This window comes from Chlamydotis macqueenii, chromosome W (assembly GCF_036417535.1).
Source record: "Chlamydotis macqueenii isolate bChlMac1 chromosome W, bChlMac1.mat, whole genome shotgun sequence".
Classification (NCBI taxonomy): Eukaryota; Metazoa; Chordata; class Aves; order Otidiformes; family Otididae; genus Chlamydotis; species Chlamydotis macqueenii.
Window position 1 is genome coordinate 40,277,609 of NC_141592.1, and position 72,089 is coordinate 40,349,697.

The 72,089-nt window shown below is 45.4% G+C and overlaps 1 protein-coding gene across 1 annotated transcript; it reads left to right on the plus strand.

The window, feature by feature from the left end:
• The first annotated feature begins 25,117 nt into the window (after positions 1–25,117).
• Positions 25,118–53,277, plus strand: LOC147596695 (uncharacterized). Its single transcript, XM_086769609.1, is given in 7 exon segments — positions 25,118–25,495; positions 26,062–26,252; positions 29,790–29,992; positions 32,879–33,108; positions 33,922–34,059; positions 51,789–52,843; positions 52,845–53,277. Coding segments are annotated over 7 exon segments (2,628 nt in total).
• The last annotated feature ends 18,812 nt before the right edge of the window (positions 53,278–72,089 follow it).

Sequence of the window (72,089 nt, forward strand, 5' to 3'; positions counted from 1 at the left end):
TCTGCCATCAAATGAGGACTCAGACCTGCAAATATTTACTGTGAATGCTTAGTTAAAGCATAGGAGTAATTTGATGACTTACCAAAGTAGAAAGCAGGTAATATACTCTTGGGGAAGGGGATTCACACTGAATTACAATTATTTGTTACCCCTGTGCCAGAGCTTCAATCTGAAATAGGATTTTGTTGTGCTGGATGCTTTTCAAATAATAGCATGTCAGTGTATGATGCTGGTCTAGCTCTCAACTCTAGAGGGCAGGGCCTCGGATGTACTGATATAGTTAGAAAAGCAGTTGCCAGAAGAAAAAGAATCCCTTTGCCCTGTAAGAAGACTAGTATGTTCTCCAAATCTACTTCCTGAATGTCAGGACTGAGGCTTGTCCACCCATGCCATCATGGCTTGCTATCTATTTCACAACACACATATGTAACAAAGAGAAAAATTGGGCATTTCTCAGGCTTTTTTTTTTTTGACAGTATATTGTCTCTATGTAAATTAATTATCACTGTTGTGTTGTTATAATATTCATACAGCAATTAAGACAGGATCCAAATTGGAGACTAAACGACTTTTCAAGATTGAAGTTAAATGAGAGAGGAGTTCTTTCAAATGACTCGCACCTTGCTCAGGATGAAAGTAACCCTTTGAAATGGCCCAGCAAAACTTTGAAAGGCTGGTAAAATCAGAAGAGAGTCCTTGATCTAATCAGTCCAACAATAAGAAGTGGAAGAGTTATGTGTTATTTGGAATGTCGTAACACATAAAGGATTAAGTCATTGTCCTGGTTTTGGCTAGGATGGAGCTAATTTTCCTCTCAGTAGCTGATGTGTTTTGGATTTTGTATGTGAAGAATGTTGATAAACACACTGATTTTCTTAGTTGTTGCTAAAGAGACCAAGGTCACTGTCTGGCTTCCCAGGTTTTGCTAATGTGCAGGCACAGGAAGCTGGGAGGGATATAGCCAGAATAGTTGACCCAAACTGGCCAAAGAGAGTATTCCATCCATAAACGTCACACTCAGTACTTAAGTGGGAGGGTGAGCTGGTGTGCTGCCTCTTTTTTTTCTCCCTCACTGTTCAGAATCGTTCCAGGATAATTTACAGTGTTTTTATTTTCATTCCTAGATTGCTGCTCAGGACACACTGTATCAGTCATCGGGTCATCAGATGGTGAGAAATTGTGCATCATTCATTGTTCTTGTTTGTTTGTTTTGGGTTTTTTAAATTATTTTTCTTATTATTTTTTTCTATTAGCATTATTATCATTATAATTTATATATAATCATCTTTTCTTTTACTATCCTAGTAAACTGCCTTTATCTCAACCCACGAGTTTTCTTTTCTTCCCAATTATCTCCCCTGTTCCCTGGGGAGGGTGATTGAACAGCTGTGTGGTACTCCATTGCTGACTGCAGCTAAACCACAACAATTCTTTTGGCACCCAACGTGGAGCTCGAAGGGTTGAGGTAATGACAGATCTGACCAGAGTGTGTTAAAGTTCTTACAAGTGCTCATTATTTTTATTTAAGAGTCCCTGGTCACGATGTTGTACTACGTGATCGCATGGTAAACAGTTATGTAAATCCTAAGTTGCAGCACATATTTCCTGTGGTGCTGTTTATCACTTCTCAGAAATGGATCAGAATTCTCATTTTGTTGTACTGGGCACTACTGGCTTATGATATGATGATATCACTGGTCATAAAATCAGTCTGGTTCTTGTTTTCAGGATTGCTGGCATCTCCGTACCTCGGACACCATTTTGCAAGAATTATTAATAATCACACTTTTTTCTTTTTCTCCCCAGAGAACCACTCTACGGGGAAGTCAGGGGAGGATACTTTCCCCTACTCTTTTACCTTCCCTTTTTCCTTCAAGCGAGTCACATCAGCTCTCGAGAATTTTGAATATCCTAGGGATGTGCAAGCCGGCATACTCCTACTGCTATGTCTCCTGAATGTGTTTCAGCTTTTGTTTAGGATTCAACAACTGTTTAAAAATATCACCCAGAGATCTGCCTGAAGGTTGGAAGGGCAGGAGTGGCATGGCATGTAGGGAGAATATGGGCAGGTACTCAGAGAGCTTCTCACCTCCAATGGTCTGGAACCTCACTCCCAAACAACTACAGAATCCTGATGAAGTGATTGAATATTTGAAAGGAAAAGACCATGTTTATTCCAAAGAGGCACAGCTTATTGCTCTGTGTTGGGCACTGGCTAGTATCTACCAAACCCTGCTCAGCGTTATGCAGCACCCTCAGGAAGAAGGGAGGGAAAATCAACCAACAGATACTGCAGCTAGTCCAGCTCCTGCGACAGACACCACAGCTACCCCAACCCAAGCTACCAGCACTGCGGCTACTCCAGCCTCTGGGACAGGCACTGTGGCTACTCCAACCCCTGCAACACACACTGCAGCCGAATCAGAGAACCAACCCGTGTCGGTATCGGTTGCCCCTATACAGAAGAAGAAATCTTGGAAGTGAAAGTCAGCTCCTTTAGTAAGGGATGAGGAAAGACCAGGACCATCACGAGCAGAGGAGGAGGAAGAGGAAGAACTCATAAACGAGACTGAAACCACCCGATCCCTATCCCTGAGTAAGCTGCGAGATATACGAAAAGATTTTGGCTGGCATCCAGGCGAGCACCTTGTCACCTGGCTGCTCCGATGCTGGTACAGTGGGGCCAGTAGCCTGGAATTAGAAGGTAAGGAAGCTAAACAGCTGGGATCTCTTTCTAGGGAAGGGAGCATTGACAAAGTGATTGGAAGAGGTGCACAAGCTCTCAGCCTCTGGAGGTGACTCCTGTCAAGTATGAAGGAAAGATATCCCTTCAAGGAAGATGTTACCTATCACCCAGGCAAGTGGGACACCATGGTGTCGTAGTTCAGCCCCGATCAGGACCACCTTAGGCCCCCCCTCACTAAACAAAACCACAACACATGGAGAGAGGTATCCAGTGCCTAAGGGAATTAGCCGTGCTGGAAGTAATTTTTAGTGACCTAGACAGTGAGGAGTCACACAAAGGTCCAGATGAAGTCCAGTGCACACGACCCATGTGGCGGAAATCTACACGGAGTGTACCATCATCATATGTCAATTCATTGGCAGTACTGAGTTGGAAAGATGGAGAGGGACCCACAGTGGATGAATTGGCTGGTCTGCTCTGGCAATACGAAGAAAATCTCTCTTCCTCCCTCTTCTCGGCTGTGGAGAAACTGTCTCGGGAGTTCCAGCAATTCAAAGAGGATAGGTCCTACTCCCCACCTGTATGAACTGGTATTTCAGCTATTAGGAGTAAACATTCCCCTGATCAAGAGAGATGGTACATGAGGAAGTAGGAATGGGAAATCTACCTTTGCCCTAGAGGCACGGGTACGTTCTTTTCTTCCCTATTCTCTCCCCTGTCCCCTGGTGAGGGTGATTAAACAGCTGTGTGGTACTCGATTGCTGACTGTAGCTAAACCACGACAGTCATTTCTCAGTGTGCTAACACTGCCACAAAAGAAAGCAGATCTGTGTGAAGGAAGGACATTAAGCTTCAGCAGGACAAGAAACACATTGCTCAATAACACTCTAAAAAGTTGTATTAAGTCAAGAATCCTGTTTGAGGTGGACATTGTGAGCTGTAAATGGCATGATTAATATGGAGGGACTGTTAGAGATTAACAGTTTTAGACCTTTATAACAAACAAACAGTTCTGTGATGGAGATGTACCCAGTTTTGTGGTTTTCTTTAGTCTATATTCCTTCTTTACACTTTTTAAAAGATTATATTTTAACCAGAGCCTTTTCTTGTACTTGGCTATTAATGTGACACAAGGTATTGGCTGATTAGCAAGGAAGGTAAAATCTTTTCTGCTTTTGCAGGACAGAGTGGTGGGAGGAGAACAGGAGCAGAATGGACTATGACTTGCCTAGAAATACTCACTGACTGAACAGAAAGCAGATTGCAAGTGATGAGGCCTAACTGTGGGAAAAGAAGCTGAAGAGGCTTGTGCTATTTTAAATTTCCTAAAGGTGCAAGAAGGGGAAACAACTCATAGTGGAGGATATGTATCAGCATTTTGATTTCACTACAATATACATATATGCAGTGCAGATCTTCCTTAATCTTTCTTTTCCCTTTTCTTTGTTATCCTTCCCTTTATTGTCCTTCCCTTTACATATATGAATTTGTGAAAGGGGAGAGAAAATTTCTATAAAATGTTTGAGCCATTCTCCAGTTTTTCTTCCAGATGAGTGTGGCAGGACATAGCTGGAGGGAGGACGTGAAAGACTGGAAGGACAACCAGCATGTCTGCCTCAGCCTTGCCAGATGGCACAAAGCCCATGGGCACTCGATGCAGGGTGCTGTGGCACATTAGCTTTAACAATTGGATGCAGTATGACCTGCGTGTGAAACACGGTGTGAGCTGAAAAATGTTGGTGCCTGGACAGGAGCCAGTGGATCCCCGGGGAGGTCCTGGAGTTTGTACTGCAATGAAGGCAAGGACAGCTCTGTCCTTTATTCTTTGTTTTATCTAGCTGTGACCTTCCGAGGGACATTTTTCCTGGAAAATCGTTGATGTGGACTGATGAAAATTCAGGCCCCAAGGTGATGAAGTGAACTATTTCATTCTTCCTTTGTCATGGTAAAACCTGTCTGTGCCTTGTCTCTACTGGGATTTTCCACCGCAGGCAGACACTGTGCTGTGAAAGGTAGACTGAGATAACTGTTTTTTCAGCCTTTTCCATCTAAATCTTTACAGCCTGTCCTGAGTGTGTATGTATAAGTCCAGCCTAGGGAAGAATGAGCACAGCTTAAGGGTGTTTGAGGTCTTGGTCAAACCTCCTTTTTCCTTTGGACTCTGCTTTGCAACCCAAGTTGAGGTGCGGACAGAAGTAGTTCAGGTAGACGAGGCTCAGAAATAGCACCTGATCTTTCACACACAACACCAAAGAGGCGTTGGGCAGGTTAACTGGGAAAACTACAGGTCTTGCCCTAATGAGACCTCCTAGAACAGAGGTGACCAGTATCTCACGTAACGCATGAGCGCAAAATAGTCATTATGTGACCATCATTGTGGACAACAGAAGGCCAAGATTCATCCTCTTGGCAGATAAACCTGTATAGAGGATCCACTGTTTTCATGGACTTTAATTCTTCTGTATCAGTTTGCACAAATATATATAGGAATGTTTACAACATCAACCTGTATAGAATGAGCACCAGAAAACATCATTAATATTGTGTCAAGCACCCCAAAATGTCTGTGCAATATAATTCAGTCTCCTTGTGTGGCTGCACTTATGATAATCATCCTAATTTCAGATTGTATGTGTTTTTCCCACTCTCTTTGCAGTTAATTAGCTTCCATTTAATATTTACTGCCCACATCTCCAGAGTCTGTTCTGAAGACAATATTATTCATTTTCTACTTGGTTTTCAATAGTTCTTGTCAATATATTATGTGTACCTGAGAAAGTTTTTTTTGTTTTCTTTTTTTTTTGAAGAAAACTGCTGGTAGAGTTTAGTCATTCCCATTTTGTAGTTGGTAACACAAAAATTTAGATAAGAGAATATTAACTTCTTTTTTTTTGTTTTGTTTTGTATGCCCAATCCCAGATCTCTTAGATGTAACTTAAAGAAATGCAGCACTATTCAGTGTGCTTAGAGTCCTGTTCTTGTGGCCTGGACAGATTCCTCTAGATTCGGTGCTGCTGCTAAGCAGATCCTATGTTTATTAACTTAATGGATAGCCCTGTTATTAGATAACATTCAGTTTTGACAAAATCAAGTGTCACTACAGGACACTGGATTTTTAATTACATTTTCAACAGGAAAGTATAACCTTATTTTGAGGTATTTTCTGCCCACAGATAAGGAAAATTTTAGCACAATTTCACAAAAATTAGAAGCTACTGACAACTGTCTTACAATGGTGGGTGTCTGGCAGTGCTGGGTTAAGCTATCAGTCCCATTTACTACAAATGTAGGACTTGGTGTGAAGCAGAGTGAGGATAGCTTCTTCACGTTTCTCATTAATTTATTTTCCATTGAAAAAGAAAACAAAGAAAAAAAATCAAGAGTCTGATCATAAAAAATTTATTTCTCTCTTATCATAATCTTGCCAGACCCTTTCTGGGTAACTCATGCTTTAGACTTGGTGCCTTTGCGAAATCCATGTCTGTTCTGGAAGGGAGGAATGGCAAGGCTTTTATTTAGAAGCTCCCAGTCTTTATCTCTTGAAATTGCTACAACTGCTAAAATTGAACTTCGGAAACTCATATCAAGCTCTTCAACTTAGGATGTCTGATCTTTAAGGCATTTGTTTTAAAAGCAATTTTCATTACTTTGAGCATTGGGAGAAAGCATATTAAATGTATACAAGTTAACAATTACTGAGAATGGCTTGACACACAACTGTAACAATAACATTATGCCTAATCTTTGTTGACAAAACTATCATTTTAATTGAACAATCTTTTAAGAAACATATTTAACGAACATGAAAAAAAGAAGTAGGACAAAGTCCCTAATGATCAACAATACCTGTTAAGTAAATGAAGTAGTGTTTGCTGTTGCCAGGATGCAGGCTGGAAAAAAAAACAACCAGTGCTTTGAAATATTGTATGAAAGAAGTTGGTTTTAAATTCTTTTAGCTCAGATAAATATCAGAATCTTTTTAGTCTATACTTGAATTGTCTAAATTTTTTGTCTTGCTAAAATTATAGATTCTGGAGTGCTCATGTTTTCTGTTTTAAGAGAAAATTCCTTGTCTTAAATGAAAAATTCCTGGTCAGTGTAAGGAAAAATAGGATTATGCACATGGAGGAGAGCTGATTACCTTTCAAATTGTTTGTGTTTGCAGACCACCTCAGCAATTTTTGGTGAATGGACAGACTGCCTCACAGGGAATTTAAGCCTGCTGTTAATTAGACTTTTTTTTAAGATACTCTTTTCCAAATGAAGTGGTTGAGATACCCTTCAGGTTGAAAATCGTGGACTAAGTTTTTTCTTGCTAAGTAAATTTTGAGCTAGAGCAATTTATGTCCTGTCGCATGATGGTTGTATTGAACTATTTTTGCTGAGTTTTTCTGAGAAAATGGTATACATAAAATTAATTTACTGCATAAGCTTCTCATAATTAAGCTCAGCTAGAGAAATTAAGAGAGGCATTTCTGGTAGCAGTCAGAGTTGCTGAATCTGATTCTCTGTTCCTTCAAAGTCTGCATCACTGGCTGCACTTGTGCAAACACCTGCAGTGGGTTACACTGGTGTAAATCATAGAATCATAGAATAGTTTGGGATGGAAGGGACCTTTAAAGGTTATCTAGTCCAACCTCCCCTGCCATGGTGTCATAGTTTAGCCTCGATTGGGACCAGACTATGCAGTCTCTCTCTCACTCCCCCCACCCTCCTCTCAGAGGATGAGATAATATAAGAAAAAAAGCTCGAGATTTGAGATAAGGACAGGGAGAGATCCTTAAAGTTACCATTATGGGCAAAACAGACTCAACTTGGGGAAAACTATTCATTTATTACTACAAACAGCAGGATAATGAGACAGAGAACAAGATAACCTCCCCCCACCCTTCCCTCTTCCCAGGCTCAACATTATCTCTACCACCTTCCCCCACTGAGCGGGACAGGGGAGAAGAGGGAATGGGGGTTACGGTCAGTTCATCACACATTGTTTTACGCTGCTGCTTCATTGTCAGGGAAAGAACTCCTCACATTCCTCCCCTGCTCCAGCGTGGGGTCCCTCCCATGGGCTACAATCCTTCATGAAACTGCTCCGGCGTGGGTCATTTCTTCCACAGGGTGCAGTCTCTCCAGAAAGGCTGCCCCAGCGGGCCCTCCATGGGCATCTGCCTGCCCCGATGTGAGGTCCTCCACGAGCTGCAGGTGGATCTCTACTCTTCTGTGGACCTCCATGGGCTGCAGGGGGACAGCCTGCTTCACCATGGTCATCACCACAGGCTGCAGGGGAATCTTGGCCAGGAGCCACATTACTTCTCCCCCTCCTTCTTCACTGACCTTGGTGTCTGCAGCCGTTCCTCTCACAAGAAAAATTCTTCACAGCAGGCAGGCAGACGCTTCTCAGGTTCTCTTCACATCTCATCTCCTCTCCACTTCTTGCAGCCGGGCCAGGCCCAGTCGGGCCCAGTCAGCCCCCCGGCGAGAGGCCAGAGGGTGAGGCCTGCAAGGCCCATGAGGCCTGCGATCCCCCTCTCTGCCCCCGCTCAGCTCCTTCACATCTTCTCTTCTCTCTTTTTTTTCTGTTTTCCCCTTCTTAAAAACATTATAGCAGAGGTATTATCAGGGAACATTCTGCTACCAATTGGCTCGGCCTTGGCCAGCAGCAGATCCACCCTAGGTCTGGCTGAGTCCACTGAACAAAGGGGAGCAACTTCTAGCACCTTCTTACAGAAGCTGCCGCTGTAGCCCTCCCCACCGCCCCCCCCCCCCCCAACTAAAACCAGAACACATGGGAAGGGACATCTCCAACTAGATCAGGTTGCTCAGAGCCTCATCCAACCTGGCCTTGAATGTTTCCAGGGATGGGGCATCCACCACCTCTCTGGGCAACCTGTTCCAGTGTTTTACCACCCTCATCGTAAAAATTTCTTCCTTCTATCTAGTCTGAAATAAGTACATACTGTGCAAAGCTGCAAAGAAATGGCAGCTTTTACTGCTGAATAAGATTGCATCAGACACAGGCACTTGGCCACTTTCAAGATGGACTTTTAGAACTTTTGGTGGGTTAGAAATACTTTTCAAAACTTCAGTACTGCAAAATTGGATAGCCATGATAGAAGCATAAGAGCAGCTTTCTAATTTATTGTGTGCCTTGATTTGGACTTCTTGCTTATCTAATTTTAGAGGACTGGGAGATTAAGGATAGTAACAAGACTTTTAAGACAGGCAAGTGTGCCTAGTCTGCCACTTTTCCAACATATTGTAATCATAGATTTGAAACTCAAGTGCAACCCTCGAATTAGTTGTCTAAGGGGAAAAATATACTTTTAAAGTAAGAAAGTGTTAATTGCAAATGTTATCAAGTGAATAAATCACACATGAAAAATAAAGGAATGGCCTTTCCAAGTAGTATGATGACCTGAAAGAAAACCTTTCTTCAGAAGATGTGAGATCCAGTGGTTCTGTGGGACATGCTGGGTATCTAATACATCCATATGTGTATATTACTCTTTGATCTGGTTGAGTAATTTGTACAAATTAGTCTATTCATTTTGCCTGTCCCTCTGTCATGGATTTCCTGGATTTTCTTGCTGTTAGAAATTATTCAGAAGTTTTCCTGCATTTCACACTGTGTGAGCCGATACAGGCAGGATGCAGCAACAACCAGAAAACCATGGATGAAAAGCAAAGAGTAAATTTATTTTCATTACCTTACCACTCGGGGTGTCACATTAAGAGGGGAGTTGCCAATGAACCCTTTATGTTTGTCCAGTCCATCAATATCCCAAGAAAGACAAGACCCTTGTACTCGACCAGTCTGTCTGAACCCATTGGACAGCCCACCATATCGGAGGGTGATTTGACTAACCTATTCAGGGATCCACATTGACAGAGCCACTGAGTCAAAACCCCTTTATTTCAATTAGTCAAGGTCCTGGGAATTTGCACAAAGTGAATTTTATTATACAAAATATAGGTTCAAAAATTGCCAATGATAGTACACTGACTGCAAGAATTAGTTTGAAGCAATATGCAACCAAACTCTAATTACTAATAACAGCTAGCTTAGGTTAGTTATTTTAGCATGCATAGAATAAGGTTCTTACCCAATAGGTGTCCCTATGGGGGAGAAGACAGGTTCAGCCTGTTGACTGATCCCAAAAGTTATGACGGAGGCTTCCCTAATTTTCTCCCCTGGTTCATTTATACTACTTCTTACACTAAGGTGGAGTTTGAGTGACTCTAGTCATACATTCTTTTATTGCTAATTGGTGTAAAATTGTCTCACCTCGTTTCTTAAAAGCATAATAAAAAATATATAGAGCAAATGCCCAGTGAGGGGTGGTCTCACTTTGGAGGCGGGTAGCCTTTGGGATGGAGGTGTGTTTTGGTATTATAGTAACATTATAATGAGCAAGGTTCATCTAAAGGGCACAATTTCACCACAATTCTTGGCTCAGCAGCTGGTATTCTTCTTGTTTGACAGTTGCAACGCAGTTCATCAGCTACTATATGGCTTATTAGCCACCAGGTACCATGAAGTTCCCGTCCCTGCAGGGAGTGTAACAGAGTTTGGCCGGGATGACTCCATTCCGCTCCACCCTCCATTCTGTTCATCTTAGCATGTGCTAAGGGAGGCAGGGTGTGTTGCCTAGGGAACTGCTGTAGCAAGCATGCCAACCGCATTTCATCCTGGAAGTAGCAACTGCATTTTACCCTGGAAGTTCTTCTATTAGGATGAACCTTAGAGAAACTAATTTCCTCCCTTCAGTCATTGTCCCACACAGGGGATCTCTGAAGCAGCACCCGGGCAGAGGCACACAAGGGGGGATGCAGGCACTGTGGAGCACAGTCCTTGCTACAGACTTAGAGAGACTGAACTTGCTGTTTTCACCTGTATATTAGGGATTCACGTAGACATAGTTTACCACTGTGCTTTGATCTTTCCCATAACAGGACAGGAATCTCAAGCATGTTCTATAGGGTGCCTCTAAGTCTATCATGCGCCTACATTATCTGATGTTCTACTTGTCAAGCACACAAGGCTAAACAACAATTAGTGTGATATATGCATTTTTGACACCCCAGCTACAAGTCACTTGAGCATGTTTACAATCCTCCTTGTCAATCTTCCGTTATTTTCCCGCATTCTACCCCCTCACTCAAGAGATCACTTCCACTGGGGCTGGCAAAGCTGGAGGTGTCCATTTGGGCTTGCGGGGTGTAGCACAGAGTATTTTACAGAGGCACACAATAAACACATGTAGAAAAAGGAATAAACATATTTCTACAATAATGCTTTGAATCAGGTGTCCCATTCCTCCTGTCAGGGAATTAAATCAGTCAGTCAGCCAGGCACCACCAGTAGAGTGTTTCATTTGATCCATTAAGTCCTGGACATGTTGAATGTCATCCTCTATGCTGGCTGATTCATCAGTTATGTTGAAGCAACACATGCCTTCAAAATTGAAGCAGCGTTTATGGTGTCGAAGGAGGAAATAGTCCACTGTCAATCGATTTTGTAATGTTCCTTGGCGTACAGCCGTTACCTACTCAGAAAAAATAACAATGTGAAACATTAATATCAAAAGCACTTAGCATAGTATAATTCTGTAATACAGCTACTGGGGTTGGCATGCCAATGGAACATATTGTCAAAAGATCTACAGCTGTCAATCTTCCCTTAATACAAAAGGCAGATGTGTTAGTTACAGTAGAGACTAATCAAATCTAAGTATTTACATGTTGATCTTGCAGAAATGGATTCAGGGCATGTGCTTGTAGTACTAGACTATAAAGCACGACGAGCCAATCTGTGATAGGGGAGGAAAATAGGAGTGTCATCTCCTTCCAGTAATACATATGCGTTGCTCCAGCTCCTTCAGCTAATATTACTCTGGGTTTGATAATCTGACGTGGAGTAACTGACCACAGATTGGAGAGCTGTAGCTTGTGCTTTTTCAGATTGAACTGCAATTCGATATTGAGTTAATGACACCAATAACACTGTTCCAATGCTATCTCCTCTAGATAAGGCATGGGTATTTGTCAAAGATACCTGAAATACAAGAACTTGAGAATCTGATATCAACAAAGGATGTAAAATAAGAGAAGTTGGAGTATTCCCCTTTCTCAGGGATTATTATATGAATGTTCACATCTAGACTAATAGGTTGCAGTCCTGCCATGCAATCCATCAGTGTAAACAATACAATTTCTCCTATAGTTAATATTTTGGGAGTGTGGGAACAGAGAGTGCAGCACAGCTGTCTGATATTGAAGAATTTGAGCTATGTCCTTGAACACCACTTGCTCAATAACAAAAACCAGCAATTAGAACAAGATAAGTAAATACCAAAGGCAAAAATAGTAAAGACAACTAAAAATCTATAACCAATCCAAATGAAGTTTAAGGCGCGTGAACAGTGTATTGCTACCAATTGAATTAGATGATTAAGCACGTGCATTCCGCATGTAACTGAGAAAAGATATAAAAGACCTAGGCGGACGGACAATAAAGGTCTCCGGTACACCATCCACGGAGTCCGTGTCCTTATTGCAACATGGGAGAGATACCATCTGGAAGAATTTCAGTCCTCATCATGTTTTGTACTGGAGGTGTACTTCCATCAGAAAAACAGGCATCTTTTTTGTGCTCTTCTATTAACTTGTCATAAGGGGGAACTTCTTTCACAGGAGATGTAGGGATATCTCCAAGGGGAAGAGTTTCCCCTACTGTGGGCATATGATTAAATGATACAATTCCTAGAAGAGTAGCATGTGGAGTGGTTACATGTGGTTTTCCTGGTAGAAATTGTTGAACTGTTTGCTGTACCTTATTTGGTATTTCTCTAATCTCTCCATGACAAACTATTCCCCAAAAATGTAGAGTAGTAATAGGGCTCTGTATTTCCTTTGGATTAATTGCCCAGCCTCGGTCCTGTAAACGCGCTTTCAGCAATTCAGCAGCTGCTTCAATTTCTTGTTGTGACTCTGCCATAATCAATAGATCATCTTCAGAGCACTCACATGGCACGTGCAGGACAATCAGGGCATAAGGCCCAGCCAGCATGGGTTCATGAAGGGCAGGTCCTGCTTGACCAACCTGATCTCCTTCTAAGATCAGGTGTCCTGGTTTTATTTAGTGCGGGAGAGCTACAGTGGCAGCTTCTGTAAGAAGCTACTAGAAGTTTCCCCTTTGTCCTGTGGACTCGGCCGGGCCTAGGGTGGACCCGCTGCTGGCCAAGGCCAAGCCAATTTAGTAGCAGAAAGTTCCCTGATAACGCCTCTGCGATAACGTATTTAAGAAGGGGAAAAAAAGAAAAAAAAAGAAAGAGAAGAGAAGATGTGAAGATGTTGAAGCAGAGGCAGAGAGAGAGAAGCGCGAGCCTTGTCGGCCTTGTGGCCCTCACCCTCTGGCTTCCCGCCAAGCAGCCGTCTGGGCCCGACTCGGCCTGGCCCGGCTGCAAGAACTGGAGAGGACATGTGGAGAGAACCTGAGAGGTGTCTACCTGAGCCTGATTGTGAAGAATTTCTTGTGAGAGGAATGGCTGCAGACACCAAGGTCAGTGAAGAAGGAGGGAGAGGAGTAATGCGGCTCCTGCCAGAAATTCCCCTGCAGCCTGTGGTGCAGCCCATGGTGAAGCAGGTTGTCCCCCTGCAGCCCGTGGAGGTCCATGGAGGAGCAGAGATCCACCTGCAGCCCGTGGAGGACCCCATGCTGGGGTAGGCGGATGCCCAAAGGAGGCTATGGCCCGTGGAGGGCCCACACTGGGGCAGCCATTCTGGAGGGACTGCACCCTGTGGAAAAAATGACCCACGCCAGAGCAATTTGTGAAGGATTGGAGCCCGTGGGAGGGACTCCACGCTGGAGCAGGGGAGGAATGTGAGGAGTTCTGCCCCCAAGGAGGAAGCAGCAGTGTAAAGCAACAAGTGATGAACTGGCAATAACCTCCATTCCCTCTTCCCCACCCTGTGCTGCTCAGGGTGGGGAAGGAGGTAGAGATAATGTTAAGCACGGGAAGAGGGAGAGGTGGGGGGAAGTTATCTTGTTCTCTTTCTTGTTATCCTTCTTTGGTTTTATTATAAATAAACTGAAATAGTTATCTCCAAGTAGAGTCTATTTTGCCTGTAATGGTAACTTCAAGGATTTCTCCCTGTCCTTATCTCAAACCTTGAGCCTTTTTTCTTATATTATCTCTCCCTATTCCCTTGGAGGGTGGGGGGAATGAGAGACAGACTGCGTAGTCTGGTCCTGAGCGAGGGTAAACTACAACATCAGGTGACCCAACTAGTGGATGAGGGAAAGGCTGTGGATGTTATCTACCTGGACTTTAGCAAAGCCTTTGCCACTGTCTCCCACAGCATTCTCCTAGAGAAGCTGGTGGTTCATGGCTTGGACAGGTGTACCCTGGATGGCTGAGCCCAGAGAATTGTGGTGAATGGAGTTAAATCCAGTTGGTGGCCGGTTACAAGCGGTGTTCTCCAGGGCTCAGTGCTGGGGTCAGTCTTGTTTAATATCTTTATCAATGATCTGGATGAGGGGATTGAGTGCTCTCTCAGTAAGTTTGCAGATGACACCAAATTGGGCAGGAGTGTCGATCTGCTCAAGGGTAGCAAGGCTCTACAGAGGGATCTGGACAGGCTGGATTGATGGGCTGAGGTGAACTGTATGAGGTTCAACAAGGCCAAGTGCCGGGTCCTGCACTTGGGTCAGAACAACACCATGCAATGCTACAGGCTTGAGGAAGAGTGACTGTAAAGCTGCCTGCCGGCAAGGGACCTGGGGGTGCTGGTAGACAGCCAGGTGAACGTGAGCCAGCAGTGTGCCCAGGTGGCCAAGAAGGCCAACAGCATTCTGGCTTGCATCAGGAACAGTGTGGCCAGCAGGAGTAGGGAAGTGAATGCGCCCCTGTACTCAGAACTGGTGAGGCCCCACCTTGAATACTGTGTTCAGCTTTGGGCCCCTCACTACAAGAAGGATGTTGAGTTGCTGGAGCGTGTCCAGAGAAGGGCAACGAAGCTGGTGAGGGATCTGGAGCACAAGTCTTATGAGGAGTGGCTGAGGGAACTGGGATTTTTTAGTCTGGAGAAGAGGAGGCTGAGGGGAGACCTCATTGCTCTCTACAACTACCTGAAAGGAGGTTGTAGGGAGGTGGGTGTTGGTCTCTTCTCCCAAGTAACTAGTGATAGGACAACAGGAAATGGCCTCAAGTTGTGGCAGGGGTGGTTTAGATTGGATATTAGGAGAAATTTCTTTACTGAAAGAGTGGTCAGGCATTGGAACAGGCTCCCCAGGGAAGCAGTGGAGTCACCATCCTCGGAGGTGTTCAAAGAACGTGTAGATGTGGCCCTTCAGGACATGGTTTAGTAGGCATGGTGGTGTTGGGTTGATGGTTGGATTTGATGATCTTAGAGGTCTTTTCCAACCTTAAATATTCTATAATTCTATGTTTCTATGATTCTATAATGGTAAACAGTAACACTACCCAACTATAGTGCTACATCAGCTGCTATAATTTGGTGGCAAATGGACGGACTGTGTTTGTATCCTTGAGGTAATATTTTGAAAATATATTGCATTTGTTACCAGGTAATGTCTTGAGTTGAGGTGGCAGGTAGGGTGGAGGGTGGGCGCAGAGTTGGTGGTAGGGCTGGGATTGGTCGACTTTTTTGTGTAAACACTGACTTTTGCCATCGGTGAAACATTTCTAATGTTGTGGTCCCATCTATTTCTGATTGTAGAATATTGGCTTGTAGAAGATCATTCCACATTTGTTTCCTCGTCACTCGTGCTGTAACTCCTTTTGGTTTTGCTGGTTTTCCTTTATTCATCACCTGAACAGATGGTCCCAAAATTATAGCCCAAATTTCTCTCAAGGTATCTGCTAGGGCGCCTACATTAGCCGTAGCATTTGTCACTGCTGGTATAATCAAGGGTTTTAGTGAGGCAGGCACTCCTCTCAAAAACTACATTTTGATACTTCTCATTACTGCTACACTGTTCAGATTGGATCCCATAACCGATGCATGAGCCATTCTCATCTGCCACACCAAATTAATACCTTCTTCCATTGTACACCAGTTTCCGAGGGACGACACTAATTCAACACGTTCTGCATATGCTGTTAAAACTGCGCACACAGTCATTGATATAGCGTAGGTGCAATAATGTCTCACCCATCAGGACCTCTGACATTTTGCAGTTGAGCATATCCTCATTGTATCTGATCATCATTGTCAATAGGACTTAATAAATCTTTTTTACCTGCTAATAAATGGATACATGCAGCTCCACTATCCCAAGCTTGCAAAATCCATGCCAGTATGCCTTCTCCACTCTTTTGCTGATAGATCTCTAAAAATTCCCTTAACTCTTTCCAAGTGTAAGTACCTGTGTACTTACACTCACCTGTGTCCCATTCCTTCGTACGGTATACCCACACCTTTGGAAACTGTGGCTAATTCAGCCACAGGCCTGGAAGCCTAGGAGGGTGTGGTGGTTTAGTCGGAGTCACCACACAGTTTCTCGCTCAACCTCCCCCTTTCCAGAGAGATGGGGGAGAGAAATTGGGAAGAAAGGAAAACTCGTAGGTTGAGATAAAGACAGTTTACTAAAATAGCAAAGGAAAACTACAATAATAACAAAATATGTGTCCTGGTTTCATCAGGGATGGAGTTAATTTTCTTCTCAGTAGCCGGTGTGTTTTGGATTTCATATGCGAAGAATGTTGATAAAAACACCCTGATGATACGAGTTGTTTTTAATGAGACCAAGGACGCTGTCTGGCTTTCCAAGTCTCATTAAAGTCTCATTAACATGCAGATGCAGGAAGCTGGGAGAAAGATAGACAGAATAATTGACCCAAACTGGCCAAAGAGAGTATTCCATGCCATAAACGTCATGCTCAGTATATGAGTGGGGGTTGCCCATGGGAGGGGGCATTCCATTCTGGCATCCATTCTGGCATGCATCCTTGGCATCCATCTTCTTTCCATCTCTCTTGTTTGCTGGCATCGTTCCCTCTACCTTGCTAGCTTGCTCTCCCGCTCTTTGCTTGCTGCTCAGTGTCGTTTCTGTGATTGCTGCTCGGGACGGGCTGTATCGGTCATTCGGACATCGGGTGGTGAGAAATCGTACATTGTTCATTTTGCATATTTTATATATATGAATATTCTTATATTCTGTTATTTTTGTCGTTTTTAGTATTTTAGTAAACTGTTTTTATCTCAACCCACGAGTTTTCCTTTCTTCCCAATTTCTCTCCCCTGTCCTGCTGGGTAGGGTGAGTGAGAAACTGTGTGGTGACTCCGACTAAACCACCACAATAAGGATATTAATATATACAAAATGAACAATGCACGATTTCTCACCACCCGATGACCCAATGACCAACACAGCCCGTCCCGAGCAGCGATCACAGAAATGACACCAAGCAGCAAGCAAAGGAACAAAAACGAGCCAGCAAAGTAGAGGGTACGATGCCAAAAAGCGAGAGAAAAGAAGAATAGGATGTCCCCCACCCATGAGCAACCCCCACTTATACACTGAGCATGATGTTTATGGCATGGAATACTCCCTTTGGCCAGTTTGGGTCAATTATTCTGTCTATCTTTCTCCCAGCTTCCTGCATCTGCATGTTAATGAGACTTTAACGAGACTTGGAAAGCCAGACAGCATCCTTGGTCTCATTAAAAACAACTCGTATCATCAGGGTGTTTTTATCAACATTCTTCGCATATGAAATCCAAAACACACTGGCTGCTGAGAGGAAAATTAACTCCATCCCTACTGAAACCAGGACAGAGGGTTATGAAGGGCACAAGGAGTGGGGCAGAATCACTCTCAGAACTGAAGCTCATCAAGGAGGGAAGTGAACTTACATCAGGGTCTGTGGTCAGAGGAAAACTGAGGGGAAAAAAGTAATAAATATGGAGAGCAGAGATGTGTGTGTGTAGGAGGAATCAAACTGCAAGGACAAGAATCAGTGTTTTAATTAAGAAAATAAGAGATAATCAAGGACAGAAAAAGAATAAAGATAGCATGGACTAGGCAGGATGAGCATTTTTAAAGCTATCATATTAATTGTAAGGAGCAAACTAAGGTGAAAAAAACCCTATTTAATAAAAGATGTATTTAATTCTAAAGTTATTCCATATTCGAAAAACATCCATTGCCTCCCCTGAAGGTCAGGCACACACGACAGTGGGAAGATTAGGTCTGTCAAAGTTAACAGAACTAAAAATAATTAAGTGTCAGTATATTAAGAAGAGATACTGGATGAATGTGGTCAACTGTGAGAAATGGAAGGAGTGACTGTGGTCAGTGCAATCTGGACTTTAAAAGTTATTTGATCCGGTGCCTTACAAAAACTTAACAGAAAACTGAAAAACACCTCAGAAAAGAGCAGTGTTAAATGAAAAGAAACTCCCTGCATGTCTGTAAACAAATGATGATGACAGGAGAACTGCCTGGATGAGGGTGTATATGTGTATATGAGTGTGTGAAAAGCACTCTCCTCCAAGAGTCTGTCATGTCAAGCTCGATTTCAGTTCTTTATTAGTGATTGATCCAGAAGATGGAGTAAGGTTTTAGCAAGTACTGTACTGGCAATACTCCCTGTGCACATTTAACTTCCAGTAAGAAATGAATAAACTCAGAACACATTTGCTAATAGATTTGTGAAAAATCAATCTAACTAAGGATTCAATAGAACAGTAGTTACTCAAAAAGCAGAAATTAGACACCAGACCACATGCAAGAAGAGAGATAGCAGAAAGCTACTTAGGTACTGAGTTGCTGCAAAACTAGACAGTTAAAAACAAATGAAGAAAAGAGAAAATCCAGAGAGTATAGCCTTGGCTAATATGCTAAAATATTTGTTCAGTTTTCAGTTTAATGTGATAGTTTTCCATACACATGAAATTTCTGTATTGAGATTCCTTTCTTGGTTCCTTTTAGCTACAGCAACATAGCTATAAGAAAGGATAGCTGAGAAGCAGTGCCCATTTGGTGACAAGACATGGAAATGCACGCAAAGCTGAGAACTCTTAAAATTGTGTAGGATTTGAGGGTGTCGTAGTTCAGCCCCAATCGGACCAGACTACGCAGTCTCTCTCTCACTCCCCCCACCCTCCTCTCAGAGGGAGAGATAATATAAGAAAAAAAGCTTGAGGTTTGAGATAAGGACAGGGAGAAATCCTTAAAGTTACCGTCACGGGCAAAACAGACTCAACTTGGGGAAAACTATTCATTTATTACTACAAACAGCAGGATAATGAGACAGAGAACAAGATAACCTCCATCCACCCCTCCCTCTTCCCAAGCTTAACATTATCTCTACTACCTTCCCCTCCCGAGCGGCGCAGGGGGAGAAGAGGGAATGGGGGTTGCAGTCAGTTCATCATACGTTGTTTAACGCCGCTGCTTCATGGTCGGGGGAAGAACTCCTCACATTCCTCCCCTGCTCCATCGTGGGGTCCCTCCCACGGGCCACAGTCCTTCGTGGAACTGCTCTGGCATGGGTCATCTCTTCCACGGGGTGCAGTCCCTCTAGAACAGCTGTCCCAGCGGGCCCTCCACGGGCCACATCTGCCTTCAGGCATCCACCTCCCCCGGTATGGGGTCCTTCACGGGCTCCAAGTGGATCTCTGCTCCTCCGTGGACCTCCATGGGCTGCAGGGGGACAACCTGCTCCACCATGGTCGTCACCACAGGCTGCAGGGGAATCTTGGCCAGGAGCCGCATTACTCCTCCCCCTCCTTCTGAACTGACCTTGGCGTCTGCAGCTGTTCCTCACAACAGGCTGGTAGATGTCTCTCAGGATCTTTTTTTACATCTTATTCACTTCTCATCTCCTTTCCACTTCTTGCAGCCAGGCTGGACTGAGTCGGGCCCAGTCGGCTGCCTGGCGAGAGGCCAGAGGGTGAGGCCTGCAAGGCCCATGAGGCCTGCGCCTCCCCCTCTGCGCCTCTGCCCCCGCTCAGCTTCTTCACATCTTCTCTCCTCTCTCTTTTTTTTTTTTTTTTCTGTTTTCCCCTTCTTAAATACGTTATCGCAGAGGCGTTATCACAGAACATTCTGCTACCAATCAGCTCGGCCTTGGCCAGCAGCAGGTCCGCCCTAGGCCCAGCCGAGTCCCCTGAACAAAGGGGAGCGACTTCCAGCAGTTTCCTACAGAAGCTACCACCTTAGGCCCCCCCTCACTAACAAAACCACGACAGAGGGCCAGATTTAATGTGGTGAAAAATTATGATGATGCAAATCATCTATGAATAAAAACTTCAGGAGAAACATTAACATGCCAAAGAGATCAGAAAATGCAAGTGGCACAGAGGTGCACCCCCTTGATTTTCACTTGGCTGTATAGCCTGGGATGGAGGGGAGAGATTCTGCTTGGGGCCTTCCATCACTAAACTTGGGAACAACTGTTCCCAAGGAAAGTGAAAAAGGAAACAGCAACAACAAGAAGGAAAGTTAAAAAGCTGCCTGGATGTATATTTAAAATGTGATGTGGTGCCACAGTGCTAATATTAATCTTTTCATTATCTCATAATGAAGAACTCTGAATAACAATACCAGGAAATATCCTGAAGTAAACATTAGGGAATATTCTGAAGGAGAAAGTAACATGAGTACTTGGAAGTAATATATGACAAGATGAGGGTGCAAAAAGCTGTTGATGATCTCATTTAATCGTCACTGGAACTGAGTATTTTGAGGGCATATTTTCAAGAGAAGAGCATTTGCTGAGTAGCTAAAATTGCAGTGAACAGTAGCAAATACTTTAAAACTGTTTTGGAGACATTAGATTTTGGTTTAGTAAGTGTTTAATTTCATAGATTCACAGAATCATAGAATGGTTAGAGTTGGAAGGGACCTTCAAAGGTCATCTAGTCCAACCCCCCTGCAAGAAGCAGGGACAGCTTCGACCAGATCAGGTTGCTCAGAGCCTCATCCAACCTGGCCTTGAATGTTTCCAGGGATGGGGCATCCACCACCTCTCTGGGCAACCTGTTCCAGTGTTCTACAACCCTCAGTGTAAAAAATTTTTTCCTAATATCCAACCTAAATCTATCCCCCCCTCTTTTAAAACCATTACCCCTAGTCCTATCACAACAGGCCCTACTAAACAGCCTCTCCCCATCTTTCTTGGGCAACCTCTTCCAGTGTCTCAGCCCTCACAAAGTAAAGAATTTCTTCCTTATAACTAGTCTGTATCTGCCTACTTCTATTTTAAAAACCATTACACCTTGTCCTGTTGCAACAGGCCCTCCTAAAAAGTCTGTCCCTGTCTTATAAGCCCCCTTTAGGTACTGGAAGACCACTATAAGGTCTCCCCGGAGCCTCCTCTTCTCCAGGCTGAACAGCCCCAACTCTCTCAGCCTGTCCTCATAGGAGAGGTGCTCCAGCCCTCTGATCATCTTTGTGGCCCTCCTCTGGACTAGTTCCAACAGGCCCTTGTCCTTCTTATGCTGGGGGCTCTAGAGCTGGACACAGTACTCCAGGTGGGGTCTCACCAGAGCAGAGTAGAAGGGCATAATCAGCTCCCTTGACTTGCTGGCCACACTCCTCTTGATGCAGCACAGGATGTGATTGGCCTTCTCGGCCGCAAGAGCATGTTGAGCTTCTCGTCCACCAGCAGTCCCAAGTCCTTCTCCTCAGGGCTGCTCTCGATCTATTCCCTGCCCAGCCTGTATTTGTGCCTGGGATTGCCACGACCCAGGTGCAGGACCTTGCACTTGGCCTGGTTGAACTTCATGAGGTTGGCACGGGCCCACCTCTCCAGCCTGTCAAGGTCCCTCTGGATGGCATCCCTCCCTTCCAGCATGTCGACGGCCACACAACTTGGTGTCATTGGCGAACTTGCTGAGGGTGCACTCTATCCCACTGTCCATGTTAACGACAAAGATGTTGAACAGGGCCGGGCCCAACACGGACCCCTGAGGGACGCCACTCGTGACCGGTTTCCACTTGGACATTGAGTCGTTGACCACCACTCTCTGAGTGCGGCCATCCAGCCAACTCCTTATCCACCGAGTGGTCCATCCATCAAACCCATGTCTCCCTAGTTTAGAGAGAAGGATATCGTGCGGGACAGTGTCAAAAGCTTTGCACAAGTCCAGGTAGATGATGTCCATTGCTCGTCCCTTGTCCACCGATGCTGTGACCCCATCATAGAAGGCCACCAAATTGGTCAGGCACGATCTGCCCTTGGTGAAGCCATGTTGGCTGTCACCAACCACCTCCTTGCTCTCCATGTGCCTTAGCATGGATTCTAGGAGAATCTGCTCCATGACCTTGCCAGGCACAGAGGTGAGGCTGACCGGCCTGTAGTTACCCGTGTCCTCCTTGTTCCCCTTTTTAAAAATGGGGGTTATGTTACCCCTCTTCCAGTCATCAGGGACCTCACCAGACCGCCACGACTTCTCAAATACGATGGCCAGTGGCTTGGCAACTTCATCTGCCAGTTCCCTTAGGACTTGCGGATGCATCTCATCAGGTCCCATGGACTTGTGCACCTTCAGGTTCCTCAGATGATCCCGAACCTGCTCTTTGAGTACAGTGGATGGTTCTTCATCCTCCCAGTCCCTGCTTGTGCCTTCCACAGCTTGGGTGGTGGGACAAGAGCCCTTATCGGTGAAGACTGAGGCAAAAAAGTCATTGAGTACCTCAGCCTTCTCCATGTCCCAGGTAACCAGGACACCGGTTTCCTTCTGGAGGGGGCCTACATTCTTCTTGGACTTTCTTTTGTCCCTTACATACCTATAGAAGCTTTTCTTGTTGCTTTTTATATCCCTGGCCAGATTCAGTTCCGTCAGGGCTTTAGCCTTCCTTACCTTATCCCTGGCCACTCGCACAGCCTCTTTGTAGTCCTCCCAGGCTACCTGTCTCTGCTTCCACCCTCTATAGGCTTTCCTCTTCACTTTCAGTTGGTCCAGGAGCTCCTTGCTCATCCACGCAGGCCTCCTGGCCTTTTTGCCCGACTTGCTCTTCATCGGGATGCACCTCTGCTGAGCTTGGAGGAAGTGCTCCTTGAATGTGGACCAACTTTCCTGGGCCCCTCTTCCCTCCAGGGCCGCCTCCCATGGCACTTGGCCCATCAGGTCCCTGAAGAAGCCAAAGTCTGACCTCCTGAAGTATAGGGCTGAGAGCTTTCCATGTAGTTTCCTCGCTGCCCCGTGGATCTTGAACTCCACCGTGTCGTGGTCACTGCAGCCAAGGCTGTCCTTGAGTTTCACATCCCCCACCAGCCCCTCCCTGTTGGTGAGCACAAGGTCGAGCATGGCACCCCTCCTTGTCGGCTCCTCTGTCACCTGCAGGAGGAAGTTGTCATCCACGCATTCCAGGAACCTCCTGGACTGCCTGTGCCCTGCCGTGTTGTCTCTCCAGCCGATGTCAGGGTGGCTGAAGTCCCCCATGAGGACCAGGGCTTGTGACCCTGAGGCTGCTCCTATCTGCCTATAGAGCACCTCGTCTGCTCCATCCTCCTGGCCAGGCGGCCTGTAACAGACCCCCACCGTAACATCCCCTGTCCGTCCCTGTCCTCTAATCTTGACCCATAAGCTCTCTGTCAGCTCCTCCTCCATCCCCAGGCGGAGCTCCACGCACTCCAGCTGGTTGCTGATGTAGAGAGCGACACCCCCTCCTCGTCTCCCCTTCCTGTCTTTTCTAAAAAGCCTATACCCCTCCATGTTGACGCTCCAGTCATACGAGTCATCCCACCACGTCTCTGTGATGCCAACGAGGTTGTAGCCCTGCTCGTGTGCACGCATCTCCAGCTCTTCCTGTTTATTTCCCATGCTGCGTGCATTGGTATAGAGACACTTCAGCTGGGCCCCCGACAAAGCCGACAACGTAAACAAGTTGGATAATGAGATTGAGCCAAATATAATCATAGGCTATGGAGTGTGTTTATTTTCCTTTTTGTGCATTCAGGGATTTGTATGAAGTAGTTAACTTCTGCGAAGCCACAGGAGAGGACCTAGCTATGGTTTCCACTCACCCAAAAGCCATCGCCAGAAGGAATGTGGCCACCCAGACGGAACTCCCACACAAACACACAGCTGTCTAGGTCTCCGGCTGCAGGGAGTGCCTGCGCCTGTCACTTGTATTGGAGGGCAGCGGAGACAACAGCTGTTTTCGGTGCGACCAGGTGGATGATCTGCTCAGCCTGGTGGCAGAGCTGAAAGAGGAAGTGGAAGGGCTAAGGAGTATCAGGGAGTGCGAGAGGGAGATAGATTGGTGGACCCACACCCTACCATTCCTGAGGCTAAGGCAGCAGATAGAGGCTCCACAAGGAGCAGAGAATCCCCTACCCTCTTGCCACCATGCAGAAGGAGGGGACCTAAGAGACAGAGGAGAATGGAAACAGGTCCCTGCTTGAGGTGGCAGGCAAATCCCCTCCTGGCCTCCCTCACCTTCCCAGTTGCCCTTGCACAACAGATATGGGGCTCCGGATCTTGAGGGCCAGGCAAATGAGGATGTAGGTGAAGGTCCATCCAGGGCGTGTCCTAGGGTGAGTCAGTCAGCCCCACGCCTTGTGACTGCCTCTGTTAAGAAAAAAAGGAGAGTAATTGTCATAGGTAATTCCCTTCTGAGGGGAACAGAGGGCCTCATATGCCGATTAGACCCATCCCACAGGGGAGGTTGTTGCCTCCCTGGGGCCCGGGTTAGAGACATTACTAGAAAACTCCCTGGTCTGCTATGGCCCTCTGATTATTACCCGCTATTGGTTATGCAAGTTGGCAGCGATGAGGTTGTGGAGAGAAGTCCAAAAGCTATCAAAAAGGACTTCAGAGCACTGGAATGGTTGGTTGAAGGATCAGGAGCCCAGGTAGTGTTTTCCTCAATCCTGTCAGTGGCAGGGAGGAATACTGAAAGGAATAGGAAAATGCACCTTATTAACATGTGGCTCAGATGCTGGTGCCATTGGTGAAATTTTGGGGTTTTTTGATCATGGAGAGGTTTACATGGCACCGAGCCTGCTGGCGACAGATGGAGTTCAGCTCAAAGGAGGAAAAGGGTTCTTGCTCATGAGTTGGTGGAGTCATCAAGAGGGCTTTAAACTAGGTTTGAAGGGGGAAGGGGATATAACCAGGCTCACTGGAGATGAGCCTAGGAGTGGCATGCCAATGTTGGGGGTGAAATCGATAGCCCAACTCAAGTGCATCTACACCAATGCATGCAGCATGGGCAACAAGCGAGAGGAGATGGAAGCCATTGTGCAGTGGGATAGCTATGATTTAGTCACCATCACAGAAACATGGTGGGATGACTCTCATGACTGGAGTGCTGCAATGGATGGCTACGAGCTCTTCAGAAGGGATAGGCAAGGAAGGAGAGGTGGTGGAGTGGCTCTGTATGTCAGGGAGTGTTTCGATTGTATAGAGCTGAATGATTGTGATGATAAGGTCAAGTGCTTATGAGTAAGGATGAGGGGGAAGGCCAACAAGGCAAATATCCTGCTGGGAGTCTGTTATAGACAACCCAACCAGGATGAAGAGGCAGATGAGATGTTCTACAAGTGGCTGGCAGAAGTCTCACAATCGCTAACCCTTGTTCTTGTGGGGGAATTCAACTTACTGGACATCTGCTGGAAATACAACACAACAGAGAGGAAAGAGTTTAGGAAGTTCCTGGAGTGTGAGGAAGATAACTTCCTGACACAGCTGGTGAGTGAGCCTACCAGGGGAGGTGCCTCGCTTGACCTGCTGTTTACTAACAGAGAAGGGCTGGTGGGAGATGTGGGGGTCAGAGGCCGTGTTGGGCTTAGTGGCTATGAAATGATAGAGTTTTCAGTTATTGGAGAGGTAAGGAGAGGGGTCAGCAAAACCGCTACCATGGACTTCCGGAGGGCACACTTTGGCCTGTTCAGGACACTAGTTGAGAGAGTCCCTTGGGAGACAGTCCTGAAGGGCAAAGGGGTCCAGGAAGGCTGGACATTCTTCAAGAAGGAAGTCTAAAGGCATATCAGCAGGCTGTCCCCATGTGCCGTAAGACCATCTGGTGGGGGAGACGACCGGCCTAGCTGCACGGGGAGTTTTTGCTAGGACTCACGGAAAAAAGGAGAGTCTACCACTCTTGGAAGAAGGGGCAGGCAACTCAAGAAGCGAACAAGGAGCTCGTTAGGTCATGCAGAGAGAAAATTAGAAAGGCAAAAGCCCAACTAGAACACAATCTGGCCACTGTTGTAAGAGATAACAAGAAATATATTTACAAATACATTAACAACAAAAAGAGAGCTAAGAAGAATCTCCATTCTTTATTAGATGCAGGGGGGAACATTGACAGCAGGGATGAGGAAAAGGCTGAGGTACTGAATGCCTTCTTTGCCTCAGTCTTTAACAGTAAGACCAGTTATCCCCAGGGTGTTCAGTCCCCTGAGCTGGAAGACGGGGACAGAGAGCGGAATGAAACCCCCACAATCCAGGAGGAAGCACTTATCAACCTGCTACGCCACCTGGACATGCACAAGTCTATGGGGTCGGATGAGATCCACCTGAGAGGACTGAGGGAGCTGGTGGAGGAGCTTGCCAAGCCACTCTCCACCATTTATGAGCAGTCCTGGTAAACAGGGGAGGTCCCAGACGACTGGAGACTTGCCAATGTGATGCCCATCTATAAGAAGGGCCAGAAGGAGGATCCAGGGAACTACAGGCCTGTCAGTCTGACCTGGGTGTCAAGGAAGATTATGGAGCAATTAATCTTGAGTGTGCTCACCTGGCATGTGCAGGACAACCAGGGGATCAGGCCCAGCCAGCATGGGTACATGAAGGGCAGGTCCTGCTTGACCAACCTGATCTCCTTCTATGACCAGGTGACCCAACTAGTGGATGAGGGAAAGGCTGTGGATGTGATCTACCTGGACTTTAGCAAAGCCTTTGCCACTGTCTCCCACAGCATTCTCCTAGAGAAGCTGGTGGCTCATGGCTTGGACAGGTGTACCCTGCAATGGGTTAAAAACTGGCTGGATGGCTGAGCCCAGAGAGCTGTGGTGAATGGAGTTAAATCCAGTTTGCAGCTGGTCACAAGCGGTGTTCTCCAGGGCTCAGTGCTGGGGTCAGTCTTGTTTAATATCTTTATCAATTATCTGGTTGAGGGGATTGAGTGCTCCCTCAGTAAGTCTGCAGATGACACCAAACTGGGTGGGAATGTTGATCTGCTCGAGGGTAGGAAGGCTCTGCAGAGGCATCTGGACAGGCTGGATCGATGGGCTGAGGTGAACTGTACGAGGTTCAACAAGGCCAAGTGCCAGGTCCTGCACTTGGGTCAGAACAACCCCATGCGATGCTACAGGCTTGGGAAAGAGTGGCTGGAAAGCTGCCCGGCAGAAAGGGACCTGGGGGTGCTGGTAGACAGCCAGGTGAACATGAGCCAGCAGTATATGTTGTGGTTATGTTTAGTGAGAAGAGGCCTAAGGTGGTAGCTTCTGTAATAAACTGCTAGAAGTTGCTCCCCTTTGTCCAGTGGACTCAGCCGGGCCTAGGGCGAACCCGCTGCTGGCCAAGGCCGAGCCAATTGGTAGCAGAATGTTCCCTGATAACGCCTCTGCCATAACGTATTTAAGAAGGGAAAAACAGAAAACAAAGAGAGAAGAAAAGATGTGAAGGAGCTGAGCAGGGGCAGAGAGGGGGATCGCAGGCTTCATGGGCCTTGCAGGCCTCACCCTCTGGCCTCTCGCCGGGGGGCTGACTGGGCCTGGCCTGGCTGCAAGAAGTGGAGAGGAGATGAGATGTGAAGAGAACCTGAGAGGCGTCTGCCTGCCTGTTGTGAAGAATTTTTCTTGTGAGAGGAACAGCTGCAGACACCAAGGTCAGTGAAGAAAGGGGAGAAGTAATGTGGCTCCTGGCCAAGATTCCCCTGCAGCCTGTGGTGAAGACCATGGTGGAGCAGGCTGTCCCCCTGCAGTCCATGGAGGTCCACGGAGGAGCAGAGATCCACCTGCAGTCCATGGAAGACCTCACACTGGGGCAGGCAGATGCCCAAAGGAGGCTGTGGCCCGTGGAGGGCCCGCTGGGGCAGCCGTTCTGGAGGGACTGCACCCTGTGGAAGAAATTACCCACGGCGGAGCAGTTTCATGAAGAACTGTGGCCCGTGGGAGGGACCCCACGATGGAGCAGGGGAGGAATGTGAGGAGTTCTTCCCTGGATGATGAAGCAGCAGCGTAAAACAACGTGTGATGAACTGACCAAAACCCCCATTCCCTCTTCCCCCCGTGCCACTCGCTGTGGGGAAGGAGGTAGAGATAATGTTAAGCCTGGGAAGAGGGAGGGGTGGGGGGAGGTTATCTTGTTCTCTGTCTCATTATCCTGCTGTTTTTAGTAATAAACAAATAGCTTTCCCCAGGTCGAGTCTGTTTTGCCTGTAACGGTGGGAGGTGGGTGTTGGTCTCTTCTCCCAAGTAACTAGTGATAGGACAAGAGGAAATGGCCTCAAGTTGCAGCAGGAGAGGTTTAGATTGGATATTAGGAAAAATTTATTTACTGAAAGAGTGGTCAGGCACTGGAACAGGATGCCCAAGGAAGTGGTGGAGTCACCATCCTCGGAGGTGTTCAAAGAACGTGTAGACGTGGCACTTGAGGACATGGTTTAGTGGACATGGTGGTGTTAGGTCTATGGTTGGTCTTAGAATCATAGAATAGTTTGGGTTGGAAGGAGCCTGCAATGGTCATCTAGTCCAATCCCCCCTGCAAGGAGCTGGGACAACTCCAACTAGATCAGGTTGCTCAGAGCCTCATCCAACCTGGCCTTGAATGTTTCCAGGGATGGGGCATCCACCACCTCTCTGGGCAACCTGGGCCAGTGTTCTACCACCCTCAGTGTAAAAAAATTTTCCTAATATCTAATCTGAATCTACCTCCCTCTATTTTAAAACTATTACCCATCGTCCTTTCACAAGAGTCTCTGCTGAACAGTTTCTCCCCATCTTTCCTGTAGGCCCCCTTGAGGTACTGGAAGGCCGCTCTAACGTCTCCCCAGAGCCTCCTTTTCTCCAGGCTGAACAGCCCCAGCTCTCTCAGCCTGTCCTCATAAGAGAGGTGCTCCAGCCCTTTTATCATCTTTGTGGCCCTCCTCTGGACCTTCTCCAATTGGTCCATGTCCTTCTTGTGTTGGGGGCTCCAGAACTGGACACAGTACTCCAGGTGGGGTCTCACCAGGGCAGAGTAGAGGGGCAGAATCACCTCCCTCGACCTGCTGGCCACGCATCTTTTGATGCAGCCCAGGATGCGGTTGGCCTTCTGGGTTGCAAGCATGCATTGCTTGACGATGACTTGATGATCTTAGAGGTTTTTTCCAACCTTAATAATTCTATGATTAAAGTGTTAGATATTAAGAGGGAATCCCTTGTGAAACAGATTACCCATGGCTTCAAAGAGCAAACATTCAGCAGTTCTGATTAGAAGTAAAAGAAAACAAGTCCTGAGCACATTTCTAAAGATCCTGTTCAGTAGCAAATGTTGGGTCATATTAGCAAGCAGGTGAGTGTTGTTAGGCAGAGCTTACAGCCCAGCAACATAGCTGCTAGTGGGAATGGGCTGCACCTGTGCACAGGAGAGGTGGTTCTTGAGGATAGGTTCATGAGCACAGGGGGCGTGTGCACAGCGGGTGTACGGGTATTTAACACTGTTGTGCAGTACTAAAGTGAAGGTTTAGCTTGATGGTATCTGTGTGATGCTTTGCCTTCCCTGGAGCAGGGTCTGGTGCATCCTGGGTTGGATTGTTGGCAAGAGAGCTGACAAGGGGTGACCCCCGACGTGTCTCCCCGGGATGGGATCCCGATAAAGGTGGGTCTGTAAGTTGTCGTGCAGTGACAACTGATGACCCTCAACCGTTGGTGCAGTTGTGGCCGTGGGGCGGTTGTGGTCCGGACGGGTTTGAATTGTGACCGTTGGTGTGGTCGTGGCTGTGGGGCAGTTGTGGTTCGGATGAATTTGAGTTGTGGCCGTGGGGTGGTCATGCCTGTTTGTTGTTAGAATGGCATCCATCGTGGATATAGTAAAGGTGTTAAAGGCATTGGGTAAAGAAGATAAAGTGTCTGGTGCATATGACACCATTGACAGAATTCATCCAATTCATCTGCATGAAAAAGTGCTTGATTAACAGGTCAGGAGAGGTGATAGATGTGGCCCTGGACCGGTACCTGGTCCTCCCGTTACTCTTCACCGTCCTAGCCCTCGTCCTGGCCTTCGTTTTTATGAGGTTGTGGAGGGGCAGCAAGGAGCGGGCGGCGGAACGGCCCCAGGAGCCGGTAGCGGCCGAGCGGGGCTCCAGCACCAGGAGAAAAGTGGTGAAAGAAATGAGGAGTGGTGCTCCGATGCTCTGCCTGGTTCTGGGATAGTGGAGTTTGGGTGTGCCCCCCGGTGTATCGCACCTTGCTTACCAGAAATGTTTGAACTGAAGAAGCAACCCCCCAAATATGAAGACTCAGAAATGCCCTCTGTCTCTCCTTCTGCCCCATCGGCTCCACCGCTTGTGGATTCGTGAAAGGGGGAGACTGACTTATCGCCTCTCCCTAAGGATTCATGGGTTGCGGACAGGGGAGGAGGCAGTGAAGCGGGAGCAGTGGGCGCTTTAATTCAAAAGTTCGAGCGGTTGGCGGCGGGCGTAGAAAAAATATTGAATACAGTAGAGGGGTTGGCACGGAAAGTGGAGGCAGAAATTGAACAGGGAACAGGTTGTGGATTTACAGATTGGACACTGATTGCTAAGAATTGCATAATGGAAGGAGTATCTCTAGGGCCATCAGATGGAGATGGGGGTATAATGGTGTGCCCAGTGACACAGGGTCAGCAGGGTCAGCAATGGAGCCCATTAGATTACAGATTACTCAGAGAATGGCAGAAGGCGGTGAAGGAGGAAGGTGTCAATGGGGTGGCGGCTCGAGCGATCTTGGATGTGATCTGGGCAGCAAACCTGCTTCCTTTGGATTGTAGGCAGCTGGCTAGAGCGGTTTTTACAGCCCCCCAAATGGTGCTGTGGGAGGCTGCGTTAAAGGAGGAAGCAGACAAGGTGGTTTTAGAAGCTTTAGATCCGAATCACCCCCTTGCACGGGATTAGTGTGGAAAGGATTCTAGGGTCAGGTAACTTTGCTGATCTGGCCGCACAGGCTAATATGCGGGGCAGGGATATCCACACCGCTACGCAGGCAGCACGGGTGGCACTCACAAAAATGGGTAAATATGAGGGCAAAAGGCAGCCGTACACTTTAGTGAGGCAGGGCATAGGGGAGTCGTATACTTCTTTCTTGGAAAGGCTACAGAAGGCGATTGAGAATTCCGATTTACCAGAGAATGTGAAACCTATAGTCGTGAAAGAGTTAGCTAAACAGAATGCTAATGAGGTAACTCAACAAGTTTTAGTGCAATTGCCTGGGGATGCAGGTGTGGCGCAGATGATTAAGCGGGTTATGGAGGCAGAAGCCTTGCAGCAAGCAAAACTGCTCATTGCAGCAGTTTCTGCCATACAAGCGCCAGCTGCGGGCCCCACCTGTTTTGGTTGTGGGGGTAGAGGACACTTTAAGTGGCAGTGTCCTTCAAAGACCAATCAAGGAAGAGAACCTACGGGCAGCCAGCAAAGGAGATGTTTTTGATGTGGGCGGGGCAGACATCTTGTTAAACATTGTCTACAGTCATGCCCGGCCGGGGGTGGGGCAGGGAAACAGGAGGTGCGGACTCTTACAGGGGCTGAGGGATGCGCCAGGCAAAGAAACGCCCCCAGTAACCTTCCTGAACAGCGAGGGATGGGCCCCGTGGCCGGGCCCCAGTTAGGAGCACAACTAAGTTGTGCGGAGGGTCTATGGGTAACAGCCCCTACTTATGTACGCATTGACAGAGAAATACCACCTGGGGTAATAGTAGGGGCAGGGGCGCAGCAGTTGGGGGTGGAGGTGGTGCCAGAAATGAAGACACAAAATGGAGAAAACACAGTATGTGTTGCTCCGGTGTCCGAGATGCCTGTCTGTTTGCCCGAAGGGTAGACTTTTGTCAGTTTATTACTTGATCTTTCAAAACGCCCGGTAGTCGTGTGTGAGCTACGCCCAGAGGGGTACCCTTCCACGGAAGCAGACCCACAGCCACCAAAGTGTTTTAAGGCCATGTTGGATACGGGGGCAGACGTTATGTTAATTTCCCTGACGGATTGGCCAAAAGAGCTTCCTTTAGCCGGGGTGGCCATCCCGTTGACAGGGGTTGGTGGCAATCAGAGAGCATTACGGAGCCAATACCCTGTACGCCTCTCAACAAAAGGGGAGAGGGGTGAGACAATTATTTGACCGTATGTATTAGATAATCTGCCTGTTTTCCTTTTGGGTCGGGATGTTTTGCAGTCCCTTAAAGTTCAGCTCAGCATAGAGATGCCTTTTTAGTAGGGGCCACTGGTCCAGAAAAACCCTGTATCAAAATGACATGGTTAACCGACAATCCAGTATGGGTGGATCAGTGGTCATTAACTGAAGAAAAATTGAATCAATTAAATTTGTTAGTTGTGGGAACAGAGAGTGCAGCACAGCTGTCTGATATTGAAGAATTTGGGCTATGTCCTTGAACACCACTTGCTCAATAACAAAAACCAGCAATTAGAACAAGTAAATACCTAAGGCAAAAATAGTAAAGACAACTAAAAATCTATAACCAATCCAAATGAAGTTTAAGGTGCATGAACAGTATATTGCTACCAATTTAATTAGATGATTAAGCGCGTGCATTTCATGTGTAACTTAGAAAAGATATAAAAGACTTATGCTGATGGACAATAAAGGTCTCCGGTACACCATCCACGGAGTCCATGCCCTTATTGCAACAGTTAGTAGATAGGGAAATAGCAGCAGGGCATTTGATACACTCGACAAGTCCCTGGAATTGTCCAGTATTCTTGATAATAAAGAAGTCTGGGACTTGGTGATTTTTGCATGACTTGCAAGCAGTAAATGTGGTACTGGAGGATATGGGACTGCTACAGCCAGGTATGCCTTGGCCGTCCATGTTACCGGACAATTGGCCAGTGGCAGTTATAGACATTAAGGACTGTTTTTTCTCTATACCATTGCACCCTGACGACAGCAAACGATTTGCTATGACAATTCCAACAATCAACAACGCGGTGCCTGCAAGGCGACTGCAGTGGACAGTGTTACCACAAGGGATGGAAAAACTCCCCAACTCTGTGTCAGTTGTATGTTTCTTGCGCCTTGCAAGAATTCCGGGAGGCCCATAGAGGTTGGGTGGTTTATCATTATATGGATGACATCATTATATCTGGGCCTGAAGGGGTGGAACAGGCAGTTGAGCAGCTTACAGCTGCCCTGCAGAACTGGGGATTGACAGTTGCTCCAGAAAAGGTACAGTTGCAGACTCCCGTGCAGTATCTGGGAACCTTGGTAGAGCGAACAATGGTAAAGCCACAGAAGCTGACCATAACGAAAGAGGTACGTAACTTGCATGATTTGCAGATATTAGTGGGCAATTTGCAATGGCTACGACAGTTTATTCCTATCACACATAAGGAATTAGGTCCTTTAATAATTGATTTAGCAGGTCCACCAGATTTGGCTGCACCTCGTAAATTAAATGAAGCGCAATTGACACTGTTACAGGACCTAGCCTCTCGGCTAAGTCAAGGCTCCCTGGCCAGATATCAGCCAGGCTTGAAATTGGAACTGCATATAGCTCTGCAAAAGGAGGGGGCGAACGGAGTAGTGTTCCAATGGAATGAGCAGCAACAATTTTGTCCGTTGCTGTGGCTTTACACCTCTGTCAGGAAAAAGGCTGCTAGGGGATGCTATACGCCGAGGGCGGCTCTGCTGTTGGCAACTGTCAGGAAAGGATCCTCACATTCTGTCCACTTCATTATCTGTCACAGCATTAGAAAGTTTAATAATGATGGATACCAACATTCAGGGGGCACTAGCACATTTTTCTGGTGACATCTGTCCAGTCCGGCTATGTGCGGCACTAAAGGCATTGGGGTCAGTCACAGTACTGCCGGTTAGCCCGATTGTAATGACCCTGGTGGAGGGACTTACTGTATTCACGGATGCCTCTGGACGGACTCAGCAAGTGGCTATCGCTTGGTATGACCAGGGAGCTTGGCACACACAAGTCTGTAAGGCAAAAGGTTCTATTCAAGGTTTGGAGTTACAAGCAATAACATGCACCATACACAGATGGATCAGTATCCCAATAAATATTGTGACTGACAGTGAGTATTGCTACCGATTGGGTCTCCGCTGTGCACTCAGTTTACCCGGAACTACAACTTCGGCACGACTGCTTCAAAGCGCATTAGAGCAACGCAGCGTACCACATTACCGGGAGCCATGACAGAAGGAAATTGTCGAGAAGATGAGGCTGCGAGTACTCTGTTACAGGTGGCGGTGGTGGGAGTTCCTGCTCTGAAGCAAGCCCAATTATCTCATCAGTTCTTCCATCAAGGGGCTCTAGCTTTGGCCAGCATTTTTGGAGTGCCCTTGGCGGATGCACGAGCAATTATAGCTGTTTGCCCTAGCTGTAAGTCCATCTCATCTATAGCGATGGGTATTAACCCGCGAGGCCTTCAGGCAAACCAGATTTGGCAGCAAGATATTACAGAATATTCCCCCTTCGGACGTTTTAAATATCTCCATGTAAGCGTGGACACCTGTAGTGGCTGGATCCATGCTACCGCGGAAACCAAAAGTAATCCGCGCGCTGCTATCTGACATTGTTGTGCTGCATTTGCTACATTGGTGGTGCCTCAACAGATAAAAACAGATAATGGACCTTGTTATAAAAGCAGCTTGTTCAACAATTTCTTACAGAACTGGGGAGTGGAACACCGTACTGGCATCCCGGGCAATAGAGGTGGCCAGGCCATAGTGGAACGGGCACATCAGACACTCAAGCGTCAGCTTGATCGGGTTAGAGGAGGGGAGAAGGTGTCCCCTGGGGAGCATCATGAGTTCCTAGCAAGAGCCCTGGTAGTAATCAGTCAAATGACCGGAGCAGAGATATCCCCAATTTTCCAGCATTTTTTGACTACATTATCTTCCTGCTTAGCAGGAGCTCCAGTGTGCTTCTGTGATCCAGACACCTTGGAATGGTGCGGGCCGGTACCACTATTGCAGGTGGGCTGAGGTTATGCGTGTGTGCAAACTGCGAGTGCTCCTCGGTGGGTGCCTGCTAAATGGGTTTGCCCAGCAGTAAAAAGTTCAGACACATGTCCAATGCCTGAGTGAATTTTCTTTGCATGGAGATATCCCACTGAACACATGTTAAGCTTTTCTTTTTTCAAATTACTAACATGGGGACGAGGGCATGTTTTATCTCGACAGATGCAGGCCAGGGAAGGCTGGAGCAGAGATGGTTGGCACCTATTCACCTTGGTGGGGTGTTCTGGTTTTGTTAGTGAGGGGGGGCCTAGTGAGGGGTAGATTCTGATTGTGGCTATTCTGACACCAGTGTAACAATGAACTTTTGGAAAAATTTGCGCGCTACATCAACTTTACTCAAGCTGTATCCCCACTTCATGACTCTATGCTGTCAAAGAATTTGGAGAAAAATTATGAAACATTCATGTTTCAAGTGGACAAGTTTGTTAAAGAATTGTTAAGCAATGAAAGACTGTAACAGAGCTTGAAGTTACCTGGATGAGGACTATAAATCGCAGGAACATTTTTACAGCTCTAAGAAGTTTTTTATTTCTTCATGACCTCTATTAATTTCATTTCAAAGTTAAGAAGTATAAGAAGATTACTGAAAAAGAGATTTTGGCAGGATTATTTGTTATTGACTGTGCCTTTGATTTGAGAAACATTTATTTTTATTTATGATGCTTTCGATTTAATGGCTTGGGAAACAAGCTCATCAGTTTACTTTTAGTTATGTATTTAATAGAAACATGGATTAGTGGTTTGGGAAAGTATTATATTCTGGTTTTGGAAGATTTCAACTTTAGACTAGAATGATTTAGCATAGAGGGGGGGAATTGTTGGGTCACATCAGCAAGCAGGTGAGTGTTGTTAGGCAGAGCTTACAGCCCAGCAACAAGGCTGCTAGTGGGAATGGGCTGCACCTGTGCACAGGAGAGGTGGTTCTTGAGGATAGGTTCATGAGCACAGGGGGCGTGTGCACAGCGGGTGTACGGGTATTTAACACTGTTGTGCAGTACTAAAGTGAAGGCTTAGCTTGATGGTATCTGTGTGCTGCTTTGCCTTCCCCGGAGTGGGGCTCCAGTGCGTCCCGGGTTGGATTGTTGGCAAGAGAGCTGACAGCAATGACATGCTGACCTCATGGAAACTGGTAGAAAAACTATTGATTTTTATGGGCCTGAAATTCATTGAAGGTCTCCAACACTTCAGCTGCTGATCTGAAGTAATTCTTACACTAGTTCAAAAGCAGAATATCATATGGGTTTGATGGATGGACCACTCGGTGGATAAGGAGTTGGCTGGATGGCCAAACTCAGAGAGTGGTGATCAACGGCTCAGTGTCCATGTGGAAACCAGTCACGAGTGGTGTCCCTCAGGGGTCTGTATTGGGCTCGGCCCTGTTCAACATTAGTCGGTGACATGGACAGTGGGATAGAGTACACCCTCAGCAAGTCCGCTGATGACACCAAGCTGTGTGGAGCCGTTGACATGCTGGAAGGGAGGGATGCCATCCAGAGGGACCTGGACAGGCTGGAGAGGTGGGCCCATGCCAACCTCAGGAAGTTCAACCAGGCCAAGTGCAAGGTCCTGCACCTGGGTCATGGCAATCCCAGGCACAAATACAGGCTGGGCGGAGAATAGGTTGAGAGCAGCCCTGAGGAGAAGGACTTAGGAGTGCTGGTGGATGAGAAGCTCAACATGAGCAGGCAATGTGCCCTTGTGGCCCAAAAGGCCAACCGCATCCTGGGATGCATCAAGAGGAGTGTGGCCAGCAGGTGGAGTGAGGTGATTCTGCCCCTCTGCTCTGCCCTGGTGAGACCCCACCTGGAGTACTGTGTCCAGTTCTGGAGCCCCCAACATAAGAAGGACAAGGGCCTGTTGGAACGAGTCCAGAGGAGGGCCACAAAGATGATCAGAGGGCTGGAGCACCTTTCCTATGAGGACAGGCTGAGAGAGCTGGGGCTGTTCAGCCTGGAGAAGAGGAGGCTCCAGGGAGACCTGATAGTGGTCTTCCAGTACCTGACGGGGGCCTACAGGAAAGATGGGGAGAGGCTGTTCAGTAGGGCCTGTTGTGATAGGATGAGGGGTAATGGTTCTAAAATAGAGGAAGGTAGATTTAGATTGGATATCAGGAAAAAATTTTCTACAATGCAAGTTGTAGAACACTGGAACAGGTTGCGCAGAGAGGTGGTGGAAGCCCTGCCGTGTGGATCAAACTCTACAACTCGGAAAGAGTTATAAAGCAGGCATGTTTATTCAGCGCCGGGTGCGTGGAGGGTCGCTCCTCCAAAAGCATGCACACTGACAGCACATTTTACCAAAAATTTATATGGTGCAGGTTTGGACTTGCTTTACAACCTCTTTAAATTCTCATGATGCAGAAGTTCCTTTACCAGAGCAAGATTCATTCCAGTAGGGGTGTGCTGCAAATCTTGAATCAATTCATGACTAGATCATATCAATTGATAGGTAATGACAGGAGCAGTATAATTAAAATCACATCATGTGAGACTAACAAATTACAGATGCAAATATTTGAATGGCTACTCATGTCCACTATTAGGTCAACAACTTGTACAGAATCACATAGAGTCCTAAAGCAAACATATCCCATATCCTTGTAAATTACAACAATTACAATTACAATGGTTTCTAGGGTTTCACTGGGGTGTATCTCAAAGTGATTAACATTTTGTTCTGTATCCAGACAAATATCCTGCCCTTTTATGGTATTACTTTCACAAGTAAATCCCTGCCTGTGCTGGTCTCACACAGCACAGGCCTCGACATCAATAGTTTGCCACTTCTTCCCATTTTTCATAGCCCATACCCTATGTTCTAAGGGATAAAGTACAGTTCCATTGTGATTTAATCCTAAGGCAACAATCAGATATATGTTATACATAAAAGGCTTTAGATATAGTTAGTACAAAGGCTGTGGCTGTGTTGCTAGTAGGGTCAAAGGTAAAATTAACTCAGTGCCACCACGACTGGAATTTCTTTTCAAATTCAGTTGCATTATCCCAAATTACCTTTTGGATTTCTCTTGGCAGGATTCCATCTTCTCCTTCCCTGATGATTGCAGCTGCTATTGATTGTATCCATAATTGGGCCTGGATACAACTGAGAGCTTTAGAAACATTAGTTTGAACTATGTCTAATGCATCTACAATTAATTAATTATAACAATTTTTACAATAAAATGTGGTCCTCTATCTGAGGAGATTGTTGCAGGAACCCCGAATCTCAGTACAATTTCTTCTAGTAATGCTTTAGTTACCTCTCTAGCTTTATTGGTTCGGCAAGGAGATGCTTCTGGCCAGCCTGAAAAGGTGTCTGTTAGGACTAACAGATATCGGCACCCCCCTTTTCTTGGGAGTTCTGAGAAATCAATTTGCCATTACTGCCCTGGATAGTTTCCTTTCCCTATTTGTCCGAGTTGGGCTTTAGGCCTTTTCTTAGGATTATTCTGCAAACATATTTCACACTGCTGTGTCACTTGTTTAACAGTAGTGTAGAGGTTTGGGGCAGCTATACGCTGATTCAAGTATTTATACAATGCTTCAGCTCCCCAATGGGATTTTCTGTGTTCTGCCATAACTACGACCCACAATAATGCAAATGGAATTATTATTCTGCCTTGCGGAGTCTTTGCCCACCTACCCTTCTCTATTTCTCCACCTAAATCTTCAACTAATTTTTGATCTTCTTTGGAATACATGGGTTCACCATATTTTACCATCTGGGACCAAAGACCGCACCTCTAATTCGCCCCTCTCAGCTGCTCTTTTGGCTTCTCGATCTGCCATAGCATTGCCCAATTCCTGAGTGGTATTTCCTTTCTGATGAGCCTTGCAATGCATGATAGCCACTTTTTTGGGTAGCTGCACTGCTTCCAGGAGCCTAAGAATTTCTTCAGCATGTTTTATATGTTTCCCTTGGGTGGATAGGAGTCCCCTTTCTTTCCATATTGCCCCATGGGCATGGACTACCCCAAAAGTGTATTTGGAGTCCGTCCAGATATTAATCTTCTTGTCTTTAGCTAGTTCCAACGCTTGGGTTAAAGCTATTATTTCTGCCTTTTGTGCAGAGGTATTTGGGGCAAGGGCTGCAGATTCTATTACCTGATCCATAGTGGTTACCGCATACCCTGCTTTGCGGATGCCTTGTCGAACAAAGCTGCTTCCATCTGTGTACCAGGAGTCTTCAGCATCTTCCAGTGGCTTCTCTTTCAGGTCCAGTTGGCTGGAATAGACTGCTTCAATTGTTTCCAGGCAGTCATGTGATACTGGTTCTCCTGTGGTTCCGCTGAGGAAAGATGCTGGGCTGACAATGTTAGTAACAACTATTTCCACATTCTCCTGTTCCACCAGAACGGCCTGGTATTTAAGGAGCCTTTGTGGTGAGAGACAGTGCCCACCTTTTATCTCTAATACTGTGGATACAGTATGAGATATCAACACTGTAATCTTTTGGCCTAATGTAAATTTATGTGCTTCTTGGATATTTAACACCAATGCTGCTATCGCCCTTAGGCAGCTAGGCCAACCTTTACTTACTTCATCAAGTTGTTTGGAGAAGTACGCCACTGCCCTTCTATATGGTCCCAAGTTTTGGGCTAGTATTCCCAGGGCTATTCCCTGCTTCTCGTGAGAGAAGAGCCAGAATGGCTTAGTAGTATCTGGTAACCCCAAGGCAGGGGCATCCATTACTTTCCTTTTCAGTTGCTGGAATGCTTTTTCTGCCTCTCCATTCCAGGTGAGGTCCTTTGGATTAGATTTCAACAGTTCATAAAGTGGCCTTACCAAGAGTCCATAGTTATATATCCATAGACGAGCTGTCTGTGGTCGAGGAGTCTGACAGATGGCCTCCTTTCTTGCTGTTCCTAGGGTCCTTTGGCCAGCAGTTATCTCGTATCCGAGAGTGCCGCTGAGCCACTTGTGCTTTCTGTGGAGAGACTCAATAGCCATTAAGTCCAAGGAAATTTAGCAGACTGACTGTCCATATTATACATAGTTCTTTCATTTCAGTGGCTATCAATAGATCATCTCCATATTGTAATATTATTCCATGTGGTTGCTCACACCGTTGCCGGAGGACTTGAACAGAATAATCATGAACTCCTCATAGAGGTAAGCATGATCTTCGTTTATTCAGGGCTTTGCTTATACAGTTATAGGATTTTCAGGGTTGCACGCGGGGGTAGGCTTATTGCTATTGGGTACAGGGTTCGCAGCACACGCCGATACTATGTGACTGATTGGCTATATGCAAATATGCACGAGCATCTACATCTTATTTTTCTCCCCTACTTGTGGTTAGCATGACCTGTTCAACATTCTTTTCTGATTGCAACATGGCTGTTTATCACTTACTTGACCTTGTGGTGAACTCAAGATCTCCAGTACTGTAGCTAAAGGCTGGGTTGTGCAGGCAGGCCTCAGATAGTACAGCATGCCCCTGTTCAGTGAGGATATTCTCTACAATACCCCCTTTTTCTTTTTGCACAACCCAGGCTCTGGTTACTACACGTTCCAAGCTCCTTTTTATACATGACATGGCACAACTCAAGATATTCAGACCTATTAATATGAATAGATTCCGAATAATCAGACAGATTCATGCAGGAAAGCCCATCAAAATCCTGACAACCATGATTTTGTGCTAATAACAAAAAATCTACTACTGATCTATTCTGTTACCAACCCGACTACGCCAAAGACACCACTGAGCAGGAGGATGATTATCAGCAGGGTCAGAGCAGAGAAAGGAGGCAGGCGCAGCACCTTCAGGGCGTCCCCTGTTTTTAATAGAGTGTGCTCTGGGTCCCTCCTCTCTCCCCCGCTCCGAGCCACCTCTGTTTATCCCCTCAGCAGATTCAGTGAAAGAGTACTGACTAGACGTTGCTGCATGCGTGGCCAGCGCACACAACAAGGCCTGACTAGACGTTGCTGCATGCGTGGCCAGCGCATGCAACAAGGCCTGTCAAATATGTGCTCTGCAGGCTAACAGAGGTTCTGTTTTGTAAAGTAGCGTAGTGTATAGAATCTACATCAGTTAACAGCGTTAATAGTACCAGTGCAGTTGTATTTATTTGCTTAGCAAGCCAACAGCCCAATTTATTTAGCATATCTAATGCCTGGGCACTTGCCACACCAGGTGCAAAGATTGAAGCAGCAATAATTTTACTTAGTTTCCAAAACTCTATATTATCTTGGCAATCAGATTCAATGCTATGTATGCTTCGTTTAGGTCTTTTATGCTGTCTGGATTTTGATATGTGCTCGTGTGATTACACCATACTGTGTCGTTGCAATGTATAGGTCTTAAAGCATTTACAATCATTACCCCTCTAGTAACATTAGCTCCTGAATAGTTAAAGAAAATAGGCAGAAGTCCATCTTTAGTGATCCCAAAAGGTCCATCTCTTGTGGTTCAGCACTCAGTACTCGCAGCTGCTGTTGTTATACACAGAGTTGCCGTCCTACCGTTATCTGGCAGATTGACCAAGCATGTTCTGAAAGGCTTATTTGAAGATGATACAGACAGACAAATGGTGTCCTGTCCCGTGGCATTAGCCATAGTTACCCATACATTTCTTGTCTCCGTTACTGATGTCCATGGGGCTGCCAATACAGCTTGTTAACAGTCCGACGAACGCAAGGCAGCTTGGAGCACTGGTCGTACCCATCGTGCAGGGATCCACTTGTTCACTGCTCCTGTAGAGACACAAGCATATCCTTTCCCCCACGTCATAAGAGGGAATAGTCCTTCCCAATTACCTGTTTCCAGATTCTTAACCATCACTGGAGCTTGCCCTCGGATGGCCTCATGTACAGTAGATGATCCAAAATGTTTCTGTATTGGGGAAGAATTGTCACTCCAACGATTTAGAAAATTGAGCATATATATTGCTTTCGCTAACTTTTCATTTGCAGATTTCCCTTCCATTCCCCCTTTTTCTTTTAACAGCGTATTTTTAAGTGTGCCATGGGCACATTCAATGATTGCCCATCCAGTGGGGTTATGTGGGATACCAGTAACATGCTCGATGCCCCAGAGAGCAAAGAAGGTTTGGACTGCGCGAGAACCATACACTGGCCCAATATCTGTTTTTATACGCATGGGAACCCCCATGAAAGCAAACGCTTATGTCCAATGTCAGCAAACATCTCGAGCACATTCTCCTGTATGAGCAGAGGCAAACAATAAGCTGGAATGGGTATCAGTAGTTATATGTACATATTTGTGTCGGCCCAATGATGGGACAAGAGTTATATCAGATTGTGCTCTCAAGAATTATGGCAAACTGCACAGATTAACCCCATATAACGGTGGCATAATTGTGTTCTGGCAACTACTACAGGAACGCACAATTGCCCGAGCTTGTTCCCGTGTCAGCTTAAATTGTCGTTGAAGGGCTGTAGAGTTTTGGTGATAAAATTCATTGGACAGCTTGGCCTGCATGAGTGTGTTTGGAACGAGGACCGCATTAGTGAGAGCATCTGCTCTTGTGTTACCTTCTGTGACAAGTCCTGGAAGCGAAGTGTGAGCTCTCAGATGTACAATAAAGTGAGGACGATCCCGCACATGTAATATCGATAATAGCTGTTGAAACTGGTCATACAACAAAGGATTATTAATTTCCTTTAACATTGCCCATTCAGCACATTGTATTACATTGACCACATAGGCAGATTCAGAGACAACATTGAGGGATTAATCTTTCCACTTATACAAGGCTCGTACCACCACTGCAAGTTCTACAATTTGGGTTGAACCTTCTACCAATTGTACGTCATGATGCCACTTATCATTTTTATTCCACACAATTACAGATTTGTGCGTTTTTCCTGATTCATCTGTAAATATTGTCAAAGCATATATTTTTTTTTTTTTAATGGGAGTGCAACTTAAATGAGTTGCTGGTTACAACAATAATTCTCTTAAAAATTGCAGCATTGGTTGCTTAGGCAAATGAATGGAAATCTATAGCAAAACTGTTTGTAACGCCTTCTGGAGTCAGTCTCCTAGGAGAGGTTAAATCTGAGTCTCCCTTACGTATTTGGAATAGTGGGGAAAGCAATTCTGTAGAGGCCTAATGCCGGGTGTACCCAGTTGATAGCTCCCAGCAATTTATGCAAATCGTTTAAGGTAAACACTGTTTGAGGGATTTTTAACTTTTGTGGCCTAATTATTTTTTTCCATAATTTGTCAGCCGAGATACTGCCAGGGACATACCTTTTGCATTTTTTCTTGAGCAATAACCAATTTAAATCAGGATAATGCACTGGTGATATCATTAAGAATTCTGTCCACCAGAGACTCATCGGGTGCTGCAATCAAGATATCATCCATATAATGATAAATGAGGCTATTCCTATGCAAGTGCCTTACCAGTGCTATGGCCTGTGCGACGTACCATTGGCAGATGGTTGGACTGTTTTTCATACCCTGCGGAAGTACCATCCAGTGATATCGCTAATTGGATTCTCCCATATTGATTGAAGACACAGAAAATGTGAATCATGGAGCATCCTCAGGATGTAAAGGCATAGTGAAAAAAACAAAACAAAACCAATCTTTTAAATCAGTAACAATAATATTCCAGTCTCGAGATATCATTGAAGGAGATGGTAACCCCTGTTGCAAAGGTCCCATATCCTCAATTACTGAATTTACTGTCCTTAAATCCTGTAAGAGTTGCCATTGACCCTATTTTTTTCTGTATTACAAACACAGGTGTATTCCAGGAACTGTCTGTTGGCTTTATATGTCCAAGTTGTAATTGCTCATCAACTCACTCATTCAAATGTTGCAGCTTTTTTTTTTTCTTGCTAAAGGCCACTGGTCAACTCAGATGGGAGTATCTGTAACCATGGCAGGTTTGTTTTTTGGATTTTTTGTTTTGTTTTGTTTTGGTTTTTTTTTTGTTTTTGGGTAAGCTGCCCCCGCCCCGACGGATGGGGGGGGGGTGTGGCGCCTGGCGGTGGCCGCAAAAACAGGGAAATATCCTTAAAGCTACTGCCACAGGCAAAACAGACTCGACCTGGGGAAAATCACTCATCTATTACTAAAACCAAAGCAGGACAATGAGAAAGGGAACAAGACGACCTCTCCCCAGCCCTCCCTCTGCCCGGTCTCAACACCATCTTCCTACCTCCTTCCCTCACCCCCTGAGTGGGATGGGGAGGGTGTGGGGGGAGGAAGGGAATGGGGGCCACGGTCAGCCAATCACACGTTACCTTATGCTGCAGTTTACTAAGAGGAAATCAACAATAATAACAAAATATAAGAACATTAATATATACAAAATGAACAATGTACTATTTCTCACTACTCGGTGTCCAAATGACCGATACTCTGTCTGTTTTTTGGGGGGGGGGGGGGTTGGGTTTTTTTTGTGTGTTTTTTTTTTTTTTTTGGCCCAGCTTCCTGCACCTGCACGTTAATGAGACTTGGAAAGCCAGACAGTGTCCTTGGTCTCATTAACAACAACCCTTATCATCAGAGCATTTTTATCAACATTCTTCACATACAAAATCCAGAGCTTCTGAGAGGAAAATTAACTCCATCCCTGCTGAAACCAAGACAGTATTCACCCCTTATTTCATGCCATCTACTTCATGCTTATATGCACACACACACAAACATGCCACCTCTATAATGAGGAAGCTCCAAAGACTGAAGGCTCCTTTTCCGGATCTATGGGACCTGGATCAAAGGGATTTTCTGGCTCGCTTTTAGTCTTTGTTTCCACGGACGGAGGAGCGGACAGGGTAACAGGTGCTGTTGGATCCCACTTCTGCGTGTGATTCTTTAAGACTTCAAACATTACATGCCACGCCGGTAATAATTTTTAAACAGCAGGGTCACCCCGCGTTGCACAGTCCCATAGTCTAATACCTATGGTGTCCCAAGTGCCCACCGTGCAGATATTAGAGATGTTAGCGTCTGCTACGTGAGCGGACACCCAAATCAACAAGCTCTTCAGGTCAGTGTTATTAATAGCACAGTTCTGTTCCTCTAACATTTTTGTTAGAATCATTAAAATTGATTTATGTTCCTTTGAAGCAGTGCTTCTCGTCGTTCTGGTCTCAGGGATCGTGGTTCTATCACCTGCCGCTTTTATCCTTACTCTCGTGGACTGCGGCTCTTCACCTGCTGCTCTCTCCTGGTCCTTCTCTTTTACTGTTTCCCCTCGCTTAACGAGGATACTTAGGAGCAGTTTCCGTGCCGCTGCAAATTCTAACTCCGTGCTAGCGGACTTACAAGGCAGGGGGAAGGTAGCGATCCTTCCTACCTGTGTGTCGTAGTTCAGCCCCGATCGGACCAGACTACGCAGTCTCTCTCTCACTCCCCCCACCTTCCGAGGGAACAGGGAGAGAAAATATAAGGAAAAACGGCTCGAGGTTTGAGATAAGGACAGGGAGAAATCCTTAAAGTTACCGTCACGGGCAAAACAGACTCGACTTGGGGAAAACTATTCATTTATTTCTAAAATTAGCAGGAGAATGAGACAGGGAACAACATAACCTCCCCCCACCCCTCCCTCTTCCCGAGCAGCACAGGGGGGAAGAGGGAATGGGGGTTGTGGTCAGTTCATCACGTGTTGTTTCACGCCACTGCTTCATGGTTAGGGGAAGAACTCCTCGCATTCCTCCCCTGCTCCGTTGTGGGGTCCCACCCCTACGCCACAGTCCTTCGTGGAACTGCTCCGGCGTGGGTCATCTCTTCCACGGGTGCAGTCCCTCTAGAACAGCTGTCCCAGTGGGCCCTCCACAGGCCACAGCCTCCTTCAGGCATCCACCTCCCCCGGTACGGGGTCCTTCACGGGCTCCAAGTGGATCTCTGCTCCTCCGTGGACCTCCATGGGCTGCAGGGGGACAACCTGCTCCACCATGGTCGTCACCACAGGCTGCAGGGGAATCTTGGCCAGGAGCCCCATTACTCCTCCCCCTCCTTCTGAACTGACCTTGGTGTCTGCAGCCGTTCCTCACAACAGGCTGGTAGATGTCTCTCAGGATCTTTTTTACATCTTATTCACTTCTCATCTCCTCTCCACTTCTTGCAGCTGGGCTGGACCGAGTCGGGCCCAGTCGGCTGCCTGGCGAGAGGTCAGAGGGTGAGGCCTGCAAGGCCCATGAGGCCTGCGCCTCCCCCTCTGCGCCTCTGCCCCTGCTCAGCTTCTTCACATCTTCTCTCCTCTCTCTTTTTTTTTATGTTTTCCCCTTCTTAAATACATTATCGCAGAGGCGTTATCACGAGACATTCTGCTACCAATCGGCTCGGCCTTGGCCAGCAGCAGGTCTGCCCTAGGCCCGGCCGAGTCCACTGAACAAAGGGGAGAGACTTCTAGCAGTTTCCTACAGAAGCTACCACCTTAGGCCCCCCCTCACTAACAAAACCACGACACTGTGTTATAGTTTATCTGTCCTCTTTGTCCAATTAAATGACAGAGATTGGCCAATTAAAAATTTGGTTTATTAAAGCAAGCGACCAGTAAGCAAAACAGCGCTGGGCGGCCGGGGAGTCTCCTGCTCCACCAACGGCGTGCGCCGAGGTAGCACACCGTCTCATTCTTATACAGTAAAACAATTAATATTTCGCTGACGCTTATACATATTCATTACCTAAACCCGCCTACTCTCACTTCGTTAATTAGCTTATCAGCTAATGTTAATTAGCTTATCAGTCCTTCGCGCTTGCGCAAATTCTCCCAGGATTTGTGGGCGAGGGTCTTCGGGGGTCTTTTGGGAGGAAGGCCGTAGGTCTTCTTCATGGTGTACTTTTCACCTTTGCCTGGAATGTGCTGATCCTACAAGTTGGCAGTGTCCTTATCAGTCTGAGCCGATTCATGTCCTTGTTAACCACCCGTTTTCCTTGAGCAAGGAGATTTATGTGATGGATGCCATCCTATTTTCGAATCCTTGCTCCTCTTAATCACTCCCTCGAGATAATGTGAGACTGTTTCTCACTCCTCATGAAAACATACTTCCCCCTCCCACTAATTGCTTCTTCAAACTATATGGTTAGAAAGTTACTGGTTTTATACCCTTCGTCTTCATGAGCGCCCCCCCCTCCTTTCGCAGTCCTGCATGCCGTTTTTACATAGCCGGATGCCTGTGGCCAACCTTGCATACTTTATGTAAATTTCCATTGTTCTGACAAGGCTTGATGAACAAACAGTTCACAGTTTATCACAATCCCCCCTTTTTCTTTTCACCATTTTGTTCATCAAATCGCTTAAGCGCCTGCTGGCTCAAAATGAGAGTCTCCTCCACCTCCGGTATTTCTCCCAAAGGTTTATACTTGGCTCTTATAAACATCAAATGAGCTGCTTCTAATCTGTTTTTTTACAATTGTAACTACTCTATTGAATATACAGGGTCCAAAAGTTAATACCAGTATCAATATAATCAAGGGTCCTGCAATGGTAGATAGTAATGTGGTAAGCCAAGGAGAGTAGTTAAACCAGGACTCGTACCAGCTTTGTTGCATTTCTTGTTCTCGTTTTCGTTTTTCTAGGCCTTCCCGAAGTTTTGTCATAGTATCCCTTACAACCCCTGTGTGATCAGCATATACACACCATTGTTCTCCCAAGGCAGTACATAGCCCACCTTGTTGTAAAAACATTAAATCTAACCCCCTTCGGTTTTGTAGCACCACCTCTGATAATGATCTAACAGATTTTTCCAAGGCAGTTATTGATTTTTCAATTCTTACCAAGTCTTCGTCTACTGCTATTCTAAGTGATTGAAATTTCTGATTTTGTTGGACCAATGATGTTATTCCTGTGCCTGCACCTGTTGCTCCTACAGCTATCAAAGTGGCTACTGGCAAAGCCGTAAAGGTGAATGGTTCTCGTTTTTGTAAGTGGTGACTCTGGGTATTCTGGTTATTATGCACAAATTCCCCAGGGTGGTATATGATCCGGGGGATTATCATCACTTGGATGCAATATTCCTCATATTCGTTGAACAATTTAAGAGATAAACAGGGAGTGATTCCAGTTTTGGAGCAGATCCATTTGGTGTTACGGGCTGGTATTAGCCAATCAGCAGGGGGCTTCCCTTTTAGGGAAGCTTTTATCTTGCATAATTTATTTTTCTCTGGGGGTACATTCCCAATACACCTCCCTTGTCCCGATACATATTGCATCGTCAGGCCTGGTTTTTGACCTTCAGAATCCCATAAACATTGTATTGGGTTTGAACCATTTACCCTTTTCGCCTTTGAGTGGATGCCTATTGCCTCATAGAAGGGAGGTCTAATATCGTAACACAATCAGCAATGTTTTGTCATATTTGGGTTTGTGTGGTTTAATACCAGATAACTGGCTTGCATCAGTTTCCAAAGGGAATTATCCTCAAAATTTTTGTCAGGTGTTTGGGTGGTTTAGGTATTATTTATCAAAGGAACCATCGTTATATCATCCTCTATTTTCTCATCCCAATTATCAGTCAGTACCTGGTTGGGACCTATTGGTAATGGATCATTCAGGAATACTTCCTTTTTTTTGTAAGAATTAGACTCCCAGGATCTCTTCTGGCCACAGATAGTCTTATTCCCCAAGTCTTTCCCACTAACCATGAGGTGTCTCCTGGATTTGGTATTGTTATATTTATATATTGGCAAATTCCCCCACCAGGGGTTCCACCACATCCTGTGTCTATTTAATTATATCTTGGTTGGGGCTTTACATCCTAATGGTCCCCAGATTACTTTCAGATTCTTATCGGGGAAAGGTGGGTTCCAACTTCCCCCTGTTATGGTCTCACAACCCCAGTATGTGCAATAGTACTGATTGGAACTATTGCAATATCCTTTCCCTGGATTAGATGAAGAACACATATAGTAATCTGTTACCTTTTTACTACACCAGTATGGGCTTAAGCTTCCTACCGTTACATTAAAGTTAGGAGCTCCGGATGTGATTACGGTCTGAATTACCTGTTGGTCTTCCCATCTACTTAAGCTCCATTTAAAAGGTTGGTGAGGGTTTCCACTTCCCTTTTCTGGTAGGATCATTATTATCCAAAACAAATTCAGAATGAAGGAAAGTGCTGGCCCCATGATCCTTGTCTCCTTAATTTTAATTCCAAGTTTCTGCTGCGGGAGTGACCGAATGATTTCTCTCTCCGAATGTCAGAGTTGGGTCAAAAGAGTCCGAGCTCTCATGATAGAGGAGGTTGTATATTAATCCCCACCGTGTTACGCCTCTGCCTCCTTCGCCTACTCTTTTGCTTAGAGCAGTGAGGTTTATTATCTTCTTGGCAGCAGTCGTAGTCTTCAGGGGCGCCTCCTTGTCTTATCACCCAATCTCTGTTTATTGCAATGCATGGTGCAAAATGCTTTTACCGGTCACTAGCATGATCCTGCTTAAATAGGCCAAATTGGGTCAGTTAAGATGACTAGGGCAAATATGAACTATGTGACACATCACTTTCCTTAAAGGATCATATATAATGAAAATTACAATTACAACTACAATTCTGATTTCAATATAGTCCTTATGTATCCATGTATTTTCCAGGTCTCCAAGTGTCGTTCTTCTGAAAAAAAAAGGATAACAAGCAAAGCATCTCCGCCTTACCGATACATATTCATTGCTCAGTTCAATTTATTAGTCTCTCTTTTTCTTCGCGGTTTTAATTTCAAGGTATTCGGGTCTCCAGAGCTCTCCCACTGCTCCTCGGAGATGGGTCCTTTTACCCAGCTGGCATGGGTCCACCCCCGTTCAGCAGTCTGGATGGCGGTTTCTGTAGTAAGTAAAACAAGATAAGGCCCTTCCCAGCAGGGAGTTAGTGAGGCTAAGGGAAGGCATTTCACCCAAGATAATTTGGTCTCCATCATTATTTTGGTCAGTTGTTTCTTTATTTCACCGTTTACCCGCTCTATTTTTCCCAGACTCTGGGGGTGCCAGGGTGTATGATATTCCCACTTGGTCCCCAAAGCAGTAAAAACTTCTTTTATGATTTTTGAAGCAAAATGTGGTCCCCTATCAGAGTCAATAGTTTCAATAGAGCCATACCTAGGTATCACATTTTCAAGCAATAGTTTTGTCACCGTTTGGGCAGTGGCCCTGACTGTTGGAAATGCTTCTACAAAGTGTGTTAAATGATCTATTATTACCAACAAATATCTATACCTGCCTACTTTCTATCTGAATTTTGGCGAAGGGTCGGTGAGCCAAATCTCTTCCCCCTAATGGTCTTTCTCTTAATTGGTGCTTGTTCACTTTTTGGCAAATTAGGCAATCTCCAATTATTCTTTTTGCTATATTATATACCCCAATGCAAGCATATTTTATGGCAAATTGATCTACTAGTGCTTGAACCCCCCCCCCCAGTGGGTGTTTTCATGGTACTTGCGCATGATTCTTATAGCCATAGTTTTTGAAATGACCTCTTGTCCATCAGGAAGTTCCCATTCTCCAGATTTGACTTCCCTTGCCCCCATTCGGACTAACTTGTCTTTCTCCTGCACAGTGAAGCTGCACAGGTGGTACTTTTCCCCATGCACACAACAAAACTGATAATTAGGATTCACACAGCTACAATGAAGTGTGCTCTTCCAACAATCCTTGCAAGGAAACTTTCTATCTTTCTTTTCCTTGAAGATCATTAAAGCCGCTTGTTTTGCTTCTTGATCTGCTAGATTGTTTCCCCTTGTCAGTGAAGGGAGCTCCGAGCTATAGGCTCGGAGCTGAGTGGCTGGAGGACTGTGAAGAGGAAAGGGACCTGGGGGTGTTGGTTGATGCTCAGCTGAACATGAGCCGACAGTGTGCCCAGGTGGCCAAGAGGGCCAACGGCATCCTGGCCTGCATTAGAAATAGTGTGGCCAGCAGGAGCAGGGAGGTAATCATCCCCCTGTATTCGGCACTGGTGAGGCCGCACCTTGAGTATTGTGTTCAGTTTTGGGCCCCTCACTACAAGAAAGACATTGAAGCCCTGGAACGTGTCCAGAGAAGGGCAACAAGGCTGGTGAGGGGTCTGGAGCACAAGTCTTATGAGGAGCGGCTGAGAGAGTTGGGATTGTTTAGTCTGAGGAAGAGGAGGCTCAGGGGAGATCTCATTGCACTCTATAGCTTCCTGAAGGCAGGTTGTGATGAGCAGGGGTTTGGCCTCTTCTTCCAGGCAACAAGCAGAACCCGAGGAAATGGCCACAAGTTGTACCAGAGGAGGTTTAGATTGGACTTGAGGAAAAACTTTTTCTCTCAAAGAGTGGTAAGGCACTGGAACGGCCTGCCCAGGGAGGTGGTGGAGTCGCCGTCCCTGGCAGTGTTCAAGAGGCGGCTTGATGAGAAGCTACAGGATATGGTTTAGTAGCTGTGGCAGCAATGGTAGTGGGAAGACGGTTGGACTAGATGATCTTATAGGTCCCATCCAACCATGTGATTCTATGATTCTATGATTCTATGATTCTAGGTTGGTCTAGCCGCCCCTAGCCTCCCAGACTCGTCTGAGGTCAGCTAGAACGCAAGGGGGCCTTCCTCCCACCCGAAATCGGAGCGCGACATTATTTAATTGGCGTAGTCGGCAGGATTCTCGGAGAAACAGAAAGTGTCCAGTTGCTTTATTAGAGACTCTAGTGTGTGCGTGTGTGACTGAGACGTACATTGGTACGAAGCGAGTGTGGAGTCCGGATCCGCGGTTCTGTTTGTCCGCGAGGAAAACAGCCGGAGAAGGACGAAGCGACAGAATTGGGCGAAAAACGAGTCTTTTTTTTTTTTTTGTGAGAAATTTGAAAGGTGTGTCCTCCTGAGAGTGTATGAGGGGAATTGTGATAGAAATTTAAGGTGTGTCCCTCTCAGGACGAAATAACCCCTCTTGGTGAAAATAACTGAAATTTGAAAGTTGTGGCCTCCTGAGAGTGTATGGGGGGAATTGTGGTAGAAATTTAAGGTGTGTCCCTCTCAGGACGAAATAACCCCTCTTGGTGAAATAAGTGAAATTTGAAAGTTGTGGCCTCCTGAGAGTGTATGGGGGGATGACCTTTTGGAAAATTATCATGCTCGCCCATCCCTCCAAGGACAAGAATGGGCAAAAAATCATTGGTTCCAACCGCAGAGTATAGTGGATAGGATCATGATATTACAGAAGGGCTCTAAACTTAGGCCCGGGAAGGGAAAATCTATAGTTTGTGCTGTTTTAGGAGCAAGTCTGGCAGCAGCTATAGAAGATAGGAGGCAGAGATTGTGTCAAGATAATACCCTGATAGACTCTTTGAAACTGGCAGTTGAATCCTTACGAGAACAATTAAAAGATACCCAGCAGTTGTTAGAGGAAGAGAAACACCGGAATGTTTTGCTAAAGGAAACTTTGAAGGAAGAATTGTGGAGAGAGAATGACTCATGTGGAGAGGTGGAATTGAAGTTAGAAGAGAAGGGGATCAGACAAATCTATCCTCAGGAGGACTTGCAAAAAGCAAAAGAAATTGTAGAGAATCCTCCTCACATGTATCCCCTAGTTAAAACTGAATATGTGTATGAGGGGGAAACCGACAACCGTCCCCAAGTTATTACTAAAGAGGTTCCGTTTACAGCAACTGAGTTGGCAAAATTAAGGAAGGATTTTGCAAGGACTCCAAAGGAATCGGAAACAGAGTATGTTTGGAGAGTGTTGTTGTCAGGGGGGGATGGAATCTTGTTGTCAGAAAGGGAAGCAGAAGGATATTGGGGTCCGGGCGCATTTTTAACTACCGATAATTATCGGGCCCCATGGTCTTTGACACAGAGGGCAGCATATTGGGCTGGGGGGCTGAACCCTTTGGAGAGAGAGGACCCCCTAGCCATCACAGGCACAGTGGATCAACTGGTAGAGAGTGTGCAAAAGGCTGCTTGTTTGCAAATGATGTATGATAGAGAGCTCAAACCTAACCAGGGCTCTCCAATGATGATGCCTGTGGATCCCGAACGGATGACTCCTCTAATTCGAGGACTTCCTGACTCCCTGAAACCCATTGGGATCCAGCTACAGGGGAAGATACAAAGTACCCCTGTAGCAGATAGACTTACTGGTGCTCTGGAGGGAAGTGACCCCCGATCACAGAAGAACAGGGAGGAAAGTGTGGACATGGGGGGAAGTAGCACAAGAACTCATAAATTTTGGGAGAAAATATGGTCCCGTTGGTGGATTCGGGCAAAGAACCGAAACCAGAGCTGTACGAGCCGCAGAAAAAGGTGAAGGGCGGCCAGCACTGGTCAAGAAAAGTCCCGACTCTAAGTCGATCCGACTTACTGATTCTGGGAGAGGGAGACCCCTTAGCCGTCAGGAATGGTGGCAACTGGGGCTCCAGACAGGCATTCCCCGAGATTTAATGGATGGGCTTCCAACCCAGAAATTGGGGAAACTCGTACAAACATGGTCAGGGCGAAAAGTCAATTTTGGAACAACCCCTAGTGCCCCACCTTTGATAGACCTTAGGGAAGAAACTGATGCAGAAAAGAGGGTGATGGGAAACTAGTTCCTCCGTTCCCCGAAGGTGGGGGGGGAAACGGAGGGTGGATGTTTATAAAACAACTCACCTTAAATATGAGAGGAGATTTATTGATTACAGTGGCTGTAGGGCCACAGAAAAAACCAGTAACCTTTTTAATTGATACAGGAGCACAAATCACTGCACTGATGCAAACTGAGGTGGAGCAATGTGGAATTTTGACTTTGTCAAAAAACCTTATTATTTTAAATGCTTTGGGAAAAACCCAATCAGTATCTATGGCCTCAGTAACATTATGGTTGCCCGGGGAGGAAGATCCAGTGCACACTAAGGTTGCAATAGGCCCTTTTCCAACAAATCTTTTGGGCATAGCGATTTCTGAAACCCCAAGAGGCAAATTGGGCCAATCGATTGTGGGATGCTGTTCGACGAGTAAACGACCGGTGGGGAATAAACGGGTGCCCTAGACTCACGGCTTTTTGTCCAAAACCCCCCTCCTTGGTACCTGCCATCTCGGGCCCCGACCACAAACAAAACCCTTCCCATTTTCCAGGACAACCTGTTTTGGTCGAGCTACCCACCATCGGAACTGTACCACTGGTACTCACTAGCCCTCTGAACATATATGCATGGAAGGCAAGAGATGCCTCTGGGAAGGAACATAAAATTAACACCCGATGGATAATTCCTTCATTTTAGACAAACTGACAACCACCTAAGCAAACAGAGGCGCCCCCCCCACCTCGCGCCTCTCGGTCGCTTTTTCCTTTTTTTTTTTTTTTTCCCCCTCTCTCTCCTCTTTCTCTCACCCGAGGCAAACAGAAGTCCCCCCCCCTTGCGCCTCATGGCTGCTTTTTCTTTTTCTTTTTTTTTTTTTCCTCTTCCTCTTTCTCTCACCCGAGAAGCGAGTTCTGTTTTGTAGGAGGAAGAAAGCACCAGACCAGAACCCGACACACCTGCAGAGGAAGTAATAAAACCTATCAGTGAAGATGTTTGTAAACACTGTTTTTCTCTCAATTATATTGCTCTGGGGATTTGTCCGAGGTGGGGAAGACAGGCCAGCTCATCCCCCCCCCCCCCTACCTTCAGAATTCCTTTGACAGTAATGAGTTTATTTTTGTTAGCAAAATCTGTGAGTGAAGCTTTTAACTTAAGCCATTGGTGGGTGTGTGGAGGACCTCTAGGACTATCAAGCAGGCCATGGACCTCCATGCCCCTCACGCCAGGACAAATCATGAGCAACTACAGAGAGGTCAATAACACCACTTGGGACGATTCCAAAACATGGCCAATTCAATTCCCTGCCATATGTTTAAAGATATTATTATATATATTTTATATATATATAATAATATATATAATGAACATATTTAATATATAATAATAATAAAATATTATTAATTAGATATATATTTAAAGATACTGCTTAAATCGCACCCAAAATGGAGGAGTCAGTGTGGGGGAAAGCAGATGTCAGTGGACACTCACATATAAGTTAATTAACAAAGATGTTAGTCTTAGCATATGGATGTGGGTTAATAAAGCCGGACGCAGTAAGAGTTTTGGTGGATTTTGGTCAAATAAAAATGAATCCTTTGACGCTTGGTGGCCCAACGGCCGAGGTTATATTCAAACTTGTGAGTGGAAAAAAGACACGGGTGCTTGGTACTGCACTGGGCAAACATATAGTCAGCTGGGAAAACGTAACACCACCTTCTTTAGCCCTTTAGGAGACTATAATACAACTTACTTGCAACATCTACGGACTGCAGCTGGACCGTTTGCTGGAGGGGTCAGAGCCAGAAAAGGACATTACTGGATCTGTGGACACACTGCCTACAAAATACTACCAGCAAACTGGTCAGGGGTTTGTTATATTGGAATTATCCGGCCTCTATTTTTCCTGCTTCCAGAAACAGAGAGTCCCCGACTAGGAGTGAAACTGTATGATAATCTGGGTGACGAAGATGTTGCACGCAATAAGCGAGCTATCGAGATTGAAATAGGTGGAACACAAAAATGGGGGAAAAATGAGTGGCCTCCCGAAAGGATAATACAGCATTATGGCCCGGCCACCTGGAATCCTAATGACCTGATAACAGGGGCCCGGGAACCAATTTATAACCTGAACCGCATAATTCGTTTGCAGGCAGTTTTGGAAATCATTACCAACAAAACTGCTGATGCTATAGATCTCTTGAATCAACAGTCTCGTGAGATGCGCACTGCGATCCTGCAACACCGCATGGTTTTGGATTATTTGTTGGCTGAAGAGGGAGGAGTATGTGGGAAGCTAAATATTTCTAATTGTTGTTTAAAAATCAGTGATGTTGGTGAGGTGGTTCTACAACTGACCTCAGACATTAGAAAACTAGCCCATGTCCCCACTCAGACATGGAATGGCTGGGATGGCTGGGATGGTGATTTGTGGTCCTGGCTACCAGGAACACCATGGATAAAACGGCTTTTATTTTATTTGCTATGTGGGTTAGCAGCCTTAATGTTTTTGCCTTGTGTTATACCGTGCGTAATTCAATTAATCCAAAGCGTAGTGACTCGAATGCAAGCGGTCACTGTGACTTCACCCGATGGGGTTAAACATATCAGATTTGTACGGCAAACTGAATGCGTAACTGTTAAAATCATATAACTTTGCCATTTTTAACTGTTCTGTTTGCTATAGAGACTATTGGCTTTTGTCAGCCAAACCGCGTGGCAGTTTCCCCTTCCCCCCCCGCCTCCGCAAACTTCCCGCCTTTGCTTACAGATCCACCATAGAAGTGAACAAGAGACCTCCTGATGAACTGTGAAACTGAACTTTATTGTAAAACATATATTAACTAGACTAACAATAACTAACAACACACAAAACAAACAAACAAAAAAGTGAAAACAGCTTATATACAACAATCGTAGTAGTAACAGTACAGCAAAAAGCCCAACATAAAAAGAGCACCAAAAATTGCAACCACTAACAGTAAACGAATTAACATTCTCAGACACCCCCAATCAACCTCTTCAACACCTTCGCTGTGGGCAGCGCCAGCTCTCTCTCTCTCTGCCCCCGCAGCAGGTATCATGAAGCTGGAAGTGGAACAGCAACAAAAGGAAAACCTTAACAACCACGAAAGTTAAAGGAGACCTCTTGAGATCAATGATACCTACCTCACTGATCGCCTCGCGTGGTGATCGGGTGCTTGTTCAGGTCTCTCGTCTTCACCAAGCGGCGCCAGCTAATGATAAGAGAACATTACACCACTATAGCCAAGCAACAGGAAAAGTAAAGGAATAAAGGAAAAGAGAACACTTACTGCTGGTTCATCTGCCGACATCTTGAAAATGGGTGCCGCAGGTGGTGACTCCTGCTGCTCAGGTGGTGTGCGTGTGCGTGGCACCTTGCCGTTGCCCCTTTTATAAATTCCAAGTCTGGGATTGCGCACGCGCAGTCCCCCCCCTTGGAAAGATCTAGAAACGGATCTTGGGGTTCGTATACGCAGTTCCTTCTTCCGGAGGATGTTGGTACTGAAGCGGGAATCCTGGGTAGTAGTCCAGCTTGCCTTCAAGCCCACAGCTCCAAACTGGCGCAGGCGCAGTCACCCCATTTTTGGGAAAACACAGGAAAAAACACTGTCCCACTCCCGTGGAGTCTATATCAGCCACACCACAACTGGCAGAGAATGGCTCCAGATGATTTTCCAATTGATGACATATAAAATTTAAAAGTGGTCTATCTGTCAGACAGACAGATAGCTTTCCCCAAAAACCATGTTTGTTACCCCCCCTGTTTGAAGGCAAACCTGGAAACCTACCTAAAACTTGATTTTTAGGACTCACAGGGTGGGAAAAATGGTCCTTATATTGATATTTGAATCTATGTTTTTGATGATTAATATAGAAATTAATTGTTAACCTATTAATCTTTATTTGTGTTATATGTATGATTTTGAATAGGTTATTTGACATCATTGGATCTCTGAACATCATATCCACAAAGTGCTATATGTGAACTGGATTAAGATATGTTACCTTGGGGTGGTCCATATTAAAAATGAAGAAACACCTCAACGTATCATACAACAATATAAACCCATTTTGTGGCCACATATAAGCATAACTAAGTCCCCTTACCCTTTCTTCCCACCCCCCCCCCACCTTTTCCCTTTTTCTTTTTTTTTTTTTCTTTCCTTTTTCCCCTTTCTTTTTCTTTTTCCCCCTTCAACCTCGGTGAGCGATGCTGAGCCACGGGGTGGTATAGAGACTGAAAAGGTTAATTAATGTCTCAACATCGCTGGACAATGGAAAGAACCGAACCAGACCACCAGCAATAGAAATTATATGAGATGTTTGTTTGTTTGTTTCTTTTTTTTTTTTTTTGAAACCACCATGGATCCATGGGGTGATATAAAATTGACAGCAAATTTACAGTGTTATTGTTTATTTACTGTGTTCTGAGTTGGAGGCGTGGAAATCCACTTTCCTGCTGCGTATCCAGACCCAAGTTCCAGTGGATCACACAGCTACCAGCTCCCCAAGGACCTAGTCGCAAGCTTCACCAAAAAGCAAAAACTGAACTGCTTTGCTGAAGAAAAATGGTCGCAAAAAAAATGAACAAAATGCTTAACATTTTGATGGTGCTGTATCTTGGGACATTTATGAAGTGGTGCATTGCTATAGTTTTGTTGGTTTGTCTTTGTTTACCTTGTGATTGTCCTTGTAAACAATTACTTGCTTCTTCTGAACCCCCAGAGCCATAAGCCTCAAACTTGGCCTGGGACACATGCTTATATGTTAAAACCATTTACTCAGATAAGATAAATGTTGTTAATTAAATTTAGATATGTTAAGATCATTTAGTTAGATAAGATATTGTTGATTAAATCAATGTATTTAGCATTTATATACACTAACTTGCCTGATGAACAATAATGTTTAGAATTGTATATATCTCTTTTTTTCTCTTTCTCTCTTCTCTTTTTTTTTTTTTTTCTTTCCCCATTCCTGTATCATTTATGCCACCACGGAACCCCATCCCTGAGGCAATAATGTTGAGCCACGGGGTGGTGTGAGAGACTGTGTCGAATGTTTGTCTCAAGATTGTCGAAGCGTCAAACCATCACCTAAACAATGGTACATCAGTCAAACCATAGGACTGGAGTCTTCCTGTTTTTTCCTGCAAGATGATTCCCTTATCTTGCAAGCCAGTCAAGCCACAGGACTGGAAGCTTCCTGGTTTTTTTCCTCCTATTTTCCCACAAACCTGAATGCAGAGCTGATTCTGCAAAATTTAGCCTTACCCCTACGTATGCGCCCAGACCCAGGCCAGAAAAACAGAGGGGCTGTCGTAGTTCAGCCCTGATAAGGACCAGACTACGCAGTCTGTCTCTCGCTCCCCCCACCCTCCGAGAGAATAGGAGGAGATGATATAAGAAAAAACAGCTCAAGGTTTGAGATAAGGACGGGGAGAAATCCTTAAAGTTACCGTCACGGGCAAAACAGACTCGACTTGGGGAAAACTATTCATTTATTTCTAAAATTAGCAGGAGAATGAGACAGGGAACAAGATAACCTCCCCCCACCCCTCCCTCTTCCCAGGCTTAACATTATCTCTACTACCTTCCCCTCCCGAGCGGCACGGGGGGGAAGAGGGAATGGGGGTTGTGGTCAGTTCATCATACGTTGTTTTACGCCGCTGTATCATCATCAGGGGAAGAACTCCTCGCATTCCTCCTCTGCTCCAGCGTGGGGTCCCTCCCACGGGCCACAGTCCTTCGTGAAACTGCTCCGGCGTGGGTCATCTCTTCCACGGGGTGCAGTCCCTCTAGAACAGCTGTCCCAGCGGGCCCTCCACAGGCCACAGCCTCCTTCAGGCCTCCACCTGCTCTGGCGTGGGGTCCTCCACAGGCTGCAGGTGGATCTCTGCTCCTCCGTGGACCTCCATGGGCTGCAGGGGGACAACCCGCTCCACCATGGTCTTCACCACGAGTTGCAGAGGAATCTTGGCCAGGAGCCATATTACTCCTCCCCCTCCTTCTTCACTGACCTTGGCGTCTGCAGCCGTTCCTCACAACAGGCTGGCAGACGTCTCTCAGGATCCTTTTTACATCTTATTCACTTCTCATCTCCTCTCCACTTCTTGCAGCCGGGCCGGGCCGAGTTGGGCCCAGTCGGCTGCCCGGCGGGAGGCCAGAGGGTAAGGCCTGCAAGGCCCATGAGGCTCGCACCTCCCCCTCTCTGCCCCCCGCTCAGCTGCTTCACATCTTCTCCTCCTCTTTTTCCTGTTTTCCCCTACTTAAATACGTTATCGCAGAGGCGTTATCACGGGACATTCTGCTACCAATTGGCTCGGCCTTGGCCAGCAGCGGCTCCGCCCTAGGCCCGGCCGAGTCCACTGAACAAAGGGGAGCGACTTCTAGCAGTTTCCTACAGAAGCTACCACCTTAGGCCCCCCCTCACTAACAAAACCATAACAGGGGCCCAGAGACGGTATTGGGCATGCGTATCACCGCCAGGTGAGGGGTGTGGCCAAGCAAACCCGCTCTTGGAATATGTGACGTGGATAAGACGAACAATAAAAGGACAGAAATGACCAACATCGGACGGAACGTTTCCCCCACCGAGTCAACTGGACTGTCGGGACGCCGCAGCTCCGTGGTGGTAGCTATTGCAACTGAAACTCTTTTCCCTCTTTCCTTTCTTTCTCTCCTTTCTCTTGCATTTGCGAACTTCTTGTCGGGTTAATAAAGTTACCTGGCGCTTGACTCCGTTTTGAGTCTTAATTCTGTTCCCAAGAAATACGAACAAAACCACGCTCCGGTGTGTGTGAGGTTGGTCTAGCCGCCCCTAGCCTCCCAGACTCGTCTGAGGTCGGCTAGAACGCAAGGGGGCCTTCCTCCCACCCGAAATCGGAGCGTGACACTCCCCCCACCCTCCGAGAGAACAGGGAGAGAAAATATAAAGAAAAACGGCTCGAGGTTTGAGATAAGGACAGGGAGAAATCCTTAAAGTTACCGTCACGGGCAAAACAGACTCGACTTGGGGAAAACTATTCATTTATTACTACAAACAGCAGGATAATGAGACAGAGAACAAGATAACCTGCCTCCACCCCTCCCTCTTCCCAAGCTTAACATTATCTCTACTACCTTCCCCCTCCTGAGTGGCACAGGGGGAGAAGAGGGAATGGGGGTTGCAGTCAGTTCATCACACGTTTTTTCACGCCGCTGCTTCATGGTTGGTGGAAGAACTCCTCACATTCCTCCCCTGCTCTGTTGTGGGGTACCACCCATACGCCACAGTCCTTCGTGAAACTGCTCCAGCGTGGGTCATCTCTTCCACGGAGTGCAGTCTCTCCAGAATGGTTGTCCCAGCAGGCCCTCCACAGGCCACAGCCACCTTCAGGCATTCACCTTCCCCGATGTGGGGTCCTTCACGGGCTCCAAGTGGATCTCTGCTCCTCCGTGGACCTCCATGGGCTGCAGGGGGACAACCTGCTCCACCATGGGCTGCACCACAGGCTGCACGGGAATCTTGGCCAGGAGCTGCATTACTCCTCCCCCTCCTTCTGAACTGACCTTGGCATCTGCAGCCGTTCCTCTCACACGAAAAGTTCTTCACAACAGGCTGGCAGACACCTCTCAGAATCTCTTCACATCATCCATCTCATCTCCTCTCCACTTCTTGCAGCCAGGCCGGGCCAAGTCAGGCCCAGTCGGCCACCTGGCAAGAGGCAGAGGGTGAGGCCTGCAAGGCCCATGAGGCCTGCGCCTCCCCCTCTGCGCCTCTGCCCCCGCTCAGCTTCTTCACATCTTCTTCTCTGTTTTTTTCCTGTTTCCCCCTTGTTAAATACGTTATCACAGAGGCGTTATCACGAGACATTCTGCTACCAATCAGCTCGGCCTTGGCCAGCAGCCAGTCCGCCCTAGGCCTGGTCGAGTCCACTGAACAAAGGGAAGCGACTTCTAGCAGTTCCCTACAGAAGCTACCACCTTAGGTCCCCCTTTACTAAACAAAACCACAACAAGCTATTAGGTTGTTTCCTTCCATAACAGCATCTTTTAACACAGCTGCATGATATTCATGGGAAGTCCTTGATAAAATCACTATGATATAATTAGCAGCAACTCTGTTTCTATCTTGAAATGCTTATTAGATGAGAGCAAGCAAGCAAGATTAAATTATATTAGAGCTAGATGTGAATATATTTATTTCCTCATTTATATTTAAATTTTTGGCTGAAAAATATGCAATCTGACTACATACACTTCTTTTAACTAAATATTTCTTCTTTTCTCCATCTTTTTTACTTCAGTCTATAGTTACTGTAGCAAAAACTTTCAAAAGAAAATCTAGTGAACTGCAGAAGAACTAGTGAACTGCAGCAATATCCGTCACTGTCATTTCCATTAATTATTGGAAGCTTTATGCTAACATCATACTAAGGGAAGACAGACAAGTCATGTAAAATGAATGAACACAACACCCCTAGAAGTACCATTGACTGTGTGTATATCTGATAAAATCAGTAAGATTACACACTTTTCACCAAGAGTAGAAAAAGAATCAGCCTGCTTGGTCTGAGAGTCTAAACCCCATTGTTTATGGCTGCTGCTTCCCTTGGCTGTTCTGTAGAACTTAATACAGCTGATTTCATTACACAGTGTTTGCTGCTATGCTGTTTTAACTATTTTGGCAGTGCACAAATGATTTGACAGGAGGAACTGTGTGAAAATTCCTACCAGAGCATTAGCCTCAGAACCCCTCTCTCTGGGTCATCTGATTGATCTGAGCTGTTGTCAGTAGTGAGCCATCAATGTCATCTAATGACTGTCCAGAATTGTGACATGTATCATGGATCTGACAAAACACTGTTCGCTATGTTTAAGAATTTTCATGCTTGATAGAAACTAATGCATGCTTTTATTTGTCCCGTCAGAGCTTCCTCTTGTCTAGGACGGATCTTGTGATTAATAGTATAGAAATGCATGGGCAGTAAAAGAATCATTCTTCTGATATACAGAAAGCTTAGGATGAAGACATTTTGCCATTAATAGAAAGCTTGTTGCAAAAGCATTACATAAGCAATACATTTCATCTGTAATTTAAGTGCATTTTTTAATTTGATGATGCATGGACTGCTACTAAATATCTCTACAGATATATGTACAATTCCAAGTATGGGTTTTAGTTCCATGATTTCTATAATCTTTATAAACTACTCATTATGATGAATATACACTGCTTTGGTCTTCCTCTTGAATGGTATGCAGACTCTGAGCATAAAGCCCATATTCAGGAAACAGCTGAGCAGATTTTTAAATATTTTTGAAGTTACACTTTGAACCAACGAGTTTGCTGAAAGACTTAAAGTATTCCCACCTTCAGCTTCAGGTGGCAGCTTGTCCCTTGCCTGCAGAGGTCACTGGACATGTAGATGCATAGTGGTGTGAGTGCTCAGATTAGGTGGTGATTGGAGACAAGGGTAAAAGGCTGTTTTCTGCAGCCCCAGGACATGTATCAAAGGGAGATGTCTTCACCTGTATGAAATCCCTGTTTGATCTTCATGGACCAGGGTGAGCTTACTGGAGACAAGACAGCATGCTACACAATAGAAAATTAAAAACACAATGCAAATTTTCCCTTTTCTATACTCCAATGAAACCATTGTATGTAGTATCTGAGGATGCAGGAAATGTGATGGCATATCTAGTGCTGCGACCCGGTAGCCATGGCAACTACAGTGCAAAGACAGATTAACCCAGTGCTCATTTCCATCAACAGCAGAACTGTAGTGATTGATGCTGGCCCCTTATCTACAAAATGAAAAGCTGAATTTCTGTGTTACAGTTTTAGTGGTTGCAAAGATTAACAGGGAAGAGACCGTCAGTATCTTCTATAGTGATAAACAGAAGAAGAAAAAAAGAAATCACTGACAGGAACTGTTTACTTGTCTTTCATTGTAATGCAGACCTGTCAAATTTCATGTGCTGAGCAGCAGACCTGCTCTTTTAGCCACTGCTTTCTCATTTCCCACTGTGGCACTTCCAGTTCATGTATCAGTGGTGTGCTATTCTGTGGCCTGACGTGTGAGTTTTGCCTGTTGGGATTTTAAGGACCTGCAGAATCTGGCAAGGTCACAAAACCAAGCATCTATACAACAGTGAAGCATCTTCATCTGTTGCAAATTGTCCTGGTTTTGGCAGGGATGGAGTTAATTTTCCTTTCAGTAGCTGGTGTGTTTTGGATTTTGTGTGTGAAGAATGTTGATAAACACCCTGATGATACCAGTTGTTGTGAATGAGACCAAGGACACTGTCCTGCTTTCCAAGTCTCGCTAATTTGCAGATGCAGGAAGCTGGGAGAAAGAGAGACAGAATAATTGATCCAAAGTGGCCAAGGAGAGTATTCCATGTCATAAACGTCATGCTCAGTATATAAGTGGGGGCCGGCCAGGGTGGGTATCTGCCTTCCTGGCATCCATCTTTCTCCATTGTTTTTGCTGGCATTATTACCTCTACCTTACTGGCTTGCTTTCACTCCTTTGCTTCCTGCTCAGTTTCGTTTCCATGATCGCTGCTCGGGACGGGCTGTATCGGTCATTGGGACATTGGGTGGTGAGAAAACATACATTGTTCACTTTGTATATTTTAATATCCTTATATTCTGTTATTATTGTAGTTTTCTTTTGCTATTGTAGTAAATTGTCTTCATCTCAACCCACGAGTTCTCCTTCCTTCCCAATTCTCTCCCCCATCCCACTGGGGAGGGGGAGGGTGAGCGAGAAACTGTGTGGTAATTCAGGCTAAACCATCACACAAATATAACAACTTCCATGGTTTACCCCATGACAAGATTCTGTGTGGTTTGTCTTCTAGTCTGACAAGAAGTCCCACAGATTTTTTTTTTCAATGGGTATCTGAGATCTGTGCTTGAGACAAATCTTGTTTTGTTTCAATGCCACATTTGCTCTCAACAGAATTTCTAGTTTCATTTCAGAACTGTATTTTGTCAATTTATGCTTGCCTTCTTGATGAAATATTGTTAAAACCTGTCATTGGAAAGACACATCTTTAACCACCATTTTCTTGCTCTACATTTCCTGTTTATCTAGTCAAATATAAAGGTCTCATACTTTTTTTTTTTAAAGAAAATTCTAAAGAAGGCATACCTCAACATTTACATTTTGCAAGCATAATCCAGACTTGCAAACATGACAGACTGAGTCAGGATGAACGATCTTTATTGTTTAGTGAAAGACCCATGACTCTCTCTTTCTTCTTTTCTCTGCATCCAAAGTCTAATTCCAGGATAAGTCAAATGGCATGCAGGACTAAAAGAAATACTGTGTTCTAAAAGGTCAAGGGAAAAAAGAAAGCTATTTGACATTAAGGAAGAGAACATGAGAGAAAACATTGTCTATATATATAGATATTTCAAAATGGCTGATATTTTGTACCTAGTAGGAACCTTTATTTTCTTAAATCAAAAACTGAAAAGAATTTGTATTTCGGTCTAAAAATCACAAGAGAGGAAGAACAATCATTAGTTAACTCTCTTTGTCTTATTTCTCTCCCTCTTAACCTAGGTTTCTTCTACTTCTGAATCTTACTTATTTTTTAATTTTATAGCATGGCCTACACTTTGAAAGTTTTGAAAGCACAGAAAATATTTGTTCCTAATACATGCACTGAACCTGTGAAATAAAAGTTACATTGCATTTATATTCTTTTTACTCATGTAGTCCTCTAGTGAGAAATGCCTTTGCTAACAATATGTCCATTCTTCCAGAATTCACTCATCCAAAACAACTTAGTTGCATACAAATCGGCTGTCTCCTGATGCCATTGTTAATACAAGGTTTCTTATATTCAGTATGCAGCCCTGAAAGTTATTGTTTATTTTCTATGTACTGTAAAATTAGTGTTTTGGGGGAAAAAACCCCACCTGTGTTACAAAGACTGAAATATGTCCTAAAATCACACTATTCTACATTTAGATAAGCCAGATTGACTCCTAGCTATCTCAGAGGCAGCATGCTCACTCTAGGTAAGCTTTTGTGATGACATATGTTATTTGAATTACTATTTGCCATCACACAAGGAATATGAAAATTTCTCCTTTTTTCTTTAGTCCAAACATAATAACAACTTCTGTGCATTTCATGATCCAGCATTTGGTATGAAAAAAATTTCACTCTTGTGTTAGCAAATGAAAAGGAGGTAGTATAATCAGAGCAGTCACTGAAAATCTGAACTGATGTTCATGACTACTTCTGCAGTGTTTTCTTAGCTTAATACTACTCCTGGTTAAAATAATTTGATATTTTACTAAACTGGGTCTCTTGTATGTTAGCACCCGGTGAAAATAACTAGCTCATGGTAATTATGTACAAAAGAGAGCTTCAAGCACACCATATTCCAAAAATGTTAACATATTGTAACCCAGTGATTAGTAATCAACATAAATTCCTGCCCCACAAAAACAGTGCTTTGCAGACGAGTATTCAGGAGTAATGTCACAGCATACCACTGGACTATGATGCTTGAGGTACAAAATGTTCCCCATACCATCTTCATAAGACTCTGAAGAAGACAGAAAGAAAAGGACAAAGTTACTGCTAGAAGATAAATAATAAACAAAACCTGAGGAATAAATAAAATAGTATCATGTCTTCAACCAACACAAAAAGCAAAATGTCAATGTTACTTCTTTAGTTTTTATGACTTTTAAAATTAAACAAAGAAACAGAAAAGTATTGTTTATGCAGAGATGTTGTTTATCTTAACATTTTTCATTTAAAAAAAAAAAAAAGATGATCCAGTACTTTAAAGATGGACATATGACAATCTAAAAAGTAATCCTGCTTTATATTCTATTGATAGTTCCCTGCATGGAGGTTTTAGGTGAGAGATTACTTAGAGACTTCAATGCTAAGATAAATGCCAATATAATAAAAAGATGTGGAAGATCTTTGCCTTGGGATAAATTTGGGAACTCAGCATCTTTTAAGTCTTGTAATTTCTAATACAGTATCTGAAGTAAATCTACTTGAAAAATTTAATAGAATAATAAATCCAGAGTATCTGCTTTCCAAATCTATAATCAAAAGCTTCTCTGAATATTTTAATCTATTGTTTCAAGTATCTATTCAGCTAAGATTTAAAATGCCATTCCAAAATGAGAATTGTTTTATGGAAAGCTATAGTTTAATAATATATTAATGATTGTATATTTCTAATACTTTCTTAAAAACAAAACTCCATAAAACAACATTTTCATAGGGCAAAGAATCTGTCTGTTTTTCCTGAATTGCAATTGACAACAAATATAATGTGCCCTGTTTTCAGAGGAAAATGGGTTGTTACTCATGATTTTTGGTATGTATTCACCTAAAATCAATAGCAAGAATAAATCACATTAATAAAAAAAAATAATCAACTTTTAACATGCTCATGCTTGCATGCACACACAGATGGTTTAAAATATAAGTATTGAGCAAATTCATTGTGCCTACATGACCACAGTGACAGAAAGAGTAACATTAAATGTTTCATGCAAGAAAGAAAAATTAGCTGCAAAAACACATGATGGCATATATCATGTCTTTGAAAAAAACCCCACATAATTCCTATTTTCATGTTATAGTGAGGTAGCTTTAAATAGTTATAAATTCAATTTAAAAACCTACAGAGCTAGAATGAAATTAGTTCTGACATACACTTTAATTTGTATTCATGTCTCCTTTATACAATTTGTCTATGTCATAGCTCCTATAGGTGATTTACTTTATACAACACATACTGATTATACATTTTCCTCCCAACTAGAGACCTGTGTATTTGGTCCCAATATAAGTATAGATTCTGCCTTAGAGGATGGAGTTATGGAAAAAGTGACAAGAAATATGTTTATAACATCTTCTTGGACAATAAAAAAACAGTGTTGAACACATGCATAGGTGTGCTGCTTTTTTTGTATTTTACTGGCACGATGACCTCGATATTGATATGAGTGCCACCACCCAGAAGCAATGCCTCCGTTTCTGCACGGGGCTGCTGCCATCGTACAGCAGCATAGCCCGGCACCTGTCTGCTGCTGTTTGTCAAAGGTCGGAGAAACAAAAAGTGAGGAAAGAGAAAGCAAGAACAGACTAGTCACCATGCCGAAGGGTACTCGGCCTCGCTCAGCCCTTTGGTCGGTTGTGGGGAAGGAGGAGGGAGGCGGGAGAGGGACCGAGGCATGGCGGACGCTGAAGGAACCCCGTGAGTGCAGGGCTGCAGCCACCGCAAACCCTCCCCTCGGGTGCCCCCCGGGCTGGCCTCCCCGCCAGCTCCCGCTGGGCTGCCGGCGTTTCGCGGCGGAGACCAGCTCGGCTGCGAGTGCAGGGATAAAGGGACGCGAAATGGCAGCGAAACACAGACGCTTCCCGGAGGCGCGGTGCAGTAGCACGGCACGGCATAGGAAAGGAGTGTCTGCCCCACTCCGCGGCTCCCACGTCGCCGAGCGACTCCTCGCAGCCCGCGTAGAAGCTACTGCCTGCCCTGCCCGAGGCCCACTGCCGCCCTCGCTCCCCCAGCCCGATGCTGCTCCTCCGCGGCTGCCGGCGCTCGGGCCAGGCCGGGCCGTTGGGGCCGCAGAAGGCAGCGCATCCGCCGAACCGGCGGCGCCCGGTTCCGCTAGCTCTGTCCCTGCTTTCTGCCTTAGCGCGGGCAAACCGCGTCATACCTCCCCGCCAGGACTCCCCGTACCGTCAGGCCTTTCCCCAGCCCCCACCATGTCTCCGCAGCCCCGAGAGAAGTTTGCAAAGCGCCGTGCCCTCCCCGCGGCGGAAGCGGCGGCGGGCCGCTGGAAGCAGAGCATCTCGGGAGTTGTCTTTATTCCCCGCCCTGGCGGCGGCTTGAGCGGGACAGCGGGGACTACAGATCCCGAGGGTGCGCGGGAGGGATGGGCGGTGCCGGGGGAGGAGCGGGGACAGCTCCGGTGCTGATCGCGATGCGGGTTTGTCAGGAGAGCCCGGGTGGGCGGTGGCGGTTGGCGTGCGCGAGCGAGCAGCAAGCGGTAGCGGAGCGAGCGGCGGGCCGCGCCCGGCGATGAGGCACGAAGCGCCCGAACAGGTCGGTTCCCGGGCCGGAGCCGAGCGAGTGGCGAGCGCATCGCGACCGAGAGCTGGGCGCCCCGGCGCCCGCGAGACGGGGCAGGAGCTCTCCCCCGCCCTGCACGGCATGGCGGGGCCGCCGGGCCGGGCTCTCCCGCTGGTGGCCGGGTAGTGTGAGGAGGGGGAAGGTGTGAGGACACCGGTTGCGTGAGGGGGCCCGGGGGGTGCGTGAGGCGGCTCCGCAGTGTGTGTGAGGGGGCCCGTGTGAGAGGGCCCGGGGGAGGAGGTCGCGTCCCTGTTAGAGGGGGCCCCGGCAGGTCTGTAATAACCAGACATACTCCTACCCCTGAAATAAAAGCTGGCTGCAATTCTGTGTTCAATTTGCCTATAATTCTACCTATGGTACTGCAAGTAGTGAATCCATAAGTTCAAGACACAGTGAAGGTGTTCATTTTTAATTCTTTATTAGTTTTTAAGAATTTTTAAGGAAACTATTGCATGGGTAATGCACATAAACACATTAATTTAGAGGAGCACTGAAATTTATTTGTGGGGAAAGTCTATGTTTAAAACCACCCACAGGAAACAGGTTCTTACTCAGGAAGGCTACATAATGTACAAGATTTAGCAAGACTATTATTAGAATCCAAATCTCTTGATTCCTCTGCTCACTGAATTATACTGTTTCTGAAGTGTTAGGCATTAAACTACATAGGGATGAATTTTAAGGCACATAGGACTGAGGGTAGCAAATGAAATGAAAGCTAACTCTTTTTTGTAAACCTTAAGTGAGTTGAAGAAGCTACATGGAAGGATTCCTAGGAGAAAAATTCAAGAAAGAAAATTATTTTTCTTCTTGCTAGAGGTGGTAACTAGTTTCAGTTGCTGCATTACAGACATTAGCCAGAAGAGCAGCAGAACAGGCTACTGGGGAAAGCACACAGGCTACACACTGACATCCCCAGCCACTGCAGTCTTTTGTCTGCTGGACTTGTTGCAAATTGTACACAACATCAGCATTCTCTTATTTACTACTTTATAACCAGTTGTGATTAGACTGGTATAAAGAACATTTAATTTTCTTTTTCTCATGTTCCAAACAAAATATCATGTCGTAGTTCAGCCCCAATGGGGACCAGACTACGCAGTCTCTCTCTCACTCCCCCCACTCTCCGAGAGAATAGGAGGAGATTTGACAAACAAAAGAAAACCAGAAAAAAAACCAAACACACGGGTTGAGATTGAACAAAAAGTAAATTTAACAGTAATGACAGAAGAAAACAAGACAGTGATGGAACACAAATACAGTACAATAGCTCACAACAGATCTCCACATCCAGTCTCTTCCAAGTAGCAGGGGGCCTCCCTTCAGCACCCTCCTCACTTATATACTGAGCATGATGTCAGATGGGATGGAATAGCCCTTTGGCTAATTTGGTTAAATTAACCCCAGCTGTTAGCTAATTAGTTAACTCTCCCAGCCATAGGGGCTACCAGCTTCAGTTCTCCACCCAGCTCAGGTAAATATTAACTCTATCCTGGCCAGAACCAGGACATATCCCCAAATAGTTTTAGAATAAGGCAGCGTAGTGAAGGTGGACAGGATTTGTTTCTGTCTTTTGCTGTAGAAACCAGAAAGATGAAAGATTAGTGATGTATACGCTTGGTAATTTTTAGGGTTTTGTTCTAAAGCTTCTTTCATAGAATCATTGAATAGTTAGGGTTGGAAGGGACCTTTAAAGGTCATCTAGTCCAACCCCCCTGCAAGGAGCAGGGACATCTCCAGCTAGATCAGGTTGCTCAGAGCCCCGTCCAACCTGGCCTTGAATGTTTCCAGGGATGGGGCCTCCACCACCTCTCTGGGCAACCTGTTCCAGTGTTTCACCACCCTCATTGTAAAAATTTTTTTCCTTATATCAAGTCTGAATCTGCTTCCTTCTTTTTTGAAACCATTACCCCTGGTCCTATCACAATAGGCCCTAGTGAAGAGTTTCTCCCCATCTTTCTTATAAGCCCCCTTTAGGTCTTGGAAGGCTGCATGCCTGTGAAATAAGTGAATAAATAATAAAGCCAATGCAAAAACTCAGGATGCAAACATGTAGGTACGCAAGACTACATTTAATCAAGAACTTTAGTCACTGCTAAATAAAAGGGTAATTCTGAAATAAAACACTCCCTACTACATTATTTATGAAATATAAATCTTACACTGAATTTTCTCTCAAAGACTTTCTGCTTCCATTGTCTCCTTCAGGACTTTTTGTCTCCACTTCTATACGCCTCTTCAGTAGCCCAAAGAAGCTGACATACTGTTATTTGTACTATGAGACAGTAAAATCAGCTCAGAAAATTTATGCAGTAATTGAAGTTCTGCTGAGAAGGTGGATTAGTGTACAGCCCCCACCCTTCTGCAAGGTCCTGGTTCCAGCTGTCCTCTCTGACTGCCCAAATGCACTGAGATGTCTAACTTAGAAAGCTTTGATGTGGGCTGCTTTTCCATAAACCTTTATGTTAGGATACACTGTCTGTCTTTCTGTCTGAAATCAAGTGTGCAAATGTATTGCCCTTAGTATTGCCAAACTCCAAGAACTTAAAATCCTGCCAGGCTCCCAAAATACTTATTTTTCTTAAAAAGCATATGAGGTGAAACACTACCTAGTTCTAAGTTCTTTGTCTTTGCCATCTGCTTTTTGAGCTACTGTCGTAGTTCAGCCCCGATCAGGACCAGACTACACAGTCTCTCTCTCACTCACTCCTCCCACCCTCCAGTAGGACAGAAGGGAGAATTGATAAACAAAAAAAAAAAAAAAGCCAGCAAAAATACATGGGTTGAGATGGAATAAAAAATTAAATTTAACAACAATAACAGAAGAAAACAAAACAGTGATGGAAAACAAATACAGTATAATGGTTTACCACAAATCTCCACACCTAGTTTCTTCCAAGTAGCAGCAGACTCTCCTTAGCACCGTCCTCACTTATATACTGAGCATGATGTCAGAGGGGATGGAATAGCCCTTGGGCTAATTTGGGTAAACTTACCCCAGCTGTTAGCTAATTAGTTAACTACCCCAGCTGGATGCCCCATATATACACATATGGCATAGCAATTAATTCTTTTCTGCATAATTTTTCTATCTTGAATAATAGAGCACAGACAGTATTTTTAAGATATTGAAGTACAGCAGAGTATATATTCTGAATTAAATTCCATTAAGAAATAGCACAGGTTGACAAATATTGGTATCTGTGCAGCAAGATATAAACAACTGTGCAATATATAGTCTATTGAAAGTGATACACATTATTAAAGAGTATCTTGAAATACCAGTTAGGATCTGGTTTCTTCCCATAAAAAAATATAAATTCATGTAGGAACTATGATAGTGGATGCATAACAGAAGGTATCATTTTTTGCTCTGTCAGTTATCTTTATCATCCTGATCACTTAAAACCTCTTCCTTCTTCTGCTGAGGAAGCAAACATGCGGAAAGAGGAAGTGTCACAGCTGTGTTGCTCAACTGTACAAACACACTCGTCCCTTGCTTATACCTCAGAGACGGCAGAAAGATGCCAAATATAGGAAAGTGTGATGCCAGGGAACAGGTACTCTTTTCTGCAAACTTTTATCAGAAAGAAAGGGTAGTCAAAACTTATTTATGTAGGAGTTGCTGATGCTTACATCTCCTAATTCTTGGGTGATACTCACTTAAAGGAGGGGAGGATAGCAGAACGTTTAACAATGTGG